This window comes from Arachis ipaensis, chromosome B7 (genome assembly GCF_059453495.1).
Source record: "Arachis ipaensis isolate K30076 ecotype BB chromosome B7, ASM5945349v1, whole genome shotgun sequence".
Classification (NCBI taxonomy): domain Eukaryota; kingdom Viridiplantae; phylum Streptophyta; class Magnoliopsida; order Fabales; family Fabaceae; genus Arachis; species Arachis ipaensis.
In genome coordinates, this window is record NC_142442.1 from 141,842,023 (window position 1) to 141,902,970 (window position 60,948).

The following is a 60,948-nucleotide window of genomic DNA, read 5'->3' on the forward strand; positions in this document are numbered from 1 at the left end:
AATATTATAATAAAAAATATAATTATGAAAAATGAACAAGAATAACAGAAAAAAAATAAAAAATAAATTATGTCTTTTGTTAATATTTCTGGTATCTTTTCTATTAGAATAGATACAAAATATCAAACACAATTTTGTATTTCTATGTTTTTATCTCAGTGTCACGTGATCTAAAGACTTGTTATAGCCATAGCTGGGGAGGTATTATCAAGTAAATTTTACCAAATTTTGTTTTTGAATACTTATCACCGTGAAATTTGTAACCACTTGTAATACATTAATTTTTAGCAAACCAAACCATAAAATTCGTAACAATTTTTCGTGTACTAATTTTTTAAAAAATCAGTGAAGTTTTCAAAATCAATTAAACTCACTTCAATTTTTTTTTATTCAAAACATTCAAAACTCATGTCAAAAACACATTTAAAATTAAATAAACAACATAAACATATTTAAAATTATGTATTAACACATCTAAATTATTGTCATTGTAGTTCTAAATTACATATTGAACACAGAAAAAATTAAACTTAAATACACATCCAAAATTATAAGAATGCATTCTAAATATTTTATCAACACATACATCCAAAACTCATGTAAAAAAACTTATATATGTATATAAGAACATAATGAACAACATAAACACATCCAAAATTAAGTATTGACACATCCAAATTAGGTTAACATTACAACTCCCAAATCAAACATATGAGTGCAAAAAAAAATATAATCACAAATACATTTAAAAAAAAGAAAAAAAAACACAGACACTTCAAATATTATACATAAATTTTAAAAAATAGAACTCAACCAAATTTTTTTAGAATTTTGCAAGCAGAACTATTAGAGACAGAAGGAGTGCGACGTGGGGGAGGAGACAGGGGGAGGCGCGGGAGAAGGGGGCGGTTATGCGTGACGTGAGGGAGGAGACCAGGGACGGGGAGGAGCACATCGATGGTGGAGGCGCGGGGGTGTGCGCAGGGGAAGTGCGCGTCGCGGGGAGGAGCGCGTCGCCGAAGGAGGAGATCGTCGCAGACGAATGCGCAACGCGTGAGAAGACGAAAGCGGCCACAGATGAGGAGGGGGAGGCGCTGCAGCTCTGGATCTTTACGGAGCGAAAATTTTACTAGTGATTTAAGATGGTTTAAGATTTATTTTAGAATTTTAAATTCGAAATTTTGAATTCTAACTAATTTGATTTTTTTATGTATATTTAAATTGTAATATATTAATAATTAAATATATTAAATCTGAAACAAAAATTTAAAATTTAAATTTAAATTTTAAATTTCAGTTTTATTTAGTTTGTATTTTGAATGTGTATTTAATTTTAAAAAGACACTAAATCTATTTATAATTTTTAGATGTGTTTGTTTTAATTTTTTTAAATTAATGTAATAAAAGGCTGAATATTGTACAATTTTTAAAGAATACCTAGTTGAATTGTTTGTTTAAGGTTTTTTATAATAAAAATTTTTTTATAAAAGAGTCAATCCGTTTAACTCATTGTGTTAATCTTAAAAATTGTAATACATAAATAAAACGGGTTCAACCAGACTAATCGTATAATTTATGAAGCTAAACGGGATGGGATTAAATTAATCAAACTATCCCATTTGACAAATAACCACCTATGATCCTCTCCATACCTTTTTATCATGGAGAATGACTTAAATGCTTTCGCTTTTTTATTTTTGGATTTAGCTCTTTTGTGTTTTATGGGCATACTTTAAGAGGATAATAAACACCATAATGTCTTCAGCAAAATTTTGCACACTAATAAGAATTCTTACAATGTCAAGAACATATAAAAGATTCAAGGTTTTAGTTAATATGTGCCTTAATGACATATGATAAACTTGTCATTAGTGAAAAGTTTTCATTAAAAATATAAAAAAAAAATCAAGTTTTCAATGCATTTATGTTGTCTTCATTAAATGAAAACATTTAAAATTTTTCACTAATAATAAACTTATCATATGCCATTAGGACATCATGTGTCATTAGGATACATGTTAGCTAAACCCAAGATTCAATAATACAAACTAAATATGAGATGAATAAGAGAAAATAGTGGAGTTACTAACATGACGAATAGAGATATTTCTGCCTTTCCTAGTTGAAACATGTTCATTACTGTTGTAATATGAACTAGAGAACTTCGTCCACCATAAAAACCATGCCCACCTCTGCCTCTTCTACCACTAAGGCCATGTCTAGAAAATCTTGAAGCATTGAAAAGGGTTGAGGAAGTTTAGTATGGGGTGACCTGAGAAAAGGGTTGAGTTTGTATGATATTAGGCTAGTCCAAAGGTGCTTTTTCCTTAGCAAATTGATCATGCATCCGATCTTGGGCTATAAGGAATGCTTCTAACTCAACAATGGTCCATGGTTCTTTTTTATTAAGAACAAAGGTCCTAAAGACTTTGTAATAAGAGTTTAAATCATCAAGAATGACATTAACATATTCATCATTGTTAGGGGAGAACTAACAGCCGAAAGAAGATTAATAATTTCTTGATTTGAAAGAGATATTCTGGACTCTGTAGTGAGCAACAAATTAAGTAGGTATCGAGTCTCTTCCAAAATTAATATGCATGATTGCATCCAACTAATGCTATTCTAGAATGAAATATCTATAATGGAGAAAAGTCAGGTTTAATTGTCATAATCTTATTAAACCCGGTCTTCGTAAGATTGGGAATTTTTTTGGCAGCAATTTTATCTGCAGCATAGACATACTAAGGTGGTGTCTTAACTGAATTCGAATGATCACTAAATTTTTGGGAAAGGATGATGGAGAGGGCAATTTACCTCTATGGTAAACAAGAACTTTCAATGAGCCGGTTAGGATTAGAAGAAAAATACTGAGTAGGTCAGATTTATCGTCAGATAAAATCAGATGGTATAAATCTCGTCGGTAAATATTTATCGTTGAAATTTTTTCGTCTAATAGTAATTATTGTCGGATTTAGTGACAGAATATAGTTAGCGTGAAAATGAAATATGTTAGGCGTTATCGTCGGAAATTTTCGACAATAATATTGGCGCCACATTATTATTCTCCCTTACCACATTACCAGCAGATTAAACTGACAGTAATGGTGACGGAAATGTTTTATTTTTTTTTTAAATTTGACTTGGCTGTTACCATCAAAATATTCTATCGGTAATACCGATGATAGCATTTTTGTTTTTTTTTTAATTATCTTTTTTCATCCATCTCTAATGTACCCTGATAATTAATAATTGAAATAGTAGTTTAAACCTGATGTGAAGTACACAAAATATAAATTATAAATACGGAATGATGGTAACTGAAATATCTAAAACAATACTAATTATATTACATTCACAGAACTATATGTTTACATTCACTGAAATATATATTACAAATATGCAAAGTTTCTTAAAGAAATACATATCACAGAAATAAGTTTACATTAACTCTACTTAGATTCGTCATCTTTTTTCTCTGGTTCACCATTCTCCTCTTCCGACGTAATTTCCTGATTATCAGCAAACTTGTCTTCCTCTTCTTCATCGCCTTCTTCTTCTTGAAGATCATCGTCCTATGATAAAAGTGCGTCGGCATCTAGTCAAAGGTCAATGATGTCATCATCCATAACAGCAGACCTAAGGGTGATTGGCTTACCGATATCAACCACCATTTTCGAAGGAGTTGGGTCTTCAATCTAGTAAGGTTCCTGACCCTCTATCCTATCATCAGATTCAATGCGGACTTTTGGTTTAGTATTAACCACAACCACATAACTAGACTTGCATGAACCTGAATAAGGTAAATAGTATACTATCATGCATTTTGAGGTAGTATAAAAGGATTGTAGTGCCTATATTTCTTGGTTACATTAATTTTAGTGATATCATAGCACATAAATCCCTAAAGAACTCACTTATTTCTGTGAGGGGTTTTCAGATGTTGGTTGGAGGTTCTCTGAACACGACATGAAGCAAGAACTCCATGAAGACGTGACAATCATGACTTTTTAACCCAGCAAGCCTACCCTGTGACACGTTTGCATACCTGTCCAAGTTAGAGGAGTAACCATTAGGAAACCTTAATCCTGTAATTCACATACAAATATTTAGTCTCTGCTCCTTCGTAGAGCGAATACCACTTTTGGTTTAGCCCACCGCCTGTTATTAAGTCCCTTTAAGTTCAGATCTGGTCGCCTGCAAATGTCCATTAAGTCTAACCTAGCCTTGTCATTATCCTTTGTTCGCTTATCGTCCATTACTGTGTGCATGATGTTATCAAACACAATTTTTTCAATGTGTATCATATCAAGACAATGTCGAACCAAGTTGTCCTTCCAATAAGACACTCCCAAAATATACTCTATTTAGTCCAATCGACGATCCATGGGATTCTTCTGATACGCTACCAAACTTTTCTATCACCCAACTTCACAGGTGCCTCTTCTTGTTCAGTTTTATTCTTTTTGAACGAGTCCTTGTTACGCTGAAAGGATGATCCATGCCGAGAAATCTTCGATGGCAAACAAACCACAAATTCTTACCGCCATTCATCAACCAAAATGTCTTTGTATCCTCCATACAATTTGGACTTGTCATTCTGCCCTGAGTGCACCAACCTAACAATATGCCGTATGCAGGAAAGTTGTTAATGGTCCACATCAATGCCACCCGCAGTTGGAAATTTGTCTTCGTTGAAATATCATACGTTTGTACACCATGGATCTACAACTCATGTAACTCGTCCACCAAGGACTGCAAGAAGACATCTATTTTGACCTTTGAATTGTTGGGACTAGGTATGAAACAAGTTAGGAACATGTATGGGTTCTTCATGCATATTTCGAGACTCGGGTTATAAGGTGTCACGACTACGGGCCAACAAGAGTACGCGTTATCAAAATTGAAATTCGGTGCAAATCCGTCAGAATATAAAGCTAGTCTAATATTTATGGGCTCACTCGCAAATATAGGATGGGCCCGATCAAAATGCTTTCAAACTTCTCCATGTGATGGGTGCGTTATGATTCCATCATTTCTCTTGTTGCTACTATGCCAGGTCATGTGAGGGACCGAACTCATCGATGCATACAATCGTTTCAACCTAGGGATTAAGGGCAAGTAGTGCATCCATTTCATTAGAATTCTCTTTAACCAGTATTTACCAATCTATTCTCTCTTGACTTAGATCCTCGGTGATCTACAAAATCTGCATTCATTAAGGTATGCATACGTTTTGTAGTACAACATACAACCATTCAAATATTTATCAATTTTCACCGCATTTAGACCCAATTTCAAAACTAGCTTCTTTGCTTCGTAGTGTTTTCAGGGGATTCCAGTTGACCCTACAGGTACCAGTTCGTTGCAAATGGTGGTCCACTTATCAAAAAACTCTTGAGTATGATTTGACTCTGACTTAATACTCATTATTCTAACACACGCAGACAACTCCGAATGAACGCACCCCTCGTACAAAGGTTTCACAAAAGATTCTAACAAATGATAAAAACTCTTCGCTTCTGGGTTAGGCTCTTCTTCAGCCTCTTTCAATTTCGTAACACATGTTGCATCACACACCATCTCGTTGTATCTCTCTTGGTTAGCCTCCCAAGTCATTTCATCCATGTTTAGGTCTCTCACCACCTGAACCCTCGTTGATTGACAACTGGACCTATTTAAATTAGAGGCAGACCAGTTAATTCCCTGCTCGTCCACATCTCCTGTCTCGTCCACATCCAATACCCATCCTCAAACTCGTTACAATAGAGGTGAAGCATTATGTCTACAGGTCCTAACCACTTAGTCAGCCGACATTTTTGACACAGACACCTAGATACCCCTTCAGACATAAACGGTTTCATGCTGAAGATATGCGTGACAAACACGTCAACCCTCTCAAAGAATTTGGGTTTTAAACCCCTAACTATCGTTATCCCTCTCATACATCCATAGACAATGACTTGGAATCATACACACCCTAGAATTCAACGAACAATAAAAATTATTAAATTTTTCAAAAATTTGGCTGAGTGTCCCTGTAATTTGAATCTTCTGCCGAATACAATTATCATTTTCTGACAAACTAAACACGTTTTAAACAATTTAAACGATAATTCTGCAGAACTTCTCCTTAATGCAGCGACATCCATCGAATAAATACAATAATTCTCATATAGGAAACAGTTGCAAGCATAAATCAAAAACACACATGCATTCAATAAAACATCAAATCCTAACCGTTCTAATGCGCAACCCCTTATAACTCCAAAAATTTTTCAGCAAACAAGGGTTTCGAGAAGGCACCACTACGCGACCTTCTCCCACTTCCATCCTAAAACTCTTTCCTAGGAAAGTAAGTCCAATATAAAATTTAAACAATTCATAATATTCAGAGATAGAAAACCAACCTGGAATATTACTGCACAGACAACAAATGAAGAAAACTCCAATTGAGCTCAGAGAAAATAACACCATCCTAATAAAAAGGATTACTTACTAAATTCGCAAGTTGAAACTAATTCAAAAACTAATTTAAAAGAATAGGTAAAACTCACTATTCCAATTAATTAAAACATAATTCTTAATTCAACCAAACTAACAAGAGGCATGACAAATTTATTTTTTACTTATATTAAATTAACACAACAACTCCTAATAACATACTTCATTAAACAAATTTAACCACTGAATTAACAACAATCTGATGATAGTGGTTGTAGTCTCATATATATTTTGTGGTGACAGAGGTGGCGGTGACAGCGACGTGAATAGTAATCGCGGCGAAAGATGTGACGAGGACAGCAGCAGTAGTAAATTCGACGAGCACGTGCAACGGCGACAGTGGGTGCTCCAGGCGTAGTGGCAACGTCATCGACAAGCTCCGGCGGTGGCCATGGTGAGCGTTGCACGGCGGCGTTGAGAGAAGACGAGGAGAGAGAGAGTAGAGAGAGTACGGCATCATACAAGTGAGGGGGAAGGCTTCGCGTTTGAATTTAGCCCCAATTTTACCGTCGGATTAATCCCACGATAACTCACTAAAATGACGCGTTTTATTAAATGAAGATACCCTCGAATTCTTCCATCGCTAAATCCGGCGATAGAATTGGCACGTGTAACTTCCATCTTTGCGCCAACAATTACCGTCGGATTTAGCGACGGAAAATCTGTTCCGATGGTAAACTTTTCTAGCGACGAATTCCTTCTCCTTTCTATCGAAAAATTTGATTCTAAATCTACCGGTACATGTCAACGCCAATTCCAACGGTAAATCCGACGATACTCAATATTTTTCTTATAGTGTAAGTTAATTTTAATTTGATCAATAAAACTGAAGGTGGTAGGAAAAAAAAAAGAGGGAGTAAAAAAAAAAGAGATGGATCGATCCTCATGGATGAATTAGAGAAGAATAGTGAATGTTGTAAAAATCGACATTGAAAATCATGAATCTTCCAAATGCAAAAGATGACTAGTATGTATACACTTAGTTAGGGATGGAAGTGGGCCAGGCTATTTGACGGAGCTCAGAGCTCGACTTGTCTTGTTTCATTAAACAGGCTAAATTGGACTTTTTATGAAGCCTATTAGTTGAAAAAGTCAGGTCATAAATATTAAAAAAAATTCTACGAAATTTGTTGAGTCGGCTCATTAATTTTTTTTTTTATAAAAATAAATTATTCTTAATTTGGACTTTCAACTATTCATTCATAATAAACTCAAAACAACTAAAAAAATTAATAGTCAAGATTGCAGCTCTTTTTGTTTAAAGAAAAAAGCTTATGTTTATAGATTGTAATTATGGTTATGATATGACTAACAATTGATATGTAAATGAATTGTAATTTACAAATTATGAATTATAAATTCTAGAATGCATGTAATGTCAATTTAAATTTTTTAACTTTATTATTTTGAATTATAATTCACGAAACATGCTTCTTAAATAGGCTTGTGGGCTTGTCGAGCTTTTAAACAGGCTGTTATTGAACCTGAAAAAATGCCTATAAGAGAGACATGTCTAAGTTTGGACCATATATTTATAACGAGTCTGATTTGTCTAAGTGAAAAATTCGACTCAACTCGATCCATTTTCACCGCTACATTTAACCTCAAAGTTATAAAATCCAAACCGAACTAGCTTATTCAATTGGAATGAACGAGATCCTAAATCGGTCCGGTCCAAGACCATGATCGTTTCTGCTTAAGAACCGATGAAAATTAGTCAAATCTAACAAAAATCAGTCCAACTGAACCGCACGGATCACAGATGTAAGCGAAGCTAGGTGCTCTAAGTCTCTCTGTGTGTCTATTGTGCTCCAGCGCTTGTGTGGACCGTGTGAAGCTACGTTGCTCTAGCTCTCTGCGATTGAGACATAGACAAAGACACAAAATCATGTTTGGTAATATTTTTTAAATAAAAAAAATAAAAATAAATTAGACTTTCATAATTTATTCTAATTTGTTTCAAGTTCGAATCCTTGCCTTTTAAGACTTGCATCATGCATAAATTATTTCCATTAGACTACATTTCTCCTTATTATTACTATATTTAAGCTAATTAATATATATACTTCTATCACATAGTTTATATTTATTTAATTTATTTTAATTTTAATGGTAAACTCACTCTTTCTAAAATAACATTAGTTAAAATTATAAATTTTATTAAATATTTACAAATTAAAAAGATAAACATAAAATCTTTTATTGATCACAACTTTTTTCATAATTATATGATATCTATTAATATTATTTTTCAATAAATCTTACAATATATAGTAACATTTATAATAGCTATAAACTAATTAATAAATTATTAAAATCTAAAAATAATAGTTATTTTAATATAAAAATAAAACAAAAAATATACCGGGTCAACCAAGTTTAACTAGTGACTCAACAATTGACTCAATATCCAGTGACTCGGTACTTTGATCGAATTAATTACCGATTCAGTTTTGATAATTATTGTCACAGTTTTAGACACACTTCAATACTACTATGCTAACACTTGGACTTACTCAACTTCTTGAGTTAAAATCAGGTCAGTCTAATACTTAATATTTAGTAAGAAAAGTAAGAACACAAAAAAATACAAGAGAAAAAAAGTTTTTGTAGAAAAAATACTTCACTAAATAAGTGATTGTTACAAATGGTTTACATACACAATACTCAACACTCACTCCTTATTTATAGCCATCCACCTCCTTAAGACAGTTAGGATTTAATCTAATCAACAGTTTAGATTTTAATATCCAAAACCTTCATTACAAATATCTTACCTATTACAATCTTTTAAACTCTTCTAGATTATTTTATACCACTCTTCATACCTCTATATATATCCATACTCTTCTTTTAGAATGTACTTATACAACCTTCCAGAGTTTTCTAGAATATTTTAGGATTTTTCAAGACCTTCTGAAGCATTCTAAAAAATTTAAAAACTATCCAAAGTATTCTCAAACAGTTTAGAATACTAAAAAAATACCCTTAAAAGTAACATTTTAAAATTTAGGAGTAAAGTATTGTTTTGGTTCCCAACAATTGAGACAAGTCTCAAATTTGTCCCTAACGTTTAAATCGTCTTATTTAAGTTCCTGATGTTTCAAAATGGTCTCAATATTGTCCTATCGTTAGTGGTCTGTTAACATAATTGACGGTGGGACAAATTAAAATCGAGACGATTTTGAAACATTAGGAACTTAAATAGGACGAAAATGTTGGGTCAAAAACGATACATTATTTTTAGAACAATTACCAAATCAAGTAAAATGATAGTAAATTTTAACAAAATAAATTGCATTACGAATTCAAGATTTTTACTCATACTTGTAGAATGACTAGTATATAAATTTTCGAAAAAAAAGAGCATATACATATACAATAAAATATAAATTATATCTTTTTGTCTCTAATATACTAAACTTCTTTAATGTTTAATTTAATTAAACTTTATTTTTAATTTTTCAATAATTTCAATTTTTTTATGACAAATAATTATTTAATTTATTTTTTAATTTGTTCTTAATAAAAAATAAATTTACTTAAAATGAAAGTAATGTGATTAAGAGTAAAATTAAAAAATAAATTTATTTAGAATAAAAATAATTTACTTAGATACAATTAAAAAATTGATATTATTAAAGGATAAAATTAAAATTTATTTAAAATTAAAAAATATTTAACTAAATTAAACATTAAATAATTTCGGTACATTAGAGACAAAAATAATAATTTATACTTTATTGTATATATGTCATATTTTTTTTCTTTTTCACATGTTTATGTACTAGTCATTCTACAAATATTTCATGATGAGTAAAAAATTTTAAAAGTACAATTTAAAAAAATAAGTTTATTTAGAATGAAAGTAATGTGATTAAGTGTAATTTATTTAGATGTGATTAAAAAATAATTGAATAACTACGTACTGTAAAAAATTAATATTATTGAAGGATAAAATTAAAATTTATTTTTAGGTTAAAAATAAAATTTATTTAAATTAAATATTAAAAAAGTTCGATACAATAGAGACAAAAATGTATAATTTATACTTTATTATATATGTATCATACTCAATTTTTTTTCCAAAAGTGTACTACTAGTCATTTTATAAGTATTTTATGATGAGTAAAAATCTTGAATTCGTAATGCATTCATTCCATTAAAATTTATTTTCTTTTTTCTTGATTTGATAATCCTTCTAAAAATAATGTATCATTTTTGTCTCCAAAGTTTTCATCCTATTTATATTCCTAACATTTCAAAATCATCTCAATTTTGACCTGTCGTAAACTCAATTAACAGATCCCTAACGACAAGACAATATGAAGACAATTTTGAAACGTATTAGAGATATAACCATTAATGTTGCATCCTCTTATTAGCTTAAACTTTTGGAAGAAGTTGTTTTATGACATGGTATCAGAGCTCTATATTCGAAAGGTTAAGAGTTCGATCCTTGGTGAGTCCCAAAAATTAAAAAATAACATAAGACAAATAAAAAGAGAAAAGAAAGTCTAGCAAATTCGCAAATTCAATATAACCATTCATGTTGTCTTCACCTATCAACTTAAACTTTTAGGAGGAGTGATTTCATGACAAAATATTAGGGACTTAAATAAGACGATTTAAATATTATGAACAACTTTAAAACTTATCCCAAATATTAAAAATAAAAATAATATTTTATTCTAAAAGTTAACTTGACATTATACTTAACTTACTCACCCTAAAATCATGGACGAACATAAGGGGGCGAGTGGAGGCCTCGGCCCTCGCCCCCAACTTTTTTTAAAAAATAGTAATAAGTTATTATGTATAATTTAATTTAAAAAAAAATTATTTAGTATTTAATCTAGTATAAATAAAAGTCCAATCCAATTTAAATATAATAATTTCTAATATTTAAAAAATAAGTAACAATATTAAAAAATTTTTAATTAAATAAAATTTTTTAAATCTCATAAAATAATTTTTTTCTTATTGTGACCGTCTTTTTTTATTCATTTAGTATTAGTTCTCTCTGTTTCAACTACTACAACTAAGAGATCTTTTTTAACTATGAATATTGTGAAAATAACTCAAAAATAAAATGAAAAATAAATTTCTTGTTAATTGTCTTTTAATTATATTAAAAAGAAAATTATTGAAAAATTTGACACAAATTCTATTATCGATGAATTTTATGATACGAAGAATCGATCACTTCGTTAGTAAAAAGTATATACATATTTTTTGTACTTTAAAATATATTCTCTATCGGTATATTTTTCTAATACATCTTATATTATATAATTTTTACATAACTTTTAATATTATATGTGTTATTGGCCCCATAATAACATTTCTAGATCTGTTCAAATGGAAATGGATCCTCTCAATGATTAAAAAAGATTGAGGGAATAAAGTGTGATCTTTAATCCTTTATTGCTCTCTCTCTCATGTTTTTTTGTTCCACTTTTAAAATTAATGGTAAAAGATCACACTTTACCTCTTCAATTGTTAAAAAAAATTGAAAGGATCAATTCCCCCTAAAATCAAGAAGGAGTAACCTAACAAGTATCAGAATAAGAGAAGTAGTTATAATATACCTATGCTATGTATATACCAAAATAAGTCGCTAGTATAAAATGCATGTTAAAATATACAATACACATTAAAAAAAATTAAACAACACATATATTTATATACAAATATATATAGCATTTTTAGTTACAACGAATTTCATATTTCTAGCACAGATCCAATATCTCCTAATAAAAATGACAAAATCGATACTACTTTTATTATTTCACAATAATTATTTTAAGATGAAAACTTATATGCAGTTATTTTTATAAGAAATTACTAATTAAAAATTATTAGATGATAATTTAGTGATATATGTTAAATCATTTAACAAATTTTAACTATTAACTTCACACAAAAACATTTGTACCTGAGGTTTCGCTTTATTTCAAAATAAAAAATATGAATTAAGAAAAACTAATAAAAATCCTAATAATAATGTGTCTATGTATATAGTCTCCATATTTATTATCTATTATATATTACTTATTTTACAACTAAAATTTGTTAAATATAATTTTTTATTGCAATTAAAATCAAACTTTTCTTTCCAAAATTAAAGAGTTATTCCCTCTTCTCTCTCCTTTTCTCTATCTTTTTTATTTCTTCACTCTCTCTATCTCTCTTATCTATCATTATCAATGACTAATTATAAATTTGACAATCAAAATATACAACATGACATTCTCTAATTGCATTCAAATTAAATTAAAATTAAAATTGAAATATTAAAATTAAAATATAGCTATATTATATATTATATTATATTTATATATTACTAACTAATTTAATAACTAAAATGTGTCACATGAGACTTTTTTATTAAAATTTAGAGAAAATATTTTTCTCCAAAATAATTAGTAAACCTCCTTTTTATATTCTCTTATCTACCTCTCTCTTTTTTTCTATTTTTTCTCACTATATATATAATTTATAATTTATATTTTATATTAATAATTTGATAAATCAAAATATGTCACCAAATATTTTTTTATTATAATTAAAATAAAATTTTTTCTTAACTTCTAAATTAACAAACTCCCTCTTTCATTCTTCTTCTTTATATCTCTCTCTTTTCTCTTATTTTCTATTTTTCTTTTCCTTTCTATTCTACAAAAAATAAAATTAACATCATAATATAATTTAAATAAAAAATATTATTATATGCATATTTTTTAATTTATATTTTTACTTCTTTTTTTCAAATATTTATTACATATAATTTAGAGAAAATACTAATATCGTGATTAAAAGTTAGAATCAAGAGATTCAATTGTTAAAAAAAATGTAAATTTGAGTTAATTTTATAACTATCAATATAAATTTTTTTTATGTTAATATCTAATTATAATTTTGTATATATAGAGAAAAATATATTATTTTTAAATAGCAAGCATAAAAATTAATTAAGTATAAAAATTAATTATTTTTATTTGTGCAACAGACTTAACATTTAATAAAATATAAAAATATACACGTTAAATTTTTTTAAATTTTAGATAACGAATATTAAAATTAATTATTAATAAAAAAATTAAACTCTTTTATATAAAAATAATAACTAAAAAAATTATTGTTTAAATTTTTTATCTACAAAAATCCTGATCTTTTTAGTCGACAAAGACTTTTGTCTCTTACAATTTTTTTGTAAAATTAATTTAATGTTATATATTTTTTGTATCATAATCTATAATGTCAAAATTGATATAATTTTAAAATATTTATATTGCTGTAATATTATTATAGATAAAAATATTAGTTTAATATATCCCTTCCCCCTCAAAATGCATAAATATATAGGTTTTTAAATAAATTGAAAACGTAGCAAACTTTTGAGAAGAGAGAGGAGTAAATAAGTGATGGAAGGGAAAATGAAGGGAAAGAAAATAGTTAAATGGAAGAGAAAGCGCGCGTGGGTTAGGTCGAGAGAGAGAGTGAGAGGAAATGAAAGAGAGTAGGAAGTGACGTAAGCAAGCACTGTTCTCCTTGGGTCGAGTCAAGTTTGATAGTATAAATAAAAGTCCTCTTGCTACCTCCTCCTCCGATGCAAGTTCAAAACGACGTCGTCGTCTCCATCTTAGCAGTTAGCACCATGTCTTGTCCTTCCTTGTCCATGGAGCTGGACGAATCCACCGAATCCCGAATCCAGCGCCTAATCACAGAGCACCCAGTCATCATCTTCACCCGCTCCTCCTGTTGCATGTGCCACGTCATGAAGAATCTCCTCGCCACCATCGGCGTGAACCCCACCGTCATCAATCTCGATGACGATGAGATCGACGCCCTCCCTTCCCCCTCCGCCCCCGCCGCCTTCATCGGCGGCACCTTCATAGGCGGCCTGGAGTCCCTGGTTGCACTCCACGTCAGCGGCCTCCTCGTCCCCAAGCTCGTCCAAGTCGGTGCTCTATCTCTGGGTATAGTATGATCCCATGCATCTCTATTTTCCTTCTAGTAATTGTACAATTTAGGATCCTCTCCATCTTTTGAATTGTACTACTATTTATATCAGATCTTATTTTCTTGTATGTTTTGGCTTGTCATAAGTGAGAAGCAGAGATGCCAATGAGTTATAACTCAAATGATATAGTCTTTTCATATTCAATTAAGAGGTTTTGGGTTCGAAACTCCTATCTTTAATTAAAAAAAAAAAAGTTGAGAAGCAGAGATAAAAATGATGACTCGAGTTTAATTTTAATTTGCCAAGTTACTCCAAATTCAACTTGATTTTTTGTAACACATGAACTTAATTAGTTCTCAAACTCAAACTCTACTCATAACGAATGGATCTGGCAGCGTGAGTGTGGTATTGGTCTTCGTCGTGTTGATCGCCTATGATTTGGTTTTTAGGGTGGGATTGATCAGGTCCGTAGGTTGGGTCCCATTGCCAATTATGAAGCAATCAAGGCCGTAGGATACCACAGTAACTTTCTCGCTTTGCTTTGGGAATCGCTAAGCTTATCTCTTTCTTCTCTTATTCTCTAAATTTTACTACTAATAATGGATGTATTTGTGTTTACTTCTACTTATGAATAGTTTGATCGTCTTCTTCCATTTTTACTCTTGCTTTTGCTTCATTTTAAGAATGGCAATCTCAACTTGCTTGGGTGGGACCATTATTATTGCAGCCCTCGCCGTCCATATGACAAGAGGTGATGATTTTTCTTTTCTCTCTCAGTAAATTTTATTTTTTGTTAAAATAATTATTTAAGGATTCGCTTCCTTTAAAATGTATTCTTATACTTTAAAAAGTAAATAATTTAACAAAAATATTATTTGTACATCAAAATCAGCCATTAAAATCAGTTATTAATGTATTTATGTATAAATACACATGTGATTTAATTTATTTTTAATAAATATTTGTATTTCAACATGCATTTTATACTGATAGCTAATTTTAATATACACGTAACATAACTCATAATTTAAACATTTAAGTTATTGGTGAAAGGATTAATAATTTCAAACAAAAAAAATACTAAAAACCATTAAAATTTATTTATTTTGGTATTAATTAATTATTAGTTTAATTTTTTTAGTTTATTAATTTAATAATATATTTTATTTTATATTTTTAAGTATTAATTAATGACTAATTAATAACCAAAAAAAATAAATTCTGATGGTTTTTCTAATATTTCTCTTTCAAATATAACTATGTGCATGATTAATTAACAATCCAAAATTATTATTTTTTCAATCAACAATTTTAGATATTACATTTTATTTTCTAAAATATAATCTAAACTGTATATATAAAGGATAGTTTCATCATTTATATACCTCGTTATTGTTAACATTTAAAAGCAAAATTAATCTCCATTACTGGAAGATAGTTTAAGGGAATATAGAAATAATTAGCCAAATAATTAAAGCACCCTAAGCAATTGGCATGCGTCATTTTTTATATTTTTTATGCACTTTGAAAATACATTTTTTTATTTCTTTATTTCTTTATTTAATTGTTTTTAATACTAAAAAATATATAAAAGAAATGAAAAAGCATAAGAATCCATTTTTAAGTAGCTAATATTATTAACAAACATTCCTATTGTAAAATATTATTTTAATGCTAATTTTACGGAGAATTTAGAGTTAAGATTAGAATTTAAAATTTATGGTTCAAAATAATTAGTTGATGTTGACTTAAAAAAATTAACTTCTTAATTAAACTCAAAAGAGATAAAAATAATGCAGATAATATTTCTTTTTGCTGAAATCTTTTCCCTCGACCTTTGGGACCTTCGCCACCACTCATGCCCTTGTAACGGAGACTGATTTGTCTGTCGCAATAAAATTTTAAAAATATTTTTATATTAATTTTTATGAAAATTAAAATATCTAAAATTCTTGGAATTGATTTGAGTAATTGTTCATATTATATTACTTCTTTATCCACAATTATGCCGTAGCAAATTAATCATCGAGATGGAAGAATTTGGAATTTTGAAACCTCTTGCTTCTTATTATATACACTATTCTCTTTTACATTGTCTTCTTTAATTTGACTGCATCACTATAAATTTCATCTCCTTTTGAGCATTTAAAGGGTATCAATTTTCATCACCATATATATTTATATTATAAAAGATCTATAAATAGTGTTTTCTTTGTTTTGTCAATCAATCTATGTAGAAAGCAAGTATATATTCGCATGGGAGAAAAGTCACGCAAAGATTTAGATATAGATATATATATATCAGATACTTTAATTTTTACTATATTATCAATGATCATTCTATCATTCAATTCGCAAAAGTAAAAGAGCCCAGAAAGATTCAAAGCAAAAAACAAGGGGCAAGGACAACCTCAGAATAATCGCATGAAGAAAAATGTATAATGTTGATGACGTCATGGCAAGAGACAACTTTGGTGAGGGAGTGCGTCACGGCATAGCATAGCATATATACAACATGCTCCCTCCATAATAAACCTCAATTCTGGTATCGACTCTCATATATTTCCCATCATTATTAATAACCAAGAATATAAATATAAATATCCACTTTCTTATTGCCCCATATGCCAAGCTACCCACAAACTGCAACTCAAATGGAATAGCACTTAGGAGGGTGCAAACAAAAAAGGTAATTTGGTGGTAATTCATTATTGAATGACACCCAGCCAGAAAGATCGAGCATCTTTCCTTGTCTCGTTGGTTAAAAAAGGTATTGAAAAAGTGAAGCTTATTCAGAAATTGCAGTTAAAATATAGTGATTATTTGAAGAATAATAATTAATTGATCAATATTTAATATGAAAAACATATATTTATATCCTTAAATTAATTGAATTTATATAAGATAAAGAATTCTCAATTTATATACAGAATGAATTCTAAAAAGTAATTATCAAATTCCTAATTAGTCAATTTTAAATAATTACAATTAATAATCATTAATTTTATATTTTTTAATTAGACAATGGATTATTTGTACAATGTATGGGCTATTGAGTTACAAAATGAACATCTCTCATACTATCTAGAATAACCATCCGAATACTAGGGATAATAAACATCTTCTCAAAAGCTTAAACTGATTTTTTAATTCACTAAGGAAAACTCTTGACCTTTCAAATCTAGAGCTTTAATACCATGTCATAATACCACTCATCCCAAAAACTTTAGCTAATGAAAAAAGATAACACTAATGATTATATTTCTAATACTCCATAAACCTTCATTGTACACATTATACAAATATTTCATTGACTCCTAATACTTTCTCTTAAAAAATAAGTATGAAATTAAGTATAGCATTATAGCATGATATAGGTTTTGTATATAGGCCTCAAATTATTACTAGAGAGTATGAAGTTAGGGATGCAAATTAAAATTAGGAAGGGGATGAGAGGAACTTTTCCCCATTAAGGAAACGAGGGGCGCATGATATTTATTTCGGTTTTGTTAGGTAGATAATGATTTTTGTAAATAATGTGAACAATAGATTTTAGAATTAATACAATAAAGTAAAAAAATATTTCACTTTAAATTACCTTCTAAATTTTAATATTAGGATAATCATCTACGCACCTAGTGAATTGAACATTCAGTTATTATATATTGTGTATGAGTAAATCGAATAAAAAAAATAATCATTCAATTACAAATAATGAACATAATCATTTGCATACATATTAAATTAAACATCTAATATATTCATTGTTCACATTATTTAGTATTCTCATTGTTTACATGTACTTTTTCTATTTATATAATTGAAGCCGAGGGTAAGAGTCCTAAGAAAACAATCCTAACCCCACTATGCCACCATGTGAACCAATAATTTCTCCTTTCAGTAGGGGAAAAGACAGAAGGAGGTGATGACATCAATGCCATCAACCACTGCAACTACAACTGATGATGATATAGAGAAAATAAAAAAATATTATATAAAATTAGTAGAGTAAATTAAACACATAATTTTTTTTAAATTAATTAATTCATTAAAAATCATAATATCAAAAAATTTGAAGAATATTATGAAAATTATGGCAACAGCTACAATCCAAGGAAGCCAAGACTAAGAGAGTACATGTTTAACTTTCCAAATTCTTGTGGTTTTCTTTAATTTAATACAAAATCTGACGTGGCAACCATGCCACGGCTTAATGGCTTTTGATTAATTTAAAAATAAAAATAAAAAACAGTGGCGGATCAAAATAGAATCTTTACAGACTCACGTAAGAAGAATCACCTGATGATTCCATTTCCACACTGGAGCAATGCAAGGACAATCTAAGCCACCTTCAACACACATTTATTTCTTTAAAAAATATAATTGCAATGTGTATATATAATAATGCATAATTAATTAAATAAACAAAATTAGGCAGGTAGAAGAGCAAAAGTGGCATACTGGCATAGGTGCATAGCACCCTCAATCAATATCAAAGGTTCCTTAATGCTGGGGTCTTAGGTATTGCACTCTCGTCACAATACATATATAAAGTTCAACATCAAAAGGCTTCTTTGGTTATTTTATACATGGATGAATATCTTTTTATTTTTTTATTAAAAGGAGGGAATCTTTCCATTTTCTCTTTACTGGTTTATATGGAGTTCCCACTTCTCTTCTTTTTACTTTTTCTTCTCAACTAAGACTTTAAATAATTACAATGATCGAATTACGTGCTATATCCATAGAGAGAATGAATGATAATTAGTTTGGTGTTGGACATTATTCAACATGGGTTCATCAAAAGTTTTTTAGTTTTATTTCTTTTTTCATGCTATATCTTTTTTTTTTGTTTACCCAAACGGTATCCCCAACCCGACAGGTTAAGGACTAATCCGTCACAGATTTGAGCTCCATTGAAGGGTCTGCCGCTGGCCAATGAGTTGCTGCATGCACAAGGCGAGATTCAAATTCCCAACACTTGCTTAAGCAGACGAGTGAGCTGACCACTTACCCTTTAATTTTCGTACGCTAGAACTACAAAGGGTGCTTTCCGTATAGTGCGTGGTATCTTTTTGCTCCTTTAACCTCATATGTCTTATGGAAAAGAAATTTTTTTTTCCAATTCTAAGAAGAAAAGAGGGTTCTTCATAGTTCATATATACATGTGTGTTTGCTTCCAAAAGATTTTTTGGCTGTTTGTCCGTTTTTTTTTTTTCTCATCAATCATGATCATGCTACATTCATTTTTGCACTTCATCTTCGTAGTATGCTGTGAATTTGGCTTTATATACTCTTTTTGTTGCTGTGATGCATTTTTACGTCACTATTTAACTTTTTGAGTTTTGTTAATGCCGTGTGACTTTGTCTTGCTATTTTAGAGAGGCATGTAATTTAGTGGCTCATTTTTATCTATTTGAAAAATTTGTTGGTGTTTTGGGTAGAAATGGAGTCATTTGATATAATTGTAGATAGTTAAATGTTTTGGTTAGAAGAGTTGATTATACTTTTAATGAAACTTAGGTACAAATATTTTATGCAAAATATAAGACATATGGTCATGGGTGCAATTTACTTGTTCAAGTCAGCTGGATATAGAAAAAAAGTTGTTGGAAGAAACCGAGATATACGAAAGACACACGTACACCATAAAAATGATTTTATAGAATTATTTCAAGTTGGACTCAGATACAATTGTTGAGGCTATAACCTATAAGGCCATTGATTAAAATCGATTCATTCTTGAAGGTGAAATCTATAATTACAGAAGCCCAATTTAGGTTCAACTACACCATCAGTTACCGAAAAGTTTAGTTAACATAGCAGAAGTCAATCAAAAAGTTTTCGGTGGTTGGGAAGAATCTTAATTACCAAGTCTTGCTATTGTGATGCACCGTAATAATTTAGAAAATGCATGCATAGTATAGTTATACAAATAAAAACACTACTCTTGTATAACGAGAGTAAAGAGGTAGATGATGTCATGATACTTCACTCGATGTTTTGGAGTTTCATCAATCCATGTCTTAGAGCGTTCTGGCATTGCAAGCCTTTGATTCAAGTTGACGGCATACACTTTTATAAAAAATACAAATGTGTCTTTTTGGTTGTAATTGCACAATGTGAAACTAAAATACTGTGTCGATTGCTTTTGCCTTCGTAGAAGGAAAAATTGCTGATACATGATACTTTTTTCTCAGTAATTTATGAAAAAGTATTATTAGGAGAGACGGTACGGGGATAATCTCTTATCAAACCCATGCTAGATTTATGTAACATTTGGAGGAACTATTCACATTGGATTTGCTGGCAAAAATTGCCATGCTCTAGTTGATCAAGAAGTCATGACTGCTGTCTATCAACCCGGTCACAACCTCTCCATCAATCTGAAGGCCATATATATGTGCCACATCTTCAAGTATAACGGGTAATATGAAGGTGTGAGTCTCCGACCTCCACTTTTCGACAAAAGCAACTAGTAACGAGGCAGGTCATCTGATCTCTCAAATTCTTGAGACGTCATAGAACTCTGTTATCCGTAAGGCGTCATCTACCATCAAATTCGACATCATGTTAGGCTAGTACATAAAAATATATTTATTAATTACACAAATATTAGAAATAAATTTATTTTAAAAAATATTAGAATTAAATATATTTATTAATTATTATAATATTTATTTTCATTAATTTTAATAATTATTTATTAAAATAAAATATTATTTTTTTAGAAAATAATAATCTTATAATAGAAAATTAGGAAAAAATATTTATTAATATTTATATTATTTATAAATTTTAATAATTATAAATTAAAATAACATATTATTTTAATAACCAAATTTTTTTATTGATATTTATATTATTTATTAATTATAAATTAAAATAAAATAATATTATTTCCAAAAAATAATACTATTATAACAGAAAATCAAAAAAATTATTTATTAATTTTAATAATTATAAATTAAAATAAAATATTATTATAACTGAAAAATAATACTCTTATTACAGAAACTTCTAAAATATTTTATTTACTAATATTTATATTATTTATTAATTTCTATAATTACAAATTCAAATAAAATAATATGAATAAAAAATAATAACATTATAATAGAAAATCTAAAAAAATTATTTATTAATATTTATATTATTTATTTAGTTTCAATAATTATAAATTAAAATAAACTAATATTTTAATAGAAAAATAATCATATTATGACAAAAAATTCTAAACAATTTATTTATTAATATTTATATTATTTATCAATTTTAGTGATTACAAATTAATGATATTCAAATAATGTTATAACAGAAAAATAATTACAAAATAAATGGTAACAAACTAAGCGAAAATAATAAAGTTACATAATTAGCATGTCCCAAATAATTGATAATATATTCTTCCGTAATGTATAATCACGTACCATTTTTGCTAAATACACGTTTATAATTTTTTTACATGTAATACTCTTACTCTCAGCAAATTACTCTTTTACTCTCAATCTCGCTTAGGAATTTTATTCAATATCTCTTACTCTCAATCTCTTTCGCATTTACTCACAAGAACCCCATTCTCCCATTTTAAAGATTCGAAGCACTTATGACTAGGTACTGATTCCAAAGAACAAGCATGTCTCTTGCATGGAGCATGTTGAAAAAGTAGTCAACACGCTATTCACGTGTTGCTATAGTTGCGCCATGTGGACATAGATGCTAGAAATTTTTGCGAAAAGTTGCAAAGCACTTATGAAGAATTTTTGCAAAAGCAATCAACATACCTCTTGCGTGTTGTTCCGGTGGTGTCGCGTATCCAAAACTGTGACGAATCTCTGAAAAATTACGAAAAATCTCTGACAACAGAGACAACACGTCCCATCAAAAAATTCTGCACATCCACAATACTTCAAAATATCCAAAATATTAATATTATACAAAAATACCACTACTTTTTTCTATATAAAATAAAATCTTCGTAATTCAGTATGGCTAAATTTTTTCAATAAAAAAATCAGAGTTACATTAAAATGGATATGCATGAAGTAATTACAATGATATGATGTCAGAACAAAACTCAAGTAACGATTTGTGTAAAGTAGAATTTTATAATTTTTACCTGCGAAATGCATGTTAAGATTTAACTTGTTACATTTTAATTTAAAACCTGCAAAACACAGGTTGTGATTTAATTTTTTTTTTTAGTTTAGAACATGCAAAACACAGGTTATGTTTTAACTTTTCTTTTCAAATTTCAAAACCTTCAAATGCAGATTATGTTTTACCGGCTTTTTATGACTTTTATGCCGTTTATATAACGTAGGTTGTGTTTTGTTTTGTTTTTAATTATAAAACGTAAGTTGCATTTTGTATAAGCCTATAAATACCATTGTTGTTTATCTCTTCCATGCTTGTGATTTTTTTTGACAACTAATAGTATCAAAAAAATTGGATAAGGTGATGTTAAGGCTATAAAAAATATTACAAATTTATGAGTGCATTATAATTGTGAGATCATATCACACACACATGAAGGAGTGGTTTTTATGTGTGAATCTCCATTTTCTTTTGCTATTCTATGCACCATGAGTTTTACGAAATAACAAAATGGTGTTTGTGATAACAAAGTTACATTCAAAGAAGGTGAATAATATTTTATACAGAAATCTTGTTGTCGTATTTGGTGGGCTAATACAATTTTAAATAAGGCCCATCACTGACGACGATGTATGCAACAGATATTTTATATTTATCAACAAATCTAATTTCACGTGCCGATGATAGAGTTGTATGTTGAGTTTGAACAACATATGTGCCTTGGATGCAGTTGACAAGGAGTTGAATATGGATGAAATCAAGGACATATCTTGGGAAAAAAATAACAATGACAGTGAAGAGGAATTCGAAGCCAACTATAAAATCGATGACGAAAATGATGACAAAAACTAGGCAGTCAATCTGGCAGTGCAAAATGAAGTAGATATAGCTATCAACCAGCATCTCTTCGGTGTTCCGTCTTTTATATGAGCTCTGAATCTCGCAGCCATGCATGCTTCGAAATTTTCTGAGTATGCGAATATGGGTATGTTATGTTTATTCAAAATTAGTTACCATTACCATTTTTTTTATTTAAGCTTGAATGACGAACGATAGTTTGCATTTGGTAGGTGAAGGCAATGCAATGGCAAAAGACGGTGAGTTTAGTATCGAAATAAAATTTGGTTCTAGAGAGTAGATGATCTCTATAATCAAAAGTTACACTATCTCTAGAGACTAGAGGAGTTGATTACATGGCATATGAGTCGAAGCCGCAGATATTCTATACAAAATGCAAAGGGCATGATAGAGGATGTGATTGGTTTGAAAGAAATGATGTTGGGAGATCAGGAGATACAGTGGCAAACACACGTGTACCATTGGCACGATTTCACAAGATCAAGCCATGTTGGACTTAGACATGATTGAAGATGCTATTAGGTCGTTGGTTGAAGTAAATCCATCGCTAAAAGTGAAATCTATTATTGTAGAAATTTAATTTAAATTCAACTATACTGTAAGTTACCGTAAGACTTGGTTGGTTAAGCAAAAGTTCATCACAAAAATTTTCGATGATTAAGAAGTTTCTTATCAAACTATGTCAATATGGTACAAAGCAATGTGTGCCAAAATGCAAAAGTCATGTGTTCAAATAAAAGCTCTGTCAAAATCAAATATCTCAAATTATTTAACTATTCGTAATTATTAATTTAACATAAAAACTTTATATAAATTTCTGTTATTTTACTATCATAAATTTTATTATTCTAGTAGTTAATTATTTAGTTAAAAATATGTAAATATATATAAATGTATATAAACACATAATAAGAATAAATGACCATTTGTACCCATGAAAGATGAAAACACTGACATTTGTACCCATGATAGCTCGAAACTAAACTTATACCCATGATAGATGCTGTCCGTGTGACAAAAGTGCCCTGGCTTGGATCTGAGTTTGGTTCGTGGGTTTCTGAACCTACGTGGCACTCCCACCCTCCAAAGTCATATCTGACGTGGATGTGAACGTTGATTATCAAAAGGGGGATAGGTTGAACGCATGAAATCAAAACCCTAGGTAGCTTCTCCCCTCCCCAATACAAACCAGGATCCAGAGAATCGATGCTTGTTGAATCTTATTGAGTGTGACGTGCACCCACGGTGATAAAGAATTAGGTCGTACCTCCCGCAATGTCTTTCCGCAGATTTACCCCTGCTCCAAGTGATGGCAGTCGCAGTTCTTCTTCAAGTTCGAAGAAGATGAAGGCGAAGAAGCTGGACGACAGATGCTTCTGTGGAAGAGAGTTTGCGTTGATGGAGTCTGGCACCGTTACGAACCCTAATCGATGGTTTATCAGATTTCCTCTATGGGCAGTAATGGACAGACGCTGTTGGAGTTCAAGTGAGAAAGTTTTCTTTGCATTTAAGTTGACCAATCGGTGAATTTGTTTTGTTTTGCCAGACAAGAGACTGCAAATACTTTGTATGAGTTGATGAAATCGAAGAAGGATGGGAGGGCATAGCAAGATGTTTGGCCAAAAGACAGTCAGGGAGTTCTTATCCAAGGCATGATGATGGGTTCACTGTCACTGAACCTGGGGAAAATCAGCAAGCATCGTCAATCCTGGCGAGAGGGATAGAAAAATTTAGGGCTGAAATTAGGGGTGAAATTATGGGAATTAGAGTGTTGCTTTTATGGATAGCGTTGGGTGTTGCATTTTGTTTGATCTGTGAGATGTATTTCTTTATGAAAATATAAAATTTGTATGGAGTTGGGGTCTTTGTAAATCATGAGAGAGTGAATGTATTTTCTGATTTTGACATAGACACTTTGATGCTGTTGCTGCTTTGTAAGTTCCATATGATAAATTTTATTGCTAGTCAGTTGGTATGCAGCTATATTTTCTACTTAAAGAATCATAATTAAGCTCAATCTGTGACATAGAGACCTGATGGTTGTGGTAATGAAATATAAAACCAGGCATAGTAGGTGCTGTTCGATTAATGATAATCTTGTTCCATAATAGAGTGAGTAACAGTTATACATAGATTTTGCAACTTAAAGCATAAGCTGAAAACCAGGAAAGCTAAGTCAACAAGTGGACTGACCATGAAATAAACCAAAAAACATAGTTGATTACAGCAAAAGTAGCATTTCATAGTCAGAACAACCAAAATAGCAATGTTTCTTAGTCCAACATAGTGAAATAAACCAACCAGTTCCCAACTAAAATTAGTGTATCAGCAATGGCAATTACATCAAAATAGCAAAAAAAATTCAAAACACAGTCTATGACATTGGTGTTGAGTTACTGCTCCCGCTCGAGATTCCATTTTTGGCTCCGCTTGATGCACCTCTCCTGCCTCGACCTCTTCCTTCACCCCCTGCCTCTAACAGTTGTGCCTCTTGTTCTAGAAATACCTTCCACACCAGTTGTCGGCATGAACTGCACGAACCTTGTGGTTGTCCCTACACTAGCACCCTGCAGTGGATTTGGGGTTGTTTGAGAGTTATGTGTGGAAGGGGTTGTGGTTGGATTCTTGGGAGATGGTGCAGATGCTTGTGGGGTATGTGCAGACAGGGGAGGGTCGCTTGACACTTCCCCTTTTAGGATGTTTCTTGGCTGGTCCAGTGGTTGTTATAGTCTGGGGTTGTGTGGTTGCTGGTGGTGGCATCGGGGGTGGAGGCTGGATTCCAAAGAACAACCAGTGTAATAGTATGAGTCGTTAAACAAATGTAATTAAGGAAATGAATAAAGGAATGAACTAACCTGTGCAGTCTGGGCTGCTGTGGAACCGTTTCCCACTTCAGTTGCTGTTGCTTCAACCTCGGCAGCTTCTAATGTCTCCTCATAGTACATTTCAGCCAGCATATCTTCATCCTCATCACTTGCAGGGACTTGGGGTGCAGCACTCCCTTCACCCATTACTTCCTTTCTCTTCTTACAGCTTCGCTTGTTGTGACCAGCCTACGTAAAACAGGTACTAGTTAAATTGGTACACATAAAGTTAAACATCAAATTATAATATACTAAACACACCTGGAGGCAGTATTTGCATACGATGGTGCCAATCCTCCTCTTAGTTCTATGAGGATCACTCTTATCCTTAGGGGCATCATTTCTTTTGTCTCTCTTCGTTGAAGGTCTTCCGATTGGCTTTTTGTACCGGGGTGGCAGAATTGGTAGGGTGTCAAGGTGCTCCCAGAACTCTTGGCTTGGAACTGGACGCATTGAAGTCTAATATGAAGCATTATAAGCACCCATCGTGAGCCAGTTATGTGCATACTTTTCGGGTCTTCTATTTTGGTAAGCTAAAGCAGCACATGCATGTCTACAAGGTAGCCCAGTCAATTGTCAGAGTCTACAACTACATGTACCTTTGCCCAAGTCCACACTGACCTTCATGGAAAGACATTGGACTTCATAAACATTTTCCGCGTCATCTCCGGTTGGAAGGGGTCTCCATTTGTTGCTCTCTCTCTTCTCTCTTTCTAATCTGCTCTGTTGAGTTGGGGCTAACCTTCCACTGTACCCAACCAAAGCCTTTTTGTTCCTTGCCATGATCCGCATTACGTAGCACCTCACTTCTTCCAACATGGTTATAATCGGTTTTCCCTTCATCTTCTTGACCTTGGCATTAAACACCTTGCAGTTATTATTGGTGTAGTTGTCCATCTTAGGGTACTCACTAAAATGTGCTCTGCTCCACTGTTTCGGACTAATCTTGTCCAAGTATTTCCAAGCCCCTACATTGATCTTTTTTAGCTTATCCATTGCAGCATTGAAGTCCTGTGTCGTAGTGGCCTTAGCACATGACCACATACACTTCTTCAGCTGCAAGTCACTCCATTTCTTGCAAAAGTTTTGCCATATATGCATGGCACAGAACCTGTGGTTGGCGTTTGGGTACATTTCTTGGACTGCAGGAATTAACCCCTATAGATAACCATTAATATAAACAGCATTCAATAATCACTCTTCAACAACTGTCAACAGTTATCAATAAACAAACTTCAATGATAATAAACAACAGGTATCATAATTCAACAATAGCAAGCATGAAAACAATAATTCAATAATAATTCTTCTACAATAATTCAATTTTCAAACTTCAATGGCCATAAACAACAGTTATCATAATTCAATAATCATACTTCCAGACCCTAAACAACACTAATCATTCTTTTACAGTATGCATCTAAACCTAGTTCATTAGTCAAGCATAAAAACCTATACATTGCAGAATTAAAACACATAACAAAATTAAAACACAAATACCTTCTGCATGTCCGACATGAAGTTAAACCCGTTCGCCTAAAAATCTCCCACATCATCCTGAAGGATATCTAAAAACCACTTCCAACTTTCCTTGTTTTCTAATTCAACAATTGCATATGCAATGGGGTAAATGTGGTTATTTGCATCCTGCCCTATAGCTGTTAATAGCTGACCCCCACAATACCCTCTAAGAAATGTGCCATCCAACCCTATGAATGGTCTACAGCCACCTACAAATCCCTTCTTGCATGCCTCAAAACATACATAGATCCTCAGAAAAAGGAAATTTGAATCAGGCATGGATTTGTGTGTATCCTAACTGTAGAGCCAGGATTAGTCTTCAGAATCTCATTAGCATAGTCACGAAGAATTGCATACTGTGCAATCTCAGATCCCTCAATCCTCTCCTTTGCCTTTTTCATAGATCTATAAATCTTTCTCTCGTTGATGAGTACATCATACTCAGCTCTGAAGAACTGGTCAGCCTCTCTCACACTGAAGTTTGATTGAAGTCTTATTCTTTCTTCTAGCTCATCAATCACCCATTTACCATCTGCTGACTTGCAGTGATTGTCCCTACTGCAGGTGCGTTCGTTGACAAAGGTCTTAACCTGATAACTTGCTGGAAATATGCTCTTGGCACAGTATATCTGCCAATGATATTCTTCATCGTAGCATATAGCCTTTGATCTTGTAGAGTCACAGCGTGCAAAGAAAATGCTTCTTCCGATGTTTATATTAAACTTCCGGACTGCTTTCCTAAACTGATTTAGAGTCTCAAATTTCATTCCCACTTCCAACCTCACCTGGCTAACAGGGGCATCGGCATTACTTAAGGAAAGACTGGGGTCTCGTCAGAATCTTCATCACTAGGTATGCTATGCAAGTCCTCTGATTCATAGCAATATACCCAACGTTGTCATCAGAAAAATCATCCTCATCAACCGGGGCATAGAAGGTTGGAGGCTTGTTCGAATCAGGATTAGGGATGAATGACTGTCCTGTAGGGGGGCCTCTTTGTTGATCTTCTCCTGTTCTTTTTTGGCCAACCCTCAGCCTCATCTGAAGGATTGGTTTCATTATTCTGGGGAGTCCTGTTGGAGTCAGAAGGTGGGGCTGACTCAGGGATTTCTTGTAAAAGTGAATTTCTGTAAGGATGTGGGATGTATTAGGTGAGCTGCTCAGGTGCAATAGGATCAGAGACATTGGCCTGAGAGGGAATGAATTGGTCTGTCTCATCAGAGTGCCAAGGTTGTTGTGAAGCTTCAGATACATTGGCATTAGGGGGAGGGATTGGGTTTGTCCCATGAGTTTGGGATGGTTGCTTCTCTACCTCAAGAGGTGGCTGGGAAGGTTGGGACTGAGTTGATGGTGGTTCATCGGGCTGGACAGGTGTTGGAGGTGGTTGGGAAATGTTATTTGGTTCATGTGTTGCTACAGGAGCTGGGTTGTTCTCTTGATGGGCCTCTACCATGGGCTGGGGCTCAGCACTTTTTTGGGCCTGCTTGTCAACTTGGACATTACCAACTATCTCAGCATCGTCATCATCTTTCACTACTGTTAATCTTCTTTTTGGAGTCTTCTTTGGAGTTGGTACCCTTTTAGCACAGACCTTTCTTCTCCCCTTTGATGGAGTCAATTCCTTATCCTCAACTACCACTAGCTGATCCACGGGATGCTCTGTATACACATTAATTTTGTTTTCATTATTCATGACTGCCTCATACATTCTAACTACATCCATATCAACCCTTAGCAACCTCAACCCATCATCAAGCTCCTTCCCAGGTTCTAGCCAGTAAAACTCAGAAATTGACGTATATCCAATGTCCTTCAGCAAGTCAGAGATGAAAAAACCATTGAGGGTATCAACGTTTATCCTCTCTATCTCCGTCACTTCTCCACCAATGTAGCTAACCTTACCAACTGGCTCTCTCTCAAACCTTCCTCTATGATGAATGGACAGAGTTATGTGGATGGTGGCCATCCCTGGAAGTAAAATTTAACAAACCAATAAACACACATTCTCTGTAACTGATGCTAACACAAACCCTAAACAAACTACTCTCTATTAATTCTGAAGGAAATACAGTAACTCATACGGTTTCATTAGGTAGCAACGTTTGTCTAACTACTTGCAACGACATATGAAATTATTCATTGGTGGGAAACGACATACCTGTGTAATTCTTCAAAGGGAGTGACCACCTCGATGTCGAATACGAAAGGAATGGTAAAAGGCTCTCCTCGCTACTCGATTCGGCGTACTCTAGTCGTCTTCTCCGGCTTCGAATGGACCAACGGCGACGACGAACCTCTCCTAAGGCACCACTGATTCTCGCGGGAACTGACATTTCTTTTTCCACTTCCTTTTGATAATCAACGTTCACATCCACGTCAGATATGACTTTGGGGGGTGGGAGTGCCACGTAGGTTCGGAAACCCACGAACCAAGCTCAGATCCAAGCCAGGGCACTTTTGTCACACGGACAGCATCTATCATGGGTATAAGTTTAGTTTCGAGCTATCATGGGTACAAATGTCAGCGTTTTCATCTCTCATGGATACAAATGGTCATTTATTCCACATAATAATTACTGATTTTTTTAGGATATGTTATGCTAGTTTTTCATAGCCTTTAGGGGCTTCTTGTCGCTTTGGGTTCGCACTTGTGCTCTGTAGCAGCACGAGACAACGCTGTGGCAGTAGGGTCCTCACTTGTAGAAACTTGAAACATTGAAAACAACCAGAAAAATAACAAGTACATATATTTAAAGTTTAAACAGAAAAAGGGCAAGCGCTTTTCTTTTCTTTCTTGCCAATCACAACTCCTCCTCATATCTCTTATATTTATATTATTATTACTTTGTGTAATTGAAAAATTATACAAAGGAAAAATTGGTATATCAGAGCCATATGAGCAACATGGCATTGTTGTTGGAATGCCAGTGAAGAATGGAGACACATCATAACAAATGAACTGTAATTGAGCTCACTTGAACTTTACAAAAATTAATCCTAATCCTCATTTAAGTGTCTACCAAATTTGATGCAATAATGCAATTAGTCCTAGGTGTCAATGAAATCAATGAACGTTGGTAAGTTGGTGGTGTTACAATCGCCCCCAATTCATGAATTTCTTAACCTCATCATACAAGACTAAGATAGCTGCAGCACCTGTGCTTCTAAACACATTTGAAACCGTGCCGCGGTAGAATGAAGCCAACCCCTCTGTCCTATAGATCTTCCTCCAGCAATCCAGGGTGCTGTGGTACACCGGCCGTTCCATCCCCGACTGCATCATCATCCTCCTGCGGACCGTGTCTAATGGGTAAGATATCAACCCTGCCGAGGTTGTGACTGCCTGAGCTACCAACCAGCGCTTCCACAGAGCAATCTCCGGCTTGGATTCTTCTTCGGATAGAATCTCTTTTATTGTATCAAAGCCTCCAAAGTAAAGGCCCCTGTGGACCACCATCCCTTGTAGGGATGCAGGAAGGCCCCTGTAAATCCCCCGGATCCCGTCCTTTTCGAATATGGTAGCCAGGAAATGGTAGATGCCACGAAACTGACGTGCCTCTTTCCTTCCGATGTCAGCAGCAAGGCGGGTATGTGCAATGTCAAGGGGGTAGACTAAGATAAGTGCTGTACAACCGGCCGCAGCACCAGCGACAAAATTGGCAGATGCACCGGAGAAGATAGTACTGTCATGAGAGTTTCCACCTCTTAACATGCACCTGTATAGATCCTGTTGAAGAAACAATTTATCAAGATTCTTACATTAACTATAACATTCTGTTACAGAAACATAACTTTCCACTCGAATGTTGCATGTTTCTATACACTATGCTATACACTATCTTCTTTAATATTGCATATTATACTTCAATAAGGGCAAAGAAAGGTAAGTTGGTGTGAATTTTATTTTCCAAAAATACCATCTATCATCTCACGACAAGAAATCCTCATTATTTTACAATTTACACGGAAAATATGGTCTGGCACCAAGCTGTGATCACCTTTGTCTTAATCACTCATGGTTAAAAAAGAACAAGGAGGAAAAGGAAACAGGGAATAGCAAAGCAACACAACCAAAAGTAGATTTCAAGGGTTCTTATGATTGCTTTTTGGCAATTTATTAACTAACCTTGGGGTCACTGTTCAAGTGTGGAATAGCTGGATTAGCAACTTTAGACTTAATTATCTTCCAAATAATCATGTCATGTCTTAGGTTAGGACACTAAATACACAATAATAATGGCTGCATGAGTCACATCTTATGCGAGGAACTTTGTTGTACGTATGTCGCATCTTTACTAAAGCATCAGCTTAAATGAGAATAAATGCTTAAATCCTTTCTATTCTTTTTGTGGTAAAGATACTGCTGTTATTATACTATAGACCACTATCAGCAAAGTGCATTTGGCCAGAAAGAATTCCCATATTCTTCAGTCAGCAACTTCAATGAAACTTCACATAAAATCCTCCAGAGATAGAATATTTTCCTTCTGAACAATGAAATCAGATGCCCAGCTCAGAATTCATCAGTTCCATTCACTCCCTTTAATCGTGATCTATAAATCTATAGATGTTTTGGAATCTAAAAATGATGCTCCTCTTTGCATCTGTTAGATTTTTTGTGGTGGTGGTTGATGGGGAGAGAGAAAAAGCAGAGTGACGAATCAAATTACTTTCATCTTAAAAAAGTAACTGGTGATCCTGAAACAATCTACTTAACTAATCTCGAATTATGCTGAAACACTATATTGACTATGCTGCAGCTAAATAATAACTGGAAGGGAAAAAAAAAGTTGCAGATAATTAGATAATTGAAAGCACACAAATTATCCTTCTCCAAAAGGAAATTCTCTTAGGGAGCCGAGAAATCCCAACCATTCGAATCAAACATTAAACGAAATGAATAATGAATCAATCCGTGTGTATCTAAGTTATGTAAGTCCCTAACTCCTATACTTGGCATCAAGACCTAACTCCTATTGCAAAACGTGTTGATCAATATATTGTTCTATTGAAAAATATTAACTGTAGTTATCTTATTTTGCCAATACATGTTCTTTGTGGTTTTCATAATTTGATGCTTTTACAAACTTGCACTTGCACTCACACCCATGCCCATAGATGAATTTGTAAACTGGTATTACTCTTAGTCCCAGCAGAAACAAACAAATTTTCTGGCCATTGAGTACTTGCAGCTGTCTCAGTACTAGTCTCAATAACATGAAGGCAGCAAGGAATGCAGAAGCATCTATCTGATATCATGCATTTCAAGAAAAATCTAACCTAAAGGACTGGAAAATGGAAACACCTAATAAAGTTAGGGAAATAAAGAGGCATTTAATTGGAACTAGTTAACCTTGATAGCACCACAAAGACGGGAGGTGCAAAAATGTTGGGAACTTGGAACAAACACCATCATGGAATACAAGTTCCAAATAGTCATACAACAGATTCATTCACAGGGCATCTACAAGATGACATCATCCACCATTCTTCATTTTGTTTTCAAACATCACATAAACGTTTAAAGTAGTCTCTCAAGCAACCAAAATAGTATGTCAACAAAAATGCAAATAAGGTAAAGTTTTTTTTTAAATGAAACAAGGTAAAGTTGCTAGAGGGGGTAAAAAGAAAAAAAGAAGCTATTAAGAACAAAAGAAGTGCCTGGTGGTAACTCTAAACAAAAGAAGTGGTTGGTAGGATTCTTTGCAGTTGTCTGGAACATTTGGCTGGAACGAAATAGCAGAGTTTTTCAGAACCCTGTGACAGGAGTTGGTGCTATTAAGAATAGGTCGTTTTTGAGTTACAGGGAATGGTGCGGGGTTGATCCGTTTGGTTGTTGATGGCAATGCCGGAGATGACAACGGATTAGTTTCTTTGTACCTGTGTTTATGTTCTTAATTTCGCTTGTCTTGATTACCTACTTGCTCCACATTAGTGTGTTGAGCTCCTTTTTGTTCAAAAAACAAAAGAAAAAAAGAAGCTATTTTCTAGAGAATCTCAAATGATATATGACTGCAAATACTTCAACTCTTCAAGGACCATTTAACATTGAAGTAATCAGAGACTCACTGCAATGGTACATAATATCAATCAAACTCTATGTTCTAATAACATCACTCAAACTCTCCATGTTATATGCATAGTGTGTTAAGTTTCTTGGCTCAATTGATGGGGAATCTACTGCCTAAATATGGAAGATTGCCAATAAATTCTTTGGGGAAAAAAGAAAAAGAATGAATTTAAGGAAAGAATACAAACCTTGAGAGAGAAATTGAGTGCAACGGAAGGATAATAGCGAAGAACACTGCTGCCATTACCACGCCACAAAGAGAGAACGCCTTCTTCTCTAACAGTGCGGAGTATGCAATCAAACATGCCCTTGAATCTTCGACGCCCGCTCGAAACAATAGCCAAATTGCTCTCTTGCGTCTGCAGAAGAAGCTTGGCCCTCTCAATAGGGGCCACAATGGTGTGAACCACCCCACCCATCACCGCCCCAGCCATGAGATCACGGTGAAAGTTCACCAGCTTCGAATTCAACGACGATCTTTCTTGTTCTCTTCTTAATCTCAATCTTGCTCTTTCTGGGTCATCATCCTCACCGCTCATCCTTCAAAATTTCCCCCCTTTTGCGTTTCTTCACTTTCCTCTTCTCCAAGTTAAAAACTTTGCACAAAATTGCAAATACCCATTATTGATTTTTCCTTTAATAAAGAAATAAGGGTGCCCGGAGCACACCGCCTATGTAAATTCGTAGTTCTTCGAAGCAAAGTTTGGTTTTTTTTTTCTTTTTTATAATTTTTTTAATACCTTTATCAATATCAAGAATCAGCAAAAGGAGGGAATCGTAAAAACGTGATGGGCTTCTATTTTCTAATGGTGATAGAGTAAATGGTTAAAGAGTGGAATGGGTTTCTTTTCTTTATCTTGTTTGTTCCATTTTGACTTTCCGGTCACGGCAGCCATGGATAAACCGATAAAGATAGTTTTGTTTCATTTTCATTTGTTACTGATTCTCTCTCTCTCTCTGACTGCGTGGATTATTCCACGTGTAGTGATCTACTGCTATGTTGGGAAGTTTTCAAATGGAAGGGAATGAAACCAAGAAAGAAAAGAGAATTGAATCCAAAGAAAAAGATTGTCAACCATCACAAGGCATAACAACTACTGCTACGTGTTTCATTTTCCGATCTTATCTCCATCAATAATATTTAGTTTAGTTGGGTTTATCCAAGTATGGATATCAATATTGAATAGTGATTTTTCTCTTTCTTTTCTTTATCCTTGAATGAATTAGGCTAATTTTATGGTGTCTATTAATTATTGTTTAAATTTTATCTAATTTATTTTTTTATAGTAAATTTTAATTTTTTAAAAATTATTTATTGTTATATTTTTTAAATTAAATATTATTTTTAATCTTTTTTAATAAATAGTCATTATCTTTTAGGTACCATAATATTCACAAAGTATAAATATTAATAGTGATTTTTGTTGTGATAAGATTGAATAGGTGGATGTCCATTTTTAAGAGATAATGAATTTAATGAAGGTTGAAAATGTTACTTTTTGTATACCTATAAATAGGAGGCTAAACCTTAGGTAAACATAGAGCAATAAACAATTCTCTCTCTTTTTTACGTTGCAATACTTCTTTTTCTTTCTTTATATATATATACATTACAAATTTACAATATATAATATTAGTAAATATATTAATGATCTCTATTATATTGAGATAATAATTGTGGTAAATACTACTACTAGAATTAGCTAATTATACTTCTTTATTTATTTTATATTACCTTATCCATATTTATTTAATTGTTTTACAATACGTTATCAGTACGAGACTCTGATCAAATTTTAGGAAGACTCCAGGTAACAAATTTTTATTATGTCGAAACTCTCTCATCTTGAATTCAATGATCTTGATATATCTGGAAACAATTATTTATCATGGATATTAGATTTTGAAATCCATCTTGATTCAATGGATCTTGAAGATACTATTAAGGCTGAAAATAATACATCTCAAAAGAATATAACCAAAAACCATGATTTTCTTTCGTCCTCATCTTGACGTATGATTGAAAAATGAATATCTCACATTAAAAGATCCTACAAATATGTGGAAAGACCTTGAAAAAAGATACAATCATTAAAAGACGATAATACTTCCTCAAGCCTGATATGTTAGAGAAAATTTTTTCAACCTTCCATGCCTCGAATGTGCTCCTACAGCAGCAGTATCGAGAAAAAGGATTTAAAAAATATTTTGAGCTAATTTCTTGCCTTTTTATTGCTGAGCGCAACAATGAGTTACTCTTAAAAAATCATGAAGCACGCCCAGCTGGTGCCACCCCATTTCCTGAAGCAAATGTGGCAAATCATAACCCCGGAAGAGGTAAATGGCAAAATTTTGGTAATAAAAAAAATTATGGAAGGAAGAAGAATTATATTCACAAGAAAGGATCTCACCAGAAGTGGGATAAAGAAAAAACAATGGAAAATGTAAATCAATTGAGGATAAATGCTTCCGTTGTGATGGAAAGGACCATTGGTCACGTACTTGTCGTACCCAAAGGCACCTAGTTGATCTTTATCAAGCATCATTGAAAAATGATGACAAAGGAAAGGAAATAAATTTTGTTTCAAATGATGAAAATTCCACCACTCATTATGATGTATCTAATTTCTTTGAGGATCCTAAAGGAAATAATACATCATTGATCAAATAGCCAATATTTCCTTCAGAATCTTTAAAGAAATTAGATACATCATAATGAGTGGTGAAATTTTCATCATTTGAAACAAAATTTGTTTCATTTCCTTTGTCATCCTTTTTCAAAAATACTTGATAAGGATCAACTAGATACCTTGGGGTACGACAGGTACGTGACCAATGGCCCCTTTCCACCACAACGGAAGCATTTATCCTCAATTGATATACTTTGCCCATTGTTTCTTTCTTTATCCCACTTTTGGTGAGATATTTTCTTGTGAACATAATTTCTTTTCCTTCCATAATTTTTCTTGTTATCAAAATCTTGTCATTTACCTCTTCTGGGGTTATAATTTGCCGCATTTGCTTTAGGAAATGGGGCAGCGCCAACTGGGCACGCTTCATGATTTCTTAAGAGGCAACTCAGTGTTGCGTTCAACAACAAGAAAGCAAGAAATTAGCTCAAAAAAAAAATTTTTAAATCCTTTTTCTCGATTGCTACTGCAGGAGCACATTCGAGGCATGGAAGGTCAATAAAATTTTCTCTAACATATCGGGTTTGAGGAGATATCACCGTCTTTTGATGATTGTTCTTTCTTCAAGGTCTTTCCACAGATCTGCAGGATCTTTTAATGTGAGATATTCATTTTTCAATCATACGTCAAGATGACGACGAAAGAAAATTATGGCTTTGGCTATATCTTTCTGGGATGTATTATTTTCAGCTTTAATGGTATCTTCAAGATCCATTGAATCAAGATGGATTTTAGCATCTAGTATCCATGGTAAATAATTGTTTCCAAATATATCAAAAGCATTATATTCAAGATGAGAGAGTTTCGACATAATAAAAATTTGTTACCTGGAGTCTTCCTAAAATTTCGTTAGAGCTTCGTGCTGATAACGTGTTATAAAATAACTAAATAAATATATAAGGAAGAGATAACAAATAAAATAAAAAAATATAATTAGAGAGAAAAAGATGTCTTATTACTTTTGTTGTGTATTCCCTTTGCATTAGTACATGTATTTATAGGCACATAAAATTTACTTTTCAAACTTCTTCATTCTAAGAATTTATTTCCTTCAACGTAAGGAAAAAGTGCTACTCATAAATGGACATTCATCATCCTTATCTATCCGTGTCACAACACTAACAAGTTTTATAGCTCATATTTTTCACGTGTCCAATCTCAGCTTCCTTCATGCACCAGGCATTCAATTTTGAGATCAGTATACTCATTGTTCCATTGTTAAACACATAGAGATGTGCCTCATTGCCAGTAGCTAGCTTTGGATAAACTCTACTACTCATACAAACTCTTCCACCTTCCCCAAAACTCTCAATAATAGAGTGGTCAATCTGCACAATAACAACAAGTACTATATCAGATTAACAAGATGAAACAAGGAGAAAGTTAATCACAAGGAACCAATATACCAAGCTTCTAAGTGAAATTGTTCTGGGATTAGAATCTACATCAAAGAAAGTTCCATATGTTGTTTTATCAAGGCCATTCTGCAGTGAGGACCTGTGAAGTTGTAAACAAATTCAATCCTAAAATATATTATATGAACCAAAAATATTGAATTAGGGGGATACTCAAAGAAGCAACCTAACCTGCTTTGATCACTGCACATTAGGCCTACATATTTATTGGATGTTTTGTATACTCTAAAAGAAATTGCAGTATGCTCTCTTAAGTCTTTTGAAGCTAAAGCTAATAAACCAAATGGCCCTATTATGCCACTCCTTGGTGCATTACTACAGAGTAGTTGAGGATCAACACCACTGAGATCAAAGGATTCAGCATTTTCTAGTTCAGGAATCTCAAACAATACCTCTATATCAGCCTGGTTAACACACAACTTTAGTAGTCACTTGGAGGAAAATCTGAGAAGAAAAGACACTTTGATTTTACATTTTTCACTTACTTGTGATGCAGTGATACCTGATACTTCAAGTATTGATCCACCTCCGAGTTTCTCTCCATTAATACTGATGTTCTTGCTTCGCAGTTTTTCGACTTCTTCGATTGGCCACTGTACTAATCGGTTCCCACTTTTGTTATCAAGCCAAACTTGTCTTGGAATTGACTGCATACATGATACATCAAACTATGATCCTCCATATCTTAATGATTTCTACTTTAGGATATGAACAATGTTCAATGATGCTGTTTCATTAGGAGCAAGAGCAAAATGCATATCATGGAAAAGGATACCTGTACACCAGCCCAGCCTTTGTCAATATCATCTTTTTCGCTGTCGGATTCATTTACCCAACCCCACAATATTCTCCTGTTTTTAGCATAGTCAAAGAATGATTTGGAAGCATAGAATTTACCATAGTCATACCTCAAGTCCAAACTAGTTCCTGTAAATTTAGCATCAGCAATAAACCTCTCTTCATCAGAGAGATATTTTCCCACAAAATAGTAGTCATGTGCCATTCTTAGGTAGCCTACCTTCGCGACATGCCTAACACTCGAACTTTCGACAGATGAATCAACCCCATTAGTCCCATTGATGGACACTGGATAAAAATCCGGGCATTCACATACTCCAGTATTATCTGTTGCATAAAAAGGATTAGCATCTTCTAATTTCCAATTAACAAAATCCTCACTTTGGTACAAAATTGCCCTCCCTTGATCACCCTTTTGAGCACCAATGATTATTCTCCATTTACCATCCTTTCCATGCCAAGCAGTTGATGGATCTCTAAAATTGTCCACTTCAGCAACCTCACTAGGAATTATCACAGGGTTCTGAGTGTGTTTCACCCACTCCCTTAAAAAAGGGTCTGATAAGTTCTTTGGCATAGCCAAATTCTGAACTTGGTGCCTGTTATGATCAATACCAGTATACATGATAACAGGTTTTCCATCTAAGAGGATTGTGGCTGAACCAGACCAACAACTAATGATATCATATGCCTCACTTGGTTCAATAGCATTGTTTAGGTGAATCCAATTGATGAGATCATAGGACACTGAATGGCCCCATACTATTCCATCACCAAAAGTTGCTGCACTAGGGTTATGTTGGTAGAAAAGGTGGTAAACTCCTTTGTAATACATTGGTCCTGTCACAGATACATCAAAATAAGTCACCTGATCATACTTTTTGGATCTCATTGAAACAAGTAGTTCTAAACCTGTACTTCACATTCCACTGAAACAATACTTGTATAGCTTTATTTCATAGAGTAAAGTATCGTTTTTGTCGCAGGGTAAATCCTATTTGTGTCCCTAACGTTTAAATCGTCTTATTTGTATCTCTAACGTTTGTAAAAGTGATTCAATGTTATCCTACCGTCAATTACACATCATGAGCGCTTTAATTTGAGTTTTAAAAATCTCTTCTTGAAGTTAGAATACAAATGTCTGGAATAGAATTGATGATCTACTCCGAAAGATAGCTCATCAAATGTTGAAACTAATTCCTGCAACATTTACATAATTCACTTTTCTAAGAACATAATTGAATCTAAACACAAATAGTGGGTATAATATTAAAATCGAACACATTTAAGTGAGACCTAATTGAGAATGAATACATCCAAGTGAGAATAATTGAAAAATATAATCTGATTTGTTAGTATAATTGATAGTAGGATAACATTGAATCACTTTTATAAACATTAAGGATACAAATAGGACGATTTAAACGTTAGGGACACAAATAGGACTTATCCCAAAAGTTGGGACAAAAACGATACTTTACTCTATTTCATATTATGGGTCATTAGCAAAATCTCAAATTGAAAAGAGCAAAACGGGACAGTCTTGACAAAAGGGCAAAATATCCTTACCCTAAAACAAAATTTGTCAAATTTTTTCTCCATCCATAATTTAGAGATAACAGAACAAGGACAAACACAATTTTATTATCTTATCTTTGTCTCATATTTCTATATTTTCTATACTAAACATACTAACTAAAACATAGCCTTTTATATATTCAGAGGCTTACCATTAGGATCTGCATCATGAAGACATCCATGATCAAATTTTCTTCAGTGAAACTTGAAAAACCATATAGGAAAAGGATTAGTCAATGAAACTGAAAATAAATAATTAACAGAGATACATGTTTCTAAGCTTAATGGGGGTGTGTAATACCGTTCATCCAATTTTGTGGAGGCTGAAAGTGATAAGAAGTTCGATAAGGCGGGTTTTCAGGTACCCTGTACTTGAAAGGATTGATAGTGTTAGTGTGTGGCCATGAATCAAATCCATTAGCAACGTTTTGCAGAAAAGTAAATAAGGCAAGTAACACTAATACTAGTGTTGCAGATATCTCCATGATGATAATATTAGATTTTCTCCTTCTTGTATTGGTGCCTATAACAGATATTTAATTTAGAATTGTATGACTCAAGTTGTGTTCTTGAATCTTGACTATATAATAATCTAATGTATAATTGATTAAGGATAATGATTAAAAATTAGAAGTGAGGCCTACGCTAAACCAATCCGATTATTGAAGTGATGATATTGATAGCAAACCCTTCATTTGTTTATTTGTTTAATAATTCAGTTCTGTCTAATAATAGAGGGAGATAGTATAATATACTTAATCTCTTCAATAGTGGATTAAATTAATTGATTAAATTATTAACAGTTGTTTTTAGTCACACATGCTCATCACATAAACATAAAAAAAGAAGAATTTTTTTTTAGGTAACTCTCAAATTTCTCAAACTTAGTTGAATTTTAAACTAAACTATATTTATTTGTTTTTTTTTTTTTTTGCCAAAGTTAGGAATAAGACTCGAATTCGCGACCTCTAAATGAATATCGAAAAATTATACTATTTGAGTTATAACTCCTTGGCAACTCAACTATATTTATTTATTGATAGTTACTTTATAAAAATATCTTTATAATTATTTAATAATTTATAATATTATCTTCGTATAAATATATTTTGATAAAAACACTCACCTTAGGGCTGGTAATTCATACCCTACCCGCGGGTATCCAATCCGATCCAACTCATTCGGGTAGGGTAGGGTACGTGTTTAGGGTGTACCTTACCCTACCCTGCCCTACCCGCACCTCATATATTACACATAAGTGAACAACCACTAAATTAATTAGTTAATTTAATAATTTAGAGCATTAGTTTTTTATTTTTTATGTTATTAATATGTATAAAATTTGAAATGATTGAATTTTATATTTACTTTAAAAAAATTTTATATTTTTACGGGTAGGGTAAAGTAGGGTAGAGTTTAGAACTTTAAGATGCGGATAAGATTATAATTAAGAGATTCTTAACTCGCAAATAGAGCAGGATATAATTTTAATAAAATTTTCAATTGACAGATAGAATTAAGGTAGAATACCCTACCCTACCCATTGACAGCTCTAGTCACCTTATTCATTTTGAGGTAGATGTAGAAAAGTCAATTAGCAAATCAGCATCTATAGTGCCTCTATCCCTTACAGGGCATAGGCCCATAAATGGGTATTTCGTAAAACCATACCATGAAAATTGTTTTAGTCGATGGGCTTGAAATTCAATTGGGTCCAACCCAAATATAGTATTGAAATTAAAATCTTGTTTTAGATGAATGCAAAATATTGTCAAATTGTGATGATATTTTGATCCGGTCGGATTTATCATGATGAGTAAGGGGACACCACACCGGCAAACCAAGCATAGAGCAGCATGTAATACAACGTTCAAATTAAAGAGAGTTCACAACTTCATATGGCCTTTCCTTCTAAGGCTTTCGGTGCCTGAGGACCCCATTACCCCTTATAATAAAGTGGATAAATTATTGTATTGGCTTCACTTATATAATATAATTATTGAGATTGATGTAGATAGACAGTTAGTCTTTATATTTTATTGTCTCTCTCAATTAATCATATCCCACTATATATGTTTCCTTATATAATTATTTTTGAGCTACGATCATCTATCTTTGATTGCTTATTGCCATGCAAGTAAAAGTAGTACCTAACGATGAGTTAAATCTTAATTTGGTTTCGATCCAGCAATATCGCGTGAGTGAAGAAGGGCAATGCCGCTTGTAAAGCTCTTTCGTCGAGTGCGCGATCATGACAGGACTCAGAAAAGCAGACTCGAACTACTTGTCCTGCTAGATCGACTCGAGGACGGTGAAACATTATGTTGAGAAGAAAGCCTTGACGAGGTGCAATCCTTGTAACCGGGAAAGCCACTAAAAGAAAGAAATTCCCTTTTGCCTGGCTTGTGTAGCCTATGCGAAGCAAGCCGGAACTGGGTCCATAGCGCTCAAAGTGCGCGGATCGTTTCTGAAATTTAGTTCGGTACTTAGAATAATCTCTATAATTTTGTTGGTTCCAATTAGAATTCCTAAATTTATAATTGTGGTTTCAGCCAACTTGTTCCTGCAATCATTTCTGTCATCAGAATACTTATTTGATGCAATTGTATAACACGGTGGACACTACTTAAACCACGACGCATTAGTTTCGCGTCCAAATCCTTTGGAAACCACGTCGTTTTAGTTTTTTGTGGGTTAAAATTCTCTTTCTTTCCACTACAACGATCATAAGTTTTCAAACATTAAGAAAATCCTTACACTACGTGATTTCCAAAAGATTTGCGTGCGAAACCAATGCGCCATCGTTTAAGTAGTGTCCACCATGTCAATAGATTGTGCTAGATCAACATTCTGGTGACAGAGATGATCGCAGAGACAAGTTGGAGTCACAATTATAAATTTGGAGGTTCTAATTGAAGCCAACGTTGTGGAAATCATTCTAAACATCAGACCAAATTTCAGGACCAAATTGAGATTTAACTCACTTAAGGATTTTTAGTTATTTCTATCTACTGTCAAATTTCTATGGGGTTATTCTGTGGCATGTACACATTTCTGACATCTCACTTTGAGACAGGTAATAAGTACTTAAAGTTAACAAATAATTTAAAAAATTATAATAAATTTATAGATTCTTGAAAAAAATATTAAATAAATTCACGGTGAAATGAAATACTTGACTTATAAATGTCTGATAATTTGTAATATCGGATATATGATCCATTTATAGTAAAAAACATTAATACTTATTTGACACTATTATTTCTTTAAAGGCCTATGCGTCACAAAATTTCTCAATGATTTACATGTTTGATTATTAAGAACTACTTAATTGTATGTATGTCTCACCCTTTATTTAGCTTATGCATGCAAGCCAAAATACTGCTTTCCTATGTCCAAATTAAATTTAGTTTGAATTCGAGTTAATATTTATATTAGTACTTTTTTTTAACTAAAGATAGGAGGAAGACTCGAATTCGTAATCTTTTAGATGAGTATGGAATTGAGCTATAATTTAGTGACAATATTTATATTAGTACTTAAAGTTAGGGGTGACAAAATGGGTTGAACCCGTCGGGCCGACCTGCTAAACCCGCTAACTAGGATTTGGAGCTCGCCAAATTAAAAAAATTCGCCAAACCCACACCGTCAAATTAGCGAGTTTTGGCGGGCCGGGCCGGGCTGGGCCGAAGATTTTTATTTTTCTTTTTTTATTAAATAAAAGAGTGATTACTATTATAAAATTAATAATTATAGAATTTTCAAACACTTTTTTGTTTTTGTTTTTATTCTTTTTTATTTTAGTTATTAACTTTATTTATTTTATTTTATAATTTCATATATTTGCTCAAATTATGTGACTTATTTTTTAAAATAAAGATGGTTCTATTGACAAATATTATTTTAAACAATTTTATTAAAGTTAAAAATTAAAAAAAGATAGTGAAAAAAATTATATTATAATTTGACTATTTTTTATTTGTATTTGATTTTTTAATTATTATTTTGGGTTAGTTTTAATGAATTTTATTTTTAAAAAAAAAGTCAAGCAGGTTAGCCCGCCGACCTGCCAATCCGCCGTAAAAAGGGGGTGGGCTAGCATTTTAAACTCATCTTAATTGGCGGGGCGAGTCGGCCTGCTCCGTTTATGGAGCGGGCCTATGCGGGGCGGGGCGGGTTGGGGCGGGGCGACCCGCTTTGCCACCTCTACTTAAAGTTATATTCATGTCTCAATTTAATTTTTAAATTTTGATTTATTTAATTTAATTCTGTAATTTATATTTGTGATTTATGTTGATCTTTTGACCCTTTTTTTTGGTTACAAAACTGTAAATGGTACGTGGAAATGGATTGATGACTATCATACTAAATTTTTTAATGACTATTTAATGTAATAAATAAATTTTTTTTACTTTAATTTTCTTATAAAATTTTAAAAATCATAATTCTAATTTTATTTAAAGATTTTAAAAATTTTTAGAAAGAAAATTAAAATAAAAAAAATTTCAAATGTCACGTTAAAGAATTATTTGAGAGTCTAGTGTAACCGTCATTAATCTCTTAAAATATTTTTTATGATAAAAATAAGATTAAAAATTAACATAAATCATAAATATTAAATTAAATAAATTAAAACTTTAAGTACCAAAATTAAACACAAATATAATTTCAAACAACCATCTAAGTAGTATTAACTCATTGAATTCTTATACTTGTGGAATCTTGATATAGTAATTGTCCAATCCCCTTTACATTATTATATATATGACTGAAATGTATATAAAGAAAAATAAAATAAAAAGAAGTATAGAGAGTCAATGAAATATCTATATAATGTGTACAATGAAAATATAGGAATGTTTGATTAAGTAGGATATCAGATGTTTATTATTTTTGATACTCGAATGATTATTTTGAATAATATAAATATATTATGTTTAAGAAATTAATAGTATTTTATTTAAATGTTTATTTTTTAATTCATATTACGCTAAATAAATAGCGTTAAAATAAAAGTCATACTCTTTCAAGTTGTATAACGGAAAATCAAATAAAAACTGAGACGATACATATAAGTATAATTTCTTTACCCATATGTGGTAATAATCATCATCATGAGAAACTAAACTATATATATTCTTGGAAGTGTGAGTGCATAAGAGAGGAAAAGCAGGTTTGCTTTTAAGTTTTACCCTACAACATATGCTGTTAAAAGTTTATAATCAACATCTCATCATCATCTCGTGTTTTACTACTTAATTAGCTTTATCTCTACTTTTTAGGAGCAGAGAATGTTGGCCCGGCGGCAAATCAATCACTATCACTCAAATATACACATATGTATAGTTCGAAGGGGAAAATTAAAATCATAGTGTCATAATGTAACGCAATTATTAAGGAGAAGAATTTTAGACAAGGGCCAGCATTTATTAATAATTAATTAAAGAGCTAGGTGTTGGGCCAGCTGTGGCAAGACTTCGAAAAAAAAATCAAGTGAGATAACATAATATTAGAAGAAATCACATCCAACTCAAAACTTTAAGATAGTAAATTAATGAGTCTCTCATCTTATAAACTCCTCACTATTTCTTATTTTCTTTGATGTGAGACTAACTTCAACACTAACACTAGAAACAAAGGAAAAGACAGAAATTGCACGTCTTTTGGCTTTGATGGCTTTGGTTTTTGGTTTTGTATGGGTGCGAGCTTCAACCACGTCCCTTTCTATCTCACCCTTCTCTTATCATCTCTTTCTCTCTATTCCTTCTTCATCACCTTCACACACGCAATTACATCTCTCTCTCTCTCTATCTGAAAGCAATTAAGCTTACGTTAATGGAACTTAAAGCATAGAAAAGAAAGCGTTACAAACTGAAGTGGGATCTTCTCATAATATAATATCTTTCTAACATGACATCTGCATCAAGTGAGATAAGTGCCTCTACTTCGCTACCAATAAAGAAGAAGAGAAATCTCCCAGGCCATCCAGGTAATAGTTAATAGTTAAAAATCGTTAAATAGTTTGACTGATTTGACTATATATGTTGCTATGAATTGTTGTTGTTAGACCCTGATGCGGAAGTGATAGCCTTATCACCAAAGAGCCTGTTGGCAACAAACCGGTTCGTTTGTGATGTTTGCAACAAAGGGTTTCAAAGAGACCAGAATCTGCAGCTTCATAGAAGGGGCCACAATCTGCCATGGAAGCTAAAGCAAAGAAGTAACAAAGAGATAATAAGGAAGAAGGTGTACGTTTGTCCAGAGCCAACTTGCGTTCACCATGACCCCTCAAGGGCACTCGGCGACCTCACCGGAATCAAGAAGCACTTCTGCAGAAAGCACGGCGAGAAGAAGTGGAAGTGTGACAGGTGCTCCAAGCGCTACGCCGTTCATTCAGATTGGAAAGCTCACTCCAAAATCTGTGGCACCCGAGAGTACAAATGTGACTGCGGAACCATTTTTTCTAGGTACCATCAAAACTATACTTATTATTATATTTTGGTTTTTCACGGTATCTTCTGATTCAGCACGAACTTTATTTAACAGTTTGTCATCGGTAAATGAGATGCTATATAAATAAGTGTAGAGATTTAAATCTACACTTACTTAAACGAATTAATAAGCTAATTTAATGTATGTAATAGCTAATAGTGCTCACATGTTCTAATGGTAAATTGAAAAGTGCTTGTAATATAAACCTTCCATTGTTACTTATCTTATCCTATATGTCTCCGAGTAAAACAAAGAAATGTGCTAAAAAGATGACAAAAAGAGTGTATGCGTCAAAAGAGCACTTAAATATGGTTAATCATTATTTATGCAATGTTGTGAATAATTATACGTTGAAGGTTATTATTATTATTTATGGTAAAACTCAGGTAAAATTGGCTTCACGTGAAGTTGATATCTGAAAGTCGTTAGATAAAAATTTAGTCAAATCATCTAACGGCTCTCAGATATTAATTTCACGTGAAGTGGACTGCACCTGAGTTTCCCCCATTATTTATAGATAAAAACTCAGGTGAAGTCGACTTCACATGAAGTTGATACCTGAGAGCCGTAAGATGAAAATGTAGTCAAATCAGTCAAATCATTTAACAGCTCTCAGATATCAACTTCACGTGAAGTCCACTGCAGCTGAGTTTCCATCTTATTTATACGTGCTTTTCTGTGTATTTTTTTGTTTTTTCTTCTTTCACTTTTTTTGTGTGGTTGTAGGAGGGATAGTTTCATCGCTCACAGGGCATTCTGTGATGCTCTAGCACAAGAGAGTACGAAAGCAATCACAACCTTGTTCAACCCATCATCATCAGTGAAGAAGGAATTGCAAGAAGTTAATTTAAGATCAGAAAATCGTCCATTATGGTTGTCTTACTCAACCTCGGTTGGAGGAGAAGGAAGCCATGGAAGAGTAGTTCATAACAATAATAATAATAATAATAATAATAATTCAACATTATTATTCTCCTCGCCGCCGCCGCCGTCGACGTCGCTGCTTTCTACAATGATCCACCATGAAAACCCTAACCCTAATATTACTATGTTGCCACCTAATAATAATGCTTTATTATTTGAAGGCATGGCTTCATCTTATTCTTCTTCTCATAATCTCATGTCTGCTACTGCATTGTTACAAAAGGCATCAGAAATAGGTGCAACGGTGTCGCTGGGTAAACCCTATCTACAAGCTCATCATCACCATCGGGGTCACGTGCCTGAAAGCACCACCACGGGGTATGGCACCTTGTCGTCAATGGCCACATCTTCATCATCTGTTTCTGGATTATTGGACATGGATTCACGTGAAGAGATAGGGACAGGGATGATGTTTGCTCGTCATCATCATCATGGCTTCTTGGCATCTTATGAGAGTTACAAAGCTGATGAGCACACAAAAGAAGCTTCTCTTCTTGTTCATAATGATATGATGGATGGTACTAGTACCTTTGAGGAGGCTCTAATGAGAGGAATCATGAATCATCCTACGAGAGAAGATGCTGATAATAATAGTAATAACTTTGATGAACTTGTTTCAAGATCCGCGGGATCCCGCGGCGGTGGCGGTGGCGGTGGCGGTGGCGGTGGTGTCAACGATGAGACTAGAGATTTTTTGGGGATTGGGGTGTTTTCTCAGAGAGATATTTTCAATATATCTGGTCTTCATCATCATCATTTGGATTCTTCTTCGTATGGCAACCAAAATCAAAAGCAACCACCCTGGCAAGGGTAATATATATTGTATGGAAAATATACTTTAATTTGTATATTCATTATTCTGTTTAGTATATTGTCTTGAATACAAATTCTTCTCATACTGAATGAAATATAAGACAATATGAAATAAGTTTCATTATACGTTGCTCTCATGTTCATACCCTAATTGTTGTCTTTAGATTTTACTAGGTGTTAATTGGAAGAAACCCACTTTTTTATTTTGAAAAAAAATTCAAGAAAATTTAGTTTAATAAGAGAACATATTTTTAGTCTACAATTTTAAATATTGCTGATTAATTATTGACCGAAAATAATAAATTGAAGAATGCTAGGGAGCCAGCAATTTTGGTGTTTTATAATACCATTAATTGACTATCAATAGTATTTTTAATGGTGTGAGATTACATCTAATGGTGGGAGATCACTCACTTTTATTTAATGGTTAAGTGCTGGCCAAAAAATACAAAAGTTGCTGCCGTAAACTTTTACTAATAAGTTAGATCAGACTAGTTCTCTTTAGCCTTCTTTGCTTTTTTTTTTAATGTACAAATTAGATATTGAATTTAATATTGATGCATTTTAAGTGTAAAGTAGCTTTAAGCGTATATTTATTATATAACGTTATATCAATAAAAATAATTATTTTTTACATTGATTAGATAAATAATCATCTAAAAGAAGAGATGTGATTGAACGACTATAGTAAAATATTAGTTTTACACTATCAATTTATCACTTTTAGCGACTATTTATTTTACTTTTAGCGGCAATAAAAATAGCTGATAATATATTTATCGAAAATTAGACATTAATCATCTTATGTTTTATTACCAAAATGTTTAACGGTAATTATATAATTATTGATAAAAAATTTTTAATAATTAAAAAATATATATAATAATTATTATAATATATAATAACAACAGCAAATATATAATTATCACAAAATTATAAGTTAAATAAGTCGTAGTCGTCGTTACCTTATTTTCACTAAATATTTGCAATTAAATTATTTTTATTACAGTGCAAATTTAAACTCTTAGATGTTATATCACTCTATTTAGAGTATATGGATGGCATATATTAAGATATAATGATAAGCTAATACTATATATATTATGATTTTTTATTTAGTGCAATTAAATAATTTGTATTTTAATTAATTTTACTTTAGCTATTATTATTTGTTATTAGAAAATCTGTGTTTATTATTATGCATTGTAGATATAAAATATTTATATTAGTGACATAATGAGGATTTATGAATGTGGATACACTTTGGTAGATGGAAAATAAATTTTAAAATATGTTAAACTTTTTGCAAGTTCTTTTTATTTCGTTAGGGTAGATTGAAAATATTGTTGCATAGTATTAAGACAAACAAAAACTTGATTCATTGCATAGATTAACAATTAAGAATATATTATATTTATGATAGACTAATTTTTTATGATAAATTTCATTTTCGAATTAAAATAGTTTTACTTGGATTCCAAAATATAATAAATGGGACTGTTTTTGATATTTAAGATCACATAAATTATAGGGTAGTTATTATGTTTAATAGGTATTTGAGGGAAGTTTACACTGTATATATAATAAAATCAATCACTAAAATTAACTATTAATATAAAATATATATTAAAATATAATATATATTAAATATATTTATATATAAATAAATAATAGCAGATTTTAATAACTAATTTTAATATATAAATAGTACTTTTATTGAGAATATAATAGAAATTTATTTGATGAATTTGATAAAATTTATATGCATTTTTTTTTTACCAAAGATATGGAGACTCGAACTCGCAACCTCTTAATTGAATATAGGGAGACTATGCCATTTGAGCTATTGCTTTTTGGCGATAAAATTTATATGCATGTTAATTTTAGTTAGTTTTAATTTATTTAGTTTAAATAATTTACGTTAGCACGGATGATTTTTATGTGAATGTGATTTTAGTTTTTATTTTGAAATTTATATAATATATTGTTTATTTAATTTTCAACGAAATCAAAGGGTCTTATATATTTTTTCAAGGAAAAATAGGAATTTCTTTAAGCAGTCACTACTTGATGCATTATTGCCTTATTCGAAGGAGCTGAGGTAGATTTCCACCATGTTAGAGAGGCCCTAAAATACACATTTTTCAGTTTTCACATAACAAGATAGAGATGAGTTCACAATCATCTATTAGGACATACATCGCATATTATCTACAATCTATCCAGGAATGGAGAGCCAGTTGGCACAACTGCAATCGAGATTTTCATGCCCCCAAAATTTTTATAAAATAATTTGTAATACTTCTTTATTGAATATGTGCAATGCTGATCAATTTAATTTGAAGTTAATACTTAATCTAACTTTTAAAATTTGAGATCAGACTAAAATTAACCGTTAAAATAAAATATGTTTTAACTTTTATTCTTATAAAATAACATTATTTAGTTAAAGATTGGGCGTCAATATAAAATGAGATATTTTGTTTTATCTAACGTGATAAATTAACATGTCAAATCAACATGTTATTAACATAGATAAACTTAGAGACTAATTTGAGTTATGATTGTAAATTTAGAGGTCCAATTTAGGTTAATTGAAATTTAAAGGTCAATTTGAAGCAAATTTTAAATTTCAAAAATCAAATTGAGTATTATTAATTCATTCGATTTGCTAAAATTTTTTCATTTTCATCATAATTAATAGTACTTTTTCTGTGTAACATACCATGCAATTAGACTAGGATGCCTATACATCACATTACAAGAAATGCTAATTACTATCAGAATTATTGTTCGATGTTTTATGAAATGTCTAGGCAAATTATTTTTACCATCAGATTTACTGTTGGATTATATTTAAAGAAATCATCGACGTAAACATGTTACCATGTATGATGGTATGTTTTGTGCCATAATTTTGTGTCGTCTTTAATGTCAGAAAATGCAACCTAACGATAATAATTTGCCAAAAACAAATTTTATTAGTTACCATTGGATATTCCCATGCTAAATTTGATTGTAATGGCTGTCAGAATAATCTAGCTGTAAATCTAACAATAATTAGCACATTTCTGGTAATGCTACTTGAGTATTCGAGTCATTTTTTTGTCTTCCAAATACCAACTGATAGATGTGAACTTAGTTCTCTTTCTTATTTTCACGCACCCACAGCTAGATCCACCACAGAAAGAACCCCTAAACCCCTTACAGCCACCATAGCCACAATAACCCACAAAGCGCAAGACACACACATACCTCCATGCGGACTTACTACATGAAAAATACTGAATACCAACGGAATATAATGAAAATAATCCACCGGTAAATTGATTACCATTGAATTTTGCGTCGGATTGTATCCGATGATATAAACCTCGCCGATAAATACTTATCGGTAGAATTTTCGTCCAACGATAATTTGCAGCGGAATTACTAACGGAATACGAGGTTTAAGTAATGGCAATTTGATACCACTTACCGTCGAAATTTTTCGACAGTAAATTTGGCGCCAAACGTTGAAACTTCACGCCTGATTATTGTCGGAATTTTCCAAGGTAGCGCCGATTTTTTTTTTTTAAATATGGAAAATTGTTACCGTTGGAAAAATTCCAACGTAAATCTAACGAAAAAGTAATTTTTTTTATTTTCTTCTTTAATATATAATGGACCCCGAAAGTTAATAATCGATAGTCAACTCCCAATAAGTAAAACATAACTTCCAATAAATAAAGTATAAATTAGTAACTTACCTGAAAAAAGTGATTTTATATATGATGTGAAAGATCAAACATACAGAATAAAAACACAAAAGAAATACATAAGATAGAACTAAGGCTAGCATGCGTTGTAATTATATGATCTGACTAAAATAAGATTTAAACATACAACAAGCTAGTTAAACTATATTTAGGTAAACCTTATTCAGATTCATCAACTTCTTTCTCTGGTTCATCATCCTCATCTTCTGAGTTAATTTTTCGATCATCAAACTCATCATCTTCTTCTTCTTCATCTCCATCGACCCCCCTATTCTTCTTGAAGATCGTCATCCTCTAGTGGTAGTGTGTCGTCATCTACCCTAAGGTCAATGATGTCAGCTTCCGTAACAACCGACCTAAGGGTGATCGGATCATTGGTGTCAACCACCATTTTTGAAGAAATTGGGTCATCAATTTGGTAAGGTTGCTGACCCTCTGTCCCATCAGACTCGATGCAATCTCTTAGCTTAATCTTAACCACAATAACCCAACTAGACTTGCATGATCCCGAATAAGACAAATAGTATATCCGTCGTACATTTTGAGATAGAATAAAAGAATCGTAGTGCCTATATTTTCTTGTTACATTTACTTCAAAAATATTGTAGTCCTTGTTTTTTTGTGTTTTCTGTCGTGAACTTGGATCATACTATTCATATTTAAACACGCACACTTTATCTGTAGTGTGACAAAAATACTCTAACTGGATTATATTATGCAACACACCAGACCAATCAGAATGACCACTACCTGCATTCCCATGAATCCAGACTCCGGTGTTATCTGTTTTCTTTTCTACCGACCATTGTAAAGAATGGAACTGATATCCATTAACAATGTATATCGGGTAGCTTGTATCCTTATTCATTGGACCCCAACTATGTGCAACTAATTCCCAATCTATGGTGTCAGTTAAAGAGACACTAACATATTCTCGGAACCAATATGCAAAATTGTTGTTTGATGTATCAGGATTTGTTTTTTGGAATAACCTATGATATAATATGAAAAATAATAAAATTTTAGTGTAATAAAATTTTTCATTAGATGAAGAAGTTATTATCTTACTAATTGTAATATTTACAAAGAGTTAAAAAACTCATCTCAGGTAGGGTAAAACTTGGTCACAGTTAAGCAACACATGTAGATGTGTAACCAATATTCACTACCCACGCCAATTGCAACTCCTTCTGGAACAAATATTGGATAGGTTGTTCCAGTTAACGAAGATTTTTCCTTCTCATCGTTCCTTCCAACTCTTGTTCTACGTGACTCAACATGAGACTTAAAATAGAAGGAGCAAAATGCAGATGTTTCTGTAGCTAGGAATGCTTTACAGATGCTTTCCTCGATCTGAGCTCTGTTTTTCATGGTGCTTGAAGGATCCAAGAGAGGATACATCCACCTAAATTGAACTGGCTCACATACTCTTACTTCGTATGGCAGGTGGATGGCTAAGTGTTCCATAACATAAAAAAATCCTGGAGGGAATATCCTCCCTAACTTACAAAGTATGATGAGAATGTTCTTCATCATAACTATGAGATCATTAATGCTAAATTTTGCAGCCATAACTCTCACTTATTTCTGTGAGGGGTTTTCAGATGTTGGTAAGAAATTCTCTGAACGCGACAGAACAATGACTCCATAAAGACATGACAATCATGACTCTTCAACTCAACAAGCCTACCCTGTAAGATGTTTTGAGATCATTAATGCTAAGTTTTGTCTCTGGTCCTTTGTTAGAGTGAACACCATCTTTGGTTTAGTCCATCGACCATTCTCAAATCTCTTTAAGTTTAGATTTGGCCGCTTGCAAATGTTCACCAAGTCTAACCTTGCCTTATTGTTATCTTTTGTTCGCTCATCGTCCATTACAGTGTGCATGATATTATTGAACACGTTTTTTTAAATGTGTATCACGTTAAGATAATGATTAACCAAGTTGTCTTTCTAATAAGGCAACTCCTAAAATTTACTATGTTTTGTCAAATTATGCTCCATGTCATATCTCGAAGGTGTCAACCTTATTCCGTTATCGACGATTCTTGTGATTCTACTGACACGATGCCAAAATTGTAATCCACTCAACTTCACGGGTGCCTCTTTTTGTTCAGTTTTATTTTTCCAAAATGAGTCTTTGTTGCGCCAAAAAGGATTATCTATATCGAGGAACCTTCGATGACAATCAAACTACGAATTCTTACTCTCATTCGTCAGCCAAAATATCTTCGTATCCTCCATATAAATTGGACACGACATTCTACCCTGAGTGGACCAACCTGATAACATCTCATATACAGGAAAGTTGTTAATTGTCCATATTAACGTAGCATGCAGTTGGAAGTTTGTCAAGTTAGGAATATGTATGGGTCCTTCATGCACATTTCAGGAGGTAGGTTATAAGAAGTCACCACAATAGACCAACAAGACTACGCGTTACTGAAATTAGAGTTTGTTGCAAACTCGTCAGATTACAAAGCTAATCTAACGTTTCTAGGATCGCTCGCAAATATAGGTTGGACTCGATCAAAGTGCTTCCAAGCATCCCCGTTGACAGGTGCGTCATAAAACCGTCATCTCTTTTGTCGTTTTGAGGCAAACTAGTTAATTTCTTGCTCTCCCACCTCTTCGTGTTCTGTCCACATCCAATACTCATCCTTAAACCCATTACGATATAGATGAAGTGTTATATCCAAAGGTCCTAACCACTTAATCAGTCGACACTTATAGCACAGACACCTAGATACCCCTTGAGGCTTAAACAGTTCCATGTTAAAGATATATGCAACAAACTCGTCAACCCCCTCAAAGAACTCAGGTTATAAGCCCTCGTCCACCATTATCCCTACATCCAAAGATGAGGGATGGGAATCATTTTACAACAAAAACCCTAGAATTCAACCAATAACGCAACTTATTAAAATTTTTAGAAAATTTGGCAAAGTTTCCTTTATAATTAGAATCATTCACCAAATCCAATTATCATTTTCTCACAATTAGCTACAGGCATAAATTATAACAAACACACATTTAATAAAATATCAAATCCTAGCCGTTCTAGTGTGCAACGCCTTATAACTTTATAATTTTTCAGCAAACAAGGATTTCGAGAAGGCGTCACTACGCAATCTTCTCCTACTTCTGCTATAAAACTCTATCCTAGAAAAAGTAAGTCTGACATAAAACTTAAACGATTCAGTATATTCAGAGACCAACTGAGAATATGACTGCATAGACTACGAAAGAAGCGAACTCCAATTGATCTTAGAGAAAATAGCACCATCCTAATAAAAATGAGAACTTATTAAATTCACAAGGTGAAACTACATCAAAAACTAATTTGCAAGGAATGAACAAAATTCAATATTGCAATTAGTTAAAATTTAATTCTAACTTGACCAAATTAACAACAGGTATGACAAAATAAACAATATAAATTGAATGCAATTTAAAAAAACTCATTCACTAAATTCAAATAAAATCTTTGATTAGTTCAAGCACTCTTAATACTCAAATAAAATCTTCTAGTAGCTCAAGCACTCTTAATTTCATCCTACCATAACCTACCCTAACATTATTTAATTTCTAATTACACTAAGTTAACATAACAAATCCTAATCACACACTTCATTAAACAAAATTAATCAATAATTTAATAAAATACCTAATAAAATCCTAAACTCACAAAAAAATCTGAAAAATAAAAAAAACTATAGAAAATTCACCTTTGATGGTAGCTACAGGATGGTGGAAGCGTGGTGGTGATAGGAGGCAGCAGTGACGGCGACAAGGTAAAAACCTCCAAAGGGAATGGACACCAACAGTAGTGGCGGCTTCAACTTCAGCAACAGTGATGACGACATGCAGCGGCGGCAGCTCTAGGTGGTGGCGATGGCGGCAGCTTCAATGGAACAGCGGAGACGAGAGAGAGGAGAAGATAAGAGAAGAGAGAGAGGAGAAGAGAAGAGAGAGATAGTTTGCAGAAGTGAGGAGAAAGGATTTCGCATTTGAATTTTATCCCAATTTTACTGTCAGATTTACCAGTGGATTTATTTGCCATTAAGGTATTCGTCATTGCCTAAACGACGCGTTTCATTAAAACATTACCGTCGGAAAATTTTGCTGTAAAATTCGACGGTAAAATTCACCCAAATAAAATAAAATTTTGCACCACTACCTATCGTCGAATTTAGTGACGGAATATCTAATCCAACGTTAATTTTTTGAAGGACAAATTTTCACTCGTAATCACCGATAAATCCGACGGTAAATCTGCTGGTAACGTCCGATGCTAAATCTGATGGTATTCAATATTTTTCTTATAGTGACTCTAGGTCATATATGCAGGCAAAGCAGGGTAGGGATATGATCATGGTCGGAGCCGAGGAAGGGGTGGATAATAGTTGTATTTAAGGTTTAGCATAAGGTCTGATGTTATGTATGTATTTTGTTGTTAGGCTTTGTTATAATGTATGTATAGATTTTATTTTCTACTTTGTTTTGATGTATATGGACATTATTTTAGGTTTTCTAGTATGATACACTTCATATTACATTTTATCATTATCATATCATAAATTAACAAGTTGAATAACATAGAAACTGAATTAACGAGTACAAAGGAAATAAACAACGACTACAAAAAAAACTAATGAGTACAAAGAAAATCAATGACTAAATCTAAAAAAAAGGCAGTTTGGGTTTTAGAAAAGCTAGAGAGAACAATAGGCTTTTTCTTTTGAAACTAGCCTAGGGACTTGTCAATAAAAGAGAAGCCCTATGGGTTAAATTTTTTAGGAGTAAGTATGGCTGTGATAATGATCTTATTCCTTGTGTTCAGCCCAAAGGCACCAGCTTTAATGCCTGTTAGGGTATAATTGGGGTATGAAATGATTTTAAACTAGGTCTGATCTAGCGTCTAGAGGATGACAAAGACACAAAGTTCTAGACAGAGCATTGGATTCCTGGGATCCCCAATCTCAAGGAGGTTGCTCCATTAGAGATTCATGAATAGATCGTTCAAGATGATATTTCAACCTATGCTTCGTCAAATGAAAATTAGAAATGGAATGTCTTAACCCAATTTCTCCTTACTGAAATAATGGAGATTTTTAGAGTGATTAAAGCACCTCAGAGCAACCTCAAAAAAAATACCATTTGTTGGCTATACTCTCCTACTAGTTTGTTTAGTATCAAGTCTACGTATAAAGTAGAGCATCAGGCCAACAACAATCACAATAAAAAAATTTTCTCACTCTAAAATGTGAAAAATGAAAATTCCCTAGAGATTAAAAGTATTTACCAAACTCCTTTCTCATAACATTGTCCTTATAAATGAGAACAGACTTAAGAGAAATCTTACAGACGACCCTTCCAACATCACATGTCTGAACAATGTTGAAACCTTGCTCCATGTCATGTGTGATTGTCCTTACATCACAAGTGTCTAGAAAAGCTTGGTATCCAGGAGTTTCCAACAACGCTTCTTCTAACTTGATTTTATGAGTTAGCTTGACAATAATCTTTGGAGCCCTTGACAGCTAAATGGAACCAAATAGTACACCATTTTTGTCACAACCTGCAACACAGCTTGGAAAAGTAGAAACGATCTAATTTTCAATAACTCAAACCTTCCAAGTAACAATCTAGTTCATCTAGTGTATAATCTGGCGAAAGATTATGATAAAGTACTCACCTTAACCAAGAATGCCAAGTTCCTGATGTCCAGAAGGAATGAAGAATCTCTAGGTTGGATGGCGCCAGAGGAAGGCTGGGTGAAGTTGAATGTGGATGGCTCGTGTATTGAGCAGGAGAACACAGCAAGTTCTGGTGGTCTTTTCTGAAACAGCTAGGGCCGAGTTATCGCAGGATTCATGCTCAATTTGGAAAAATGCACTATAACTGTGGCAGAGCTTTGGGGTCTCTACGTGGGATCAAACTTGCTTCTAATTTGGGGATAAACAAGGTGATAGTAGAAACAGATTCCACGTGTGCTTACTAGTTCATCCAAAAGAGCTCGATTGAGCATAGGGCTCAAACTTCTATCATCTATGCTATTAAGGCTCTCCTCGCCAAACCTTGGGAAGTTTGTGTTGATCATGTCTTCTGAGAACAGATCATGTGCGCCGATCTCCTTGCAAAAAAAGGCACTCAGTCAGCCAGTGGGGCTGTCGTGCTTCTCCTCCCCCTAGCTTTTCTTCTCCCAGCTCTTACTGCCGATATGAGTGGTGTCAGATTTTCTAGTTTCATTTCTGTGTAGTTGTTTGTGTTTTTGGGCCTTTAGGCCCCCTTTCGTAAAAAAAAAAGAAAAACTTCTTATTTTTACACAAATAAGAAATTAATGTTTTTTTTTGTTAAAAAAAAAAAGGTGTCATGTACCACCTAAAATTCTCCTCAATTGTGGAATACATTACATTGACCAAAGCTCGTTTTTCTTCCTTCCATTTGAATTTTTACTCATGAAGTTGGACGCCACATGAATAGTAAAATAAGCATGATGTGCTTTAGGAGCATGAAACATAATTTCCTCTTTCACTATTGCTGCATGGATCACTCCAGTTCTGTCAGAGATGACAGGGGATGACTTCTTGTTGTAGATTCCTTAAATAGATTGACCAAGAATTAGTTATCTCTGACTCAATCAAAGCAAAAAATGGGAAGAATGTCAAGTTCGTGGTAGCAGTAATGCTTCAATGCAAGGAGAAAATGTCTATACCACTATCAAATTGCATGGCATTAAAGTCACGTATATTACCTTCATAATATGTCACAAGTTGGAGATCATGTATCATATTCGACAAATAATGATCCATCGCATTAATATAATCAACCACAAAAGATGGTTATATGACTTTTTCAAATCTTTGTAAATTTGTGCAATTGCTTAATTTTTGCTTTGCTATCTGTACCTTCTCTTATGATGGCTTAAACCTATAACTATGCTTCACAATACCTTGTAACACCCTTATTAGAATAAAATGATTACCTTCTATTATGGGAAAGATGACCTTGCAGATAAGGTTGATATCGAGTTGATCATTATCTTGAGATAGTTGGTGTCAAGCATGTATGTTGTACCTCATATTTATGAACTTTCTAGTATTTAAGATTTTGGTGATATGTGACTCAAATGTTCCATCAATAACTTGTTTTATAATACTTGCGTCAACAATGATACTTTACCTGATCATACTCAAATACTCAATATTTCATGTTTCTCCAAATGTTGTAATTTTTGATAGCTAGATGCACAGACTATCTGTTATGAAATCTCTGCTCAATTCACAGCTCCACACTCCTGCTTATATTGTAACTGCCACATTGCCTGACCCAAAAGGCATCAAATCCTTTTGCATAGCATCAAATCAAATGTCAATTAATGATTTAGAACTTATAAACGATTAGAAAATGGCGGCAGTAGTGGCAAGATAAACCATATGGAGGAATCCCAAAAATTTAGGGTGTTAGGACGGACTTTATCTCTTTGTCACTATCACTATCAGAACTAGTTTTATCCCATTCATTGTTTCATTCAGAGTCTTCTGATAACCCAATAACATCAAGTTCAGCCACTGCTAGTTCTAAGGAACAAACTTTCATTTCACTGATTTCAGTTTTTTCGCAGATAGGGTCCCGTTGTAGAACTCGGTGAATCTGGACATGAAGACGAAGAATTACCATTGATGTCCACTAATTCAATGTAAAACTCTATCACTTGTTAGGTTACAATCTTCTTGTTATACAATTTTTTCACAGATTTGAATCAAAAAATTTATTCGCTGCAAGAAAGAATCTGGGTTTGTTCGAAATCTAATATCTGGGAGCGAAACATACTCCTCTTTTACGGATACCAATTTTGAAAATTGTACCAAAGAATCCATTTTGAACAAGTAAAAAAGAGGAATACACAGAATGTAAACCGGAATTGAATTACTTGAATTTGAAATTACAAAAAACAAAGTAAATGACTAACCTAGTTGAAGGACTTTGAATTTAAAATGACAGTGCAGAACTTTAAAGAAAAAAAGGAAAGTACTTGCAAAGGAAAAGTAAATTGCAAGAAATAAAATTACAGAAAATGTAAAAGAAATGAAAAGACATAGAAGGAATCATATAGAAAATAAACTCTTGGCAGACTCAGAAAGTTGCTGAGATATGAGCGTGTGAGAGTGTTTTCTGAAGACGAATTCCAACCCCTTACTTCTTCCAAACCTTGCTTATTTATATACCAATTCGACTAATTCTGTGCTGCCAAATGTCATCTCTAAACAACCGTAAAATAATTGTTCCCGCCAAATGCAGAATCGAATAACTGCCCTTGTGATGCATCGTCAATCTCGACACGTTGTCCATCGATCCTCATTCTTAGGCAAATCATGGTAGATAAAACCCCTTTCTTTTGATATCTTTTTTTTTTCAAATTACAATCTTTGCAAATATCATTGAATACCATTTTGATTTACCGAATTCTTCGACTAACACTTCTATGACAATAGAATATAGAATGAACAAGCTTGTCATCATTATTTAGAGAATTTTATATTGGACACTTTGATTGTCATAGAAAAAAATTGATATATTTTTATGTTCTTAATTTC

At 32.7% G+C, this 60,948-nt stretch overlaps 4 protein-coding genes across 7 annotated transcripts; 2 read left to right on the top strand and 2 right to left on the bottom strand.

Moving 5' to 3' along the window:
* Positions 1-13,924: 13,924 nt before the first annotated feature.
* On the top strand, positions 13,925-15,172 carry LOC107608499 (glutaredoxin-C6). Of its 2 annotated transcripts, XR_015891951.1 has the most exons (3): positions 13,925-14,486; positions 14,920-14,992; positions 15,154-15,172. XR_015891951.1 is itself a non-coding variant. In XM_016310271.3 (2 exons), the coding sequence occupies exons 1-2, from the start codon at positions 14,117-14,119 to the stop codon at positions 14,928-14,930; spliced, it is 381 nt and encodes a 126-aa protein (XP_016165757.1). In that variant the 5' UTR covers positions 13,925-14,116; the 3' UTR covers positions 14,931-15,123. The 2 variants fall into 2 exon arrangements, 1 of the variants encoding a protein (XP_016165757.1); XM_016310271.3 differs by lacking the exon at positions 15,154-15,172 and having other exon boundaries at positions 14,920-15,123.
* A 15,335-nt stretch (positions 15,173-30,507) lies between these two features.
* PM-ANT (Mitochondrial substrate carrier family protein) lies at positions 30,508-35,023 on the bottom strand. The gene is made up of 2 exons (XM_088492513.1): positions 34,069-35,023; positions 30,508-31,537 (listed from the first exon to the last, which is right to left on the bottom strand). The coding sequence occupies exons 1-2, from the start codon at positions 34,417-34,419 to the stop codon at positions 30,902-30,904; spliced, it is 987 nt and encodes a 328-aa protein (XP_088348639.1). The 5' UTR covers positions 34,420-35,023; the 3' UTR covers positions 30,508-30,901.
* Positions 35,024-37,503: 2,480 nt separating this feature from the next.
* LOC107606310 (beta-fructofuranosidase, insoluble isoenzyme CWINV3) lies at positions 37,504-41,084 on the bottom strand. Of its 3 annotated transcripts, XM_016308354.3 has the most exons (7): positions 40,663-40,748; positions 40,514-40,565; positions 38,761-39,623; positions 38,471-38,632; positions 38,157-38,389; positions 37,977-38,067; positions 37,504-37,898 (listed from the first exon to the last, which is right to left on the bottom strand). In XM_016308354.3, exons 3-7 carry the CDS (start codon positions 39,616-39,618, stop codon positions 37,689-37,691), a joined length of 1,554 nt encoding a protein of 517 aa, XP_016163840.1. In that variant the 5' UTR covers positions 39,619-39,623; positions 40,514-40,565; positions 40,663-40,748; the 3' UTR covers positions 37,504-37,688. The 3 variants fall into 3 exon arrangements, with proteins under 3 accessions (XP_016163840.1, XP_088349544.1, XP_088349545.1); XM_088493418.1 differs by lacking the exon at positions 40,514-40,565 and having other exon boundaries at positions 40,663-41,084; XM_088493419.1 differs by lacking the exons at positions 37,977-38,067; positions 38,157-38,389; positions 40,514-40,565 and having other exon boundaries at positions 40,663-40,943.
* Positions 41,085-46,008: 4,924 nt separating this feature from the next.
* LOC107606311 (protein indeterminate-domain 7) lies at positions 46,009-48,714 on the top strand. Its single transcript, XM_016308356.3, has 3 exons — positions 46,009-46,350; positions 46,429-46,828; positions 47,580-48,714. The coding sequence occupies exons 1-3, from the start codon at positions 46,272-46,274 to the stop codon at positions 48,589-48,591; spliced, it is 1,491 nt and encodes a 496-aa protein (XP_016163842.1). The 5' UTR covers positions 46,009-46,271; the 3' UTR covers positions 48,592-48,714.
* The last annotated feature ends 12,234 nt before the right edge of the window (positions 48,715-60,948 follow it).

Excerpts from the sequence above, each read along its gene's own strand:
- PM-ANT (XM_088492513.1), bottom strand. The coding sequence starts at position 34,419 with ATGAGCGGTGAGGATGATGACCCAGAAAGAGCAAGATTGAGATTAAGA. Across the intron at positions 31,538-34,068 it reads CACTCAATTTCTCTCTCAAG|GATCTATACAGGTGCATGTT; the intron begins GTTTGTATTCTT and ends TTTCTTCAACAG.
- LOC107608499 (XM_016310271.3), top strand. The coding sequence starts at position 14,117 with ATGCAAGTTCAAAACGACGTCGTCGTCTCCATCTTAGCAGTTAGCACC.
- LOC107606311 (XM_016308356.3), top strand. The coding sequence starts at position 46,272 with ATGACATCTGCATCAAGTGAGATAAGTGCCTCTACTTCGCTACCAATA. Across the intron at positions 46,351-46,428 it reads AAATCTCCCAGGCCATCCAG|ACCCTGATGCGGAAGTGATA; the intron begins GTAATAGTTAAT and ends TGTTGTTGTTAG. Across the intron at positions 46,829-47,579 it reads TGCGGAACCATTTTTTCTAG|GAGGGATAGTTTCATCGCTC; the intron begins GTACCATCAAAA and ends GTGTGGTTGTAG.
- LOC107606310 (XM_088493418.1), bottom strand. The coding sequence starts at position 40,846 with ATGGAGATATCTGCAACACTAGTATTAGTGTTACTTGCCTTATTTACT. Across the intron at positions 39,624-40,662 it reads TCCACAAAATTGGATGAACG|GACCAATGTATTACAAAGGA; the intron begins GTATTACACACC and ends TATCTGTGACAG. Across the intron at positions 38,068-38,156 it reads ATGTGCAGTGATCAAAGCAG|GTCCTCACTGCAGAATGGCC; the intron begins GTTAGGTTGCTT and ends ACAACTTCACAG.